Here is a 72,089-nt window from a genome sequence, read left to right on the forward strand (position 1 = left end):
CAAACTCAATTTTAACCATCGTAGATGCACAAAAAAACACCCATCCTTGGTTCTGGTGACTGTAATTGTCCTTCTGAATACTTGGGGGGGGGGGGGGGGGGGGATAATGAAGGGGGTTGTTGTCACGCTCGCTATTCACTCACATGTATATCATTCTAGTTGTTCTAGTGGCCTTTAGAGAGGGACAGCTGAATGGGTAGAGAGCCCGTCTAGGAAACAGAAGGTACCACAGTGATGTTGTTAGGTCTGCAGTGGGTCCCAGATTCCACAGGTGGGAGTCCTAATAAAAATGGTATTTTTGGAGAAATTGTAATCTTAAACCCGTGTTTGACATTATTGCATTTATGCAAATCATGCATCAACTAAACATAGTGTCATTTTAAGACCTGGAGTATTGGATCATCTTTGTTGAAACTTCCAACAACCTGTTTGAGTGTTTGTGTCAATTATGGTTTTCAGTTTTCTTCATTTTTGTAGTGTTCTTTTGTCATAACTAAGGCCAAACGGAATCTGCAGGGTTTTTTTCTGTTTTTCTGCTGTGATTCCGGAGGACAGTTATCCAGTACTATAATCAATGTGTTTGGAACAAAAATAACTCTAAACAAGCTAAATAAACCTTAAAGTACCACAACAAAGTAAGATCTATTAGTCAAACCTTCGATTTCGTCAATTTTATATGGGGTCCCTGGATCCCGCTTCATCTCTCTCAGCTAAGGGGGTTCTCTCTCTGTCTGTCTCTCTCAATTCAATTCAAAGGAGCTTTATTGGCATGAGAAAACATTCATATTCTCTCTCACACGCACTTTACACACATACACACACACACACACACACACTAGTCTCTCCAAACAGACACTCCCTCTCTCTCATTCGCTTGCATGCACGCACGCTCTCTACACACACACACTTTCACTTTATCTCGCTCGCACGCACGCTCTCTCCAAACAGACACACTCTCTCTTTCGCTTTCTCTCGCACAGTTGCGGTGCTCAGCTCTTTACTTCAGGATGTTAACCTAAACCAGCTAGTAAATACAATAGTAGCCTAAATGTAAATGCTACTTACCCAAACCACTCACCTTCCTGTTTTTATGCTTCAAGTTCAGAGGCTTGACAACGGAGGTAATCCATGAGTGTTGGCAAACAACAACCCCCGTCCAATTAAAAGTAATTGAATGACGATGACTCGGCAGTGCCAGTCAGCTCCTCTGCAAATGAATCCATCTTCTTTTGATAAAGTTATATAATAGTATCGTCCAGTCGGTCCAGACCAGCTCACAACATATTAGTCAGCAATGAGGGGAGGGGCAGGGTGCGTCCACTGAAGCTTAACCCAAATAAATCACGCTGGCCGGTAAAGTAAACTACAAGATGAACGTGTTCAAATTCCGCGGTAATTCCGCTGAGTTTTCATCGGAACACTGCGGCCGCATATTGCGTTCGGGCCTGGTCATAACCTTCTGTTGAACACTTAATACTTATTTGTAACTATTCAAATGCATCTACGTCCGCTCTAGTAACTATTCAAATGTAACTATTCAAATGCATCTATGTCCGCTCTAGTAACTATTCAAATGCAACATTATATTCAATACAATACAAACAAAATATGCATTTTTACATGCATTTTTACTTGGACAAGTGAGTAAATGTTCTTGTCCAAAGGACAAGAGGCTCAAAAATGGAATGTCAAGCCCTTTGATTTCGAAATGGAGAAGATTACGTTCCTCCAACACTACCAAAGCTATGAAACAGGAAACACTACGTTGGAAAAATGCAAAGTTCTCTCTTTGTGTCTTTTTTCTAGCCGTCCCGCAACTCCCTGTGTGTAAAGAGGAGGTTTTTACTGAACAACAGGAGAGGAGCTCCAGTCTGGTCCAGGAGGAACCACAGCTACCACAGATTAAAGAGGAACAAGAGGAGCTACTTCAAAGACCAGTGGAGGCTGATGGGTCAACGTTGACATTACTAGCAGTGAAAAGTGAAGATGTTCATGATGAAAACGGAGAGACAGAGCCTGTAGCCGGCACCTCAACTGAACACATGAAAACACAAGCTGTTGTAGAGGACTGTGGAACATCACAACCAACTAGTGACGGCCAGCTCCTCTCTTCACACTGTTCTGAATCTGACACTGAAGACAGTGATGATTGGGAGACCAGTGAAGGTCAGTCAACTTTAAACACACTGAAATCACACAAGACACATGTGGAAGGACAAAGACTGTCTTTGAGCAGCAAGCTGTCCAAGGACCTAAAATCATCAAAACAAACTCACTCCATGAGGAGTCACACAGGGATGAAACGCTTTAGTTGTACAGAGTGTGGCAAATGTTTTAATCGTAAGACAAAACTGACGAGGCACACACTGATTCATACAGGGGAAAAGCCCTTCATTTGTAACGTCTGTGGTAAAGGCTGTACACAGAGTAGTAATCTAAAAACACACATGATGACTCATACAGGGGAAAAGCCCTTCACTTGTACAGTTTGTGGTAAAGGCTTTATTCAGAGTGGTATTCTAAAAACACACATGATGACTCATACAGGGGAAAAGCCCTTTACATGTAACGTGTGTGGTAAAGGCTTTCTTCACATCGGTAATCTAAAATTACACATGAGGACTCATACAGGGGAAAAGCCCTTTACTTGTAACGTGTGTGGTAAATGCTTTGCTCAGAGTTTTAATCTAAAATCACACATGAAGACTCATGCAGGGGAAAAGCCCTTTACTTGTAACGTGTGTGGTAAAAGCTTTGCTCTGAGTAGTCATCTAAAATCACACATGAGGACTCATACAGGGGAAAAGCCCTTTACTTGTAACGTCTGTGGTAAAAGCTTTGCTCTGAGTAGTCATCTAAAATCACACATGAGGACTCATACAGGGGAAAAGCCCTTTACTTGTAACGTCTGTGGTAAAGGCTGTACTCAGAGTAGTGAACTAAAAACACACATGATGACTCATACAGGGGAAAAGCCCTTTACTTGTAACGTCTGTGGTAAAGGCTGTACAAAGAGTAGTAATCTAAAAACACACATGAGGACTCATACAGGGGAAAAGCCCTTTACTTGTAACGTGTGTGGTAAAAGCTTTGCTCTGAGTAGTCATCTAAAATCACACATGAGGACTCATACAGGGGAAAAGCCCTTTACTTGTAACGTCTGTGGTAAAGGCTGTACAAAGAGTAGTAATCTAAAAACACACATGAGGACTCATACAGGGGAAAAGCCCTTTACTTGTAACGTGTGTGGTAAAGGCTGTCTTCACATCGGTAATCTAAAAAAACACATGAGGACTCATACAGGGGAAAAGCCCTTTACTTGTAACGTGTGTGGTAAAGGCTTTGCTCAGAGTTGTGATCTAAAAACACACATGAGGACTCATACAGGGGAAAAGCCCTTTACTTGTAACGTGTGTGGTAAAGGCTTTGCTCAGAGTTGTGATCTAAAAACACACATGAGGACTCATACAGGGGAAAAGCCCTTTACTTGTAACGTGTGTGGTAAAGGCTTTGCTCAGAGTGGTACTCTAAAATCACACACAAGGACTCATGAAAGGGGAAATCCCATTGACACATGAGGACTCATACAGGTGAAAAGCCCTTTACTTGTAATGTGTGTGGTAAAAGCTTTGCTCAGGGTGTTAATATAAAAACACACATGAGGACTCATACAGGGGAAAAACCCTTTACTTGTAACGTGTGTGGTGTTCGTTTGCGATGGTTTTTGAAAACCTTATAACAATACCTACCACCATGCCAAAAATCTAAAACGTGTCACCAAGTGCACGACTTTAACGAATTGGGACCCAACTACTGCCCTTTTTTTCTTGTAATTTGTTTTGCCCAATTTTGTTTGTTTATTGTCATTATTTGTCACCATCTGAATTGGCTTTCTCCGAGGCTTAACAGGTCTTTAAATAAATACTTTTTGAAACGTCTATGTGGAAATTAATGGGAAATTCTCTTCTGGTGCACTCAAAGGGGGCGGGACTGCGATGCTCGATATCAACATGAGTGATTAAAGACCACCACAATTTAGTTTCTTCTGTATCTTTTTGTATGTAATACATTACAGACATTAACCTTTAAAGTTTACAAAGGAGGAAAACTTTTTTCAAGCCTGCAGCCCTGACCACATGTCGGTTGAATAAAGATTTCCTCCTTTTTAACCTATAAGTGTGCCCGGAACTCCGCTTTTTTCTATAGATGTGTTATCCCGATTGATCGCAGGAGCACCTTTTCACTATTTTTACATTTTGTATACCTGCACACCTCCTGAGCACCTGGTTGCTTCAATAGCAACAGAACGTTTGGCATTAACAAGGATTTGTAGTATTTGTCATGAGTGTGTCACACACATACTAGCATGTTCATTGTCAGCTTGTAGATTCATAAACCAAGTGTGATGCTATGTTAACAGATTTTGCTGCACATTGTGAGCTTTTAGATATGTTTATTCAGTATTTTGTTTCTTTCCGTTTACTTTTTTTTCAGGATTTGGAAAGTGAATGGTTAAATGTCTGTGTTTTATAGATATTGAACCAATGGTAAAAGTACTAACAAGAGCTTGTGACTAAATAAATAAATAAATAACTATTTTGCGTCCATTAGGAATGAAGGTTCTTTCTTATTCTGCAAACTGCCTACAACTGCTACAGTTTTTCTCATTTTTATTTTATTTTATTTTAATTGCATCTATTATTGTTGTTGTTGTTATTGTTATAATTATTTGGGGTCAAGTCCGATGGGGCGAAGATACCTTATTGTTCGTACAGATCCTGCCATTTTTCACAGTTTTGACAGTTCTGTGTTGTCGTCTTCCACGTAATTCTGCAATATGGAAAGACGCACGCCGCAGCCACGCACAATTTATTTATTCATTTATTTGCATCAGCAACGCAGATCGGCTGAGGCTGCCAAAACTTGCAGTTCTGGCTTAACTGTGCAGTAGTTTTTTGCAAAACTTGGCAATATGGTAGAGGGCTATGCTACTTTAAACGGTGAGGCCCACAACCATTGGCCAAAGAGTGGCGCTATAGCACTCAAGTGAAAATTTGAATATAAAAAAGGTATAGCTCATGAATCTGACAGTCAGCGGACTCCCTCTTTACCAAGCGTTTCCACCTTGCAGGTTCTGCCTCGCGTAGAACATACACGCCCGTTTAATCTAACGTGATGATGTTTATGGTCGCTGTCGGGACACCTTACTAACATGTTACAAATGGACAGATCTACAAGCTAACAGCGCATCGGTTGCGCACCGTGTTACAACTTGTAGATCAGCTTATTTTGGCAAGCAAGCCCCTATCCGATGGATCCACTGGTTAATAAAGTAGCAATCTGTAGGATCTCCTTTTCTCTGAGAAATAAGTTAATTTATTTAAATTTGACCTCAAGACTAAAGGCTAATACAACTTGGCAAGAATATTATAAAAGCCATTTTTATTGAACAATTGCTCACTCACTCACCTTTGCAGATGTAGTGTTTCACAGGTAGCGGGTATTGAACCCCAGTCTCCCACTCGCCAGACCAACACACAACCTGTCGTGCCAACAGGGCTGAGCCCGATTGGCAGGGCTGTTGTGGGCCGGGTCTTGATATCTTTCATCAGCGCTTATGATTATTATTTGATTAATATCATATCACTATCGTATGTCAGAATGGGAAATGGATCAAATCTGGACACACGACACAGCTATAATTTCTTTGTCAGATGGTAAGTCCACTGATGCGTTCTTGTGATATGTCATGAAATATTAAATGATTCACGGGACATTTGGAGTTACCGAGGAATGCATGTCTGGCGTTCATGTAACGCCTACAGTAGCCTACAGTATAGCCCTATTGGCCCCACAGCCGATCAGCCTAAGTATTAAGCCATGCTCTGCAAGCCAGCTCTCCTCCAAAGGTGAGATATGAGCAGGCTGCCTTGTTGGGAACAGATGCACGACCATTTTGTCGTGGTATTTATATAAGTCACACATTCAACAAGCTTTGAACTGAGCAGATTGGGCAGATTGGTCAAAACATCTTTAAAACGGCCACATTTTGTATTTATTTCACCATAGTAAATGCTACTTTCATGGACTTTTTATAGACGGGTAAAGGGGCAGTGCCTGCCTTTTCTTAACGGTCACCAGTGGACCTAGAATACAGTGTTTTGGGGGTCTTCTCCTGGCTGGCAGGCCGGCTGGCCGGAGGATTGACATTAAAGATGTGGATTGATCCATCATGATATGCTGTGGTCTCACTCTTTCTACCAACAACTGTTAGTGTGGCGACACATTCCCATGAAGACAGTCTGTTAAGATGTGATCTTTATTGTCTGTATATATGTAAATGATAAACCCTTATTCTGAAGTGCCACACCGGATATGCCTGTTACCCAATGTGTATATAATGACGCTGCTAATAAAGATGCTCGAGTTATTATGGTCACGAGCTGAATGTAAGTGCTGAGTCCTCATTCTTTCCCTCCGTTATGTTTGTTTATTCCGACTAGCTCCAGGCTATCTAGACTCTTCCTTATCGCTGTAATGGCAGCTCTGCTAACACAGAGTATACAGAGTATCTGGTATTTTTGTAACCTCCAAAAGAAAAACTAAAAACAAGAAAAAAATATATTATGAGACCATCACTGCGTCATGTAATTCAAAAAATTTTTTTTTACAGAAAATATAGAATATTTAAAATTGGCCAAATCGTCACCTATCGAAGAAAGGATTAGAAATTAATTTTCACAAGTTATTAAGGGGGCAAGCTAAATGGCCTATGGTCCCTTTTTGTAATTGTCTGTTTTTAAGGGGCCGCGCCCGAAGTGCCTGGCCCCTTAAAAACATGCATTTCTGGCTTAACCGTGCAGTCGGTTTTCGTGAAACTTGGCAATATGGTAGAGGGGTATGCTAAACGGTGAGAACGCAAAGCCCACGGCCATTGGCCAAAGGGTGGCGCTATAGCACTCAATCAAAAATGCAAAATTTGAACAGGTATAGCTCCGTTTGACCGTCGACAATAAAACTTGGATAGACATATGCGTCTCCTCGTGTCGAACAACTTTCGTGTTCTGACTTTTGACCTCTGACCCTGGCTAATGCTGCATTCACATGGAATCAGTCAAGCAGTAGATGGCAAACCGTAAGTCATTTTAGTGGACGGGAGCAGGACGGTAAACGGAACAGGACGGCACAGCAGCCTGGTAGCCAGATCCGGTGAAGGTAAAGGCAGACGGCATCAATGTTAAAATATTTAATCTTTTTACCGTGCCGTCCAGCAGGTTTTGCCGTTTGTCGTCTACCGCTGGCCCGATTCCGATGTGAATGCAGCATTAGATCACCCACTATTTTTAATTATACATATTTTCTTATGTCAGCGCTCCAGGCCAAACCATGCAGTTGTTTTTCACGAAATGTGGCAATATGTTAGAGGGCTATGTCACCCTGCTTAGACACAAAGCCCACAACCATTGGACAAAGGGTGGCACTGTAGCACTCGATTGAAAATCAGGCATAGCTCATGAACCACCAGCTGATGAACCACCAGTAATAATTACTAGGTAATTAGTACTAATACATAGATAACTAGAAAGGTCGCAATTTAAAAAATTGCAAAGTGTGGTTGCCGCAGTGGCTTACATATGCCCCTCCCACTGATATTGCCAGCCAATTACAAAGTCGCGGCACCCCTGCGATCATGCGTAAGTAATTCGGAGGGGATTTATACCCCAAAAATCATGTTTTGGCGACAAACGGTTACATTTTTCGCATTTGCGGCGCCCCCTATGGATTAAAATATAATTGCTTTTGGTACTTGGTTGATTGAACCACCCGCGACATGTGATTCAAATTTGGGATGGATTGGACATTCCGTTCGTGATTTTAGGCATTTTTTGTAAAATAGGCCCCTCCCGCTAACTTCGGACGACGATTAAGGCCGAACGATAGGGACAAAAAAAAATTCAAAAAATCTGAAAAAAATTGAAACGCGGTCCGATAGGTCCAGAGATCATGTGTACCGATTTCTGTGAGATTCGGACAAAATCTGTAGAATCAGAAAATAAAAGTGTGTTTTGAAGATAATTCAAAATGGCGGAAAATCTATCCTGACGCAAATGGGCGTGGCCTATATGGGGAGATGCGTCATGGCCCAAGGAATCCAGGGAAACAATGATTTTGATTTTACGACCTACGGTTCAAGAGTTATAAGCCAAAACGTAAAGTGGGCTGTTATAGCACCACCATGAGGCCCACCGATATAATTATAAGTTAATTAATTTTAGTAAGTATTACGAATTATCCCTTCAAGTTTTGTAACTATAGCCCTTACGGTCTCCGAGGAAAAAATACTTGAACGTGATTTTTCGCATTTTCCCATTCATGTCAATGGGGAAATTTAATTCACTAATACATTAATATCAATTAAACTATACAATATTTCTCTTAGAAATGAGCAAGCACACCATTCCCGATTTTTCCGGTCAATTTGACATATGGGTCAAGTGCGTACAGTTAAAACTGGAGTAGCGTTTCAAAAAAAGGGTTACTCCAGTAAAATAAAGTGTTACAATTACAATAGTCTGGGCAACCACACTAATAAAGTGTTACAATTACAATAGTCTGGTTGCCCTTACCACACTAATAAAGTGTTACGATTACAATAGTCTGGTTTAGGGCGACCACACTAATAACTAGAAAGGTCGCAATTTAAAAAAATTGCAAAGTGTGGTTGCCACAGTGGCTTACATATGCCCCTCCCAATGATATTGCCAGCCAATTGCAATGTTGCGTCACCCCTGCGATAATGCGTAAGTAATTCGGGGATTTATCCCCCAAAAAAACATTTTTCTGCAAGAAACGGTTACATTTTTTGCATTTGCGATGCCCCCTATGGATGAAAATGGAATTGCTTTTGGCTCTGTGTTGATGCCATCCCCCAGGACATGTGATTCAAATTTGGGATGGATTGGACATTTCGTTCGTGATTTGTGGCATTTTTGTAAAATAAGCCCCTCCCGCTAAATTCGGACGACGATTAAGGCCGAACGATACGGACAAAAACATTTCAAAAAATCTGAAAAAAATGTAAACGCGGTCCGATAGGTCCAGAGATCATGTGTACCGATTTCTGTGAGATTCGGACAGAATCTGTAGAATCCGAAAATTAAAGTGTGTTTTGAAGAAAATTCAAAATGGCGGAAAATCTATCCTGACGCAAATGGGCGTGGCCTATATGGGGAGATGCGTCGTGGCCCAAGGAATCCAGGGAGAAAGGAATTTTGATTTTACGACATACGGTTCAAGAGTTATAAGCCAAAAGGTAAAATGGGCTGTTATAGCGCCACCATGAGGCCGACCGATATAATTATAAGTTAATTAATTTTAGTAAGTATTACGAATTATCCCTCCAAGTTTTGTAACTATAGCCCTTACGGTCTCCGAGGAAAAAATACTTGAACGTGATTTTTCGCATTTTCCCATTCATGTCAATGGGGAAATTTAATTCACTAATAAATTAATATCAATTAAACTATACAATATTTCTCTTAGAAATGAGCAAGCACACCATTCCCGATTTCTCCGGTCAATTTGACACATGGGTCAAGTGCGTACAGTTAAAACTGTGGGAGGAGTAGCGTTTCAAAAAAAGGGTTACTCCAGTAAAATAAAGTGTTACAATTACAATAGTCTGGGCAACCACACTAATAAAGTGTTACAATTACAATAGTCTGGTAACCACACTAATAAAGTGTTACGATTACAATAGTCTGGTTTAGGGCAACCACACTAATAACTAGAAAGGTCGCAATTTAAAAAAACTGCAAAGTGTGGTTGCCGCAGTGGCTTACATATGCCCCTCCCAATGATATTGCCAGCCAATTACAATGTTGCGTCACCCCTGCGATAATGCGTAAGTAATTCGGGGATTTATCCCCCCAAAAAACATTTTTCTGCAAGAAACGGTTACATTTTTTGCATTTGCGATGCCCCCTATGGATGAAAATGGAATTGCTTTTGGCTCTGTGTTGATGCCATCCCCCAGGACATGTGATTCAAATTTGGGATGGATTGGACATTTCGTTCGTGATTTGTGGCATTTTTGTAAAATAAGCCCCTCCCGCTAAATTCGGACGACGATTAAGGCCGAACGATACGGACAAAAGAAATTCAAAAAATCTGAAAAAAATGTAAACGCGGTCCGATAGGTCCAGAGATCATGTGTACCGATTTCTGTGAGATTCGGACAGAATCTGTAGAATCCGAAAATTAAAGTGTGTTTTGAAGAAAATTCAAAATGGCGGAAAATCTATCCTGACGCAAATGGGCGTGGCCTAAGGAATCCAGGGAGAAAGGAATTTTGATTTTACGACATACGGTTCAAGAGTTATAAGCCAAAAGGTAAAATGGGCTGTTATAGCGCCACCATGAGGCCGACCGATATAATTATAAGTTAATTAATTTTAGTAAGTATTACGAATTATCCCTCCAAGTTTTGTAACTATAGCCCTTACGGTCTCCGAGGAAAAAATACTTGAACGTGATTTTTCGCATTTTCCCATTCATGTCAATGGGGAAATTTAATTCACTAATAAATTAATATCAATTAAACTATACAATATTTCTCTTAGAAATGAGCAAGCACACCATTCCCGATTTCTCCGGTCAATTTGACACATGGGTCAAGTGCGTACAGTTAAAACTGTGGGAGGAGTAGCGTTTCAAAAAAAGGGTTACTCCAGTAAAATAAAGTGTTACAATTACAATAGTCTGGGCAACCACACTAATAAAGTGTTACAATTACAATAGTCTGGTAACCACACTAATAAAGTGTTACGATTACAATAGTCTGGTTTAGGGCAACCACACTAATAACTAGAAAGGTCGCAATTTAAAAAAACTGCAAAGTGTGGTTGCCGCAGTGGCTTACATATGCCCCTCCCAATGATATTGCCAGCCAATTACAATGTTGCGTCACCCCTGCGATAATGCGTAAGTAATTCGGGGATTTATCCCCCCAAAAAACATTTTTCTGCAAGAAACGGTTACATTTTTTGCATTTGCGATGCCCCCTATGGATGAAAATGGAATTGCTTTTGGCTCTGTGTTGATGCCATCCCCCAGGACATGTGATTCAAATTTGGGATGGATTGGACATTTCGTTCGTGATTTGTGGCATTTTTGTAAAATAAGCCCCTCCCGCTAAATTCGGACGACGATTAAGGCCGAACGATACGGACAAAAGAAATTCAAAAAATCTGAAAAAAATGTAAACGCGGTCCGATAGGTCCAGAGATCATGTGTACCGATTTCTGTGAGATTCGGACAGAATCTGTAGAATCCGAAAATTAAAGTGTGTTTTGAAGAAAATTCAAAATGGCGGAAAATCTATCCTGACGCAAATGGGCGTGGCCTAAGGAATCCAGGGAGAAAGGAATTTTGATTTTACGACATACGGTTCAAGAGTTATAAGCCAAAAGGTAAAATGGGCTGTTATAGCGCCACCATGAGGCCGACCGATATAATTATAAGTTAATTAATTTTAGTAAGTATTACGAATTATCCCTCCAAGTTTTGTAACTATAGCCCTTACGGTCTCCGAGGAAAAAATACTTGAACGTGATTTTTCGCATTTTCCCATTCATGTCAATGGGGAAATTTAATTCACTAATAAATTAATATCAATTAAACTATACAATATTTCTCTTAGAAATGAGCAAGCACACCATTCCCGATTTCTCCGGTCAATTTGACACATGGGTCAAGTGCGTACAGTTAAAACTGTGGGAGGAGTAGCGTTTCAAAAAAAGGGTTACTCCAGTAAAATAAAGTGTTACAATTACAATAGTCTGGGCAACCACACTAATAAAGTGTTACAATTACAATAGTCTGGTAACCACACTAATAAAGTGTTACGATTACAATAGTCTGGTTTAGGGCAACCACACTAATAACTAGAAAGGTCGCAATTTAAAAAAACTGCAAAGTGTGGTTGCCGCAGTGGCTTACATATGCCCCTCCCAATGATATTGCCAGCCAATTACAATGTTGCGTCACCCCTGCGATAATGCGTAAGTAATTCGGGGATTTATCCCCCCAAAAAACATTTTTCTGCAAGAAACGGTTACATTTTTTGCATTTGCGATGCCCCCTATGGATGAAAATGGAATTGCTTTTGGCTCTGTGTTGATGCCATCCCCCAGGACATGTGATTCAAATTTGGGATGGATTGGACATTTCGTTCGTGATTTGTGGCATTTTTGTAAAATAAGCCCCTCCCGCTAAATTCGGACGACGATTAAGGCCGAACGATACGGACAAAAGAAATTCAAAAAATCTGAAAAAAATGTAAACGCGGTCCGATAGGTCCAGAGATCATGTGTACCGATTTCTGTGAGATTCGGACAGAATCTGTAGAATCCGAAAATTAAAGTGTGTTTTGAAGAAAATTCAAAATGGCGGAAAATCTATCCTGACGCAAATGGGCGTGGCCTAAGGAATCCAGGGAGAAAGGAATTTTGATTTTACGACATACGGTTCAAGAGTTATAAGCCAAAAGGTAAAATGGGCTGTTATAGCGCCACCATGAGGCCGACCGATATAATTATAAGTTAATTAATTTTAGTAAGTATTACGAATTATCCCTCCAAGTTTTGTAACTATAGCCCTTACGGTCTCCGAGGAAAAAATACTTGAACGTGATTTTTCGCATTTTCCCATTCATGTCAATGGGGAAATTTAATTCACTAATACATTAATATCAATTAAACTATACAATATTTCTCTTAGAAATGAGCAAGCACACCATTCCCGATTTTTCCGGTCAATTTGACATATGGGTCAAGTGCGTACAGTTAAAACTGTGGGAGGAGTAGCGTTTCAAAAAAAGGGTTACTCCAGTAAAATAAAGTGTTACAATTACAAAAGTCTGGGCAACCACACTAATAAAGTGTTACAATTACAATAGTCTGGTTGCCCTTTAGGGCAACCACACTAATAAAGTGTTACGATTACAATAGTCTGGTTTAGGGCAACCACACTAATAACTAGAAAGGTCGCAATTTAAAAAAACTGCAAAGTGTGGTTGCCGCAGTGGCTTACATATGCCCCTCCCAATGATATTGCCAGCCAATTACAATGTTGCGTCACCCCTGCGATAATGCGTAAGTAATTCGGGGATTTATCCCCCCAAAAAACATTTTTCTGCAAGAAACGGTTACATTTTTTGCATTTGCGATGCCCCCTATGGATGAAAATGGAATTGCTTTTGGCTCTGTGTTGATGCCATCCCCCAGGACATGTGATTCAAATTTGGGATGGATTGGACATTTCGTTCGTGATTTGTGGCATTTTTGTAAAATAAGCCCCTCCCGCTAAATTCGGACGACGATTAAGGCCGAACGATACGGACAAAAAAAATTCAAAAAATCTGAAAAAAATGTAAACGCGGTCCAATAGGTCCAGATATCATGTGTACCGATTTCTGTGAGATTCGGACAGAATCTGTAGAATCCGAAAATTAAAGTGTGTTTTGAAGAAAATTCAAAATGGCGGAAAATCTATCCTGACGCAAATGGGCGTGGCCTATATGGGGAGATGCGTCGTGGCCCAAGGAATCCAGGGAGAAAGGAATTTTGCGACATACGGTTCAAGAGTTATAAGCCAAAAGGTAAAATGGGCTGTTATAGCGCCACCATGAGGCCGACCGATATAATTATAAGTTAATTAATTTTAGTAAGTATTACGAATTATCTCTCCAAGTTTTGTAACTATATCGCTTACGGTCTCCGAGGAAAAAATACTTGAACGTGAGTTTTCGCATTTTCCCATTCATGTCAATGGGGAAATTAATGCACGAATAAATTAATATCAATTAAACTATACAATATTTCTCTTAGCAATGAGCAAGCACACGATTTTTCCGGTCAATTTGACATATGGCTCAAGTGCGTACAGTCAAAACTGTGGGAGGAGTAGTGATACAAAGTTTAGGGTTACTCCAGTAAATGAAAGAACTAGAAAGCAGTTCCTGTAGAAACTGCGTGGGCTCGCTGAAAACGCAATGTATAAAGTTATAGCTGTCTGTGGGACCACCCACCAAGTCTGAACACTGGTTTTTCATTTTTAAGTTTTCTTTTTTAAGTTTTTTTTTAAGTTTAAAAAAAAAAAGTTTAAAAAAAAAAAAGTTTAAAAAAAAAGAAGTTTAAAAAAAAGAAGTTTAAAAAAAAAAAAAGTTTTAAAAAAAAAAGTTTTAAAAAAAAGTAAAAAAAAAAAAAAAAGTTTTTAAAAAAAAAAGTTTTTAAAAAAAAAAGTTTAAAAAAAAAAAGTTTGAAAAAAAAAAAGTTTAAAAAAAAAATATTTTTTAAGTTTATATTAGTGTTCCTATTGGTGGTGTAAGTCCAAAAACAAATTTTCAGGACTGTATCATGCTGCAAACAAAAGTTAGAGCTGTGTAAAGGCCAGCCAATGGGAAGACAGAAGGGCGGGGCTTAAGCAATTAATTAAGTACAGCGTGCTCCTATTGGTGGTCTAAGCCCATGGAGCAAATTGCAAGACTGTAGCATGCTGCAAGCAAAAGACAGGGTTTTTGTGTGTGTGTGTGTGTGTGCGTGTGTGTGTGTGCGTGTGTGTGTGCGTGCGCGTGCACGTGCGTGTGCACGTGCGTGCGTGTGCATGCATGCGTGTGTCTGTGACTCTGTGTGTAGAGCCTAATTGCACAAATAGCAGACCTACAAGCTGTGTGCGTGCGTGCGTGCGTGCGTGCGTGCGTGCGTGCGTGCGTGCGTGCGTGCGTGCGTGCGTGCGTGCGTATGCATGCGTGTGTCTGTGACTGCACAAATAGCAGACCTACAAGCTCACAAGGTTTCGCAGAGCAACTCATTGAGATCTTGTAACTCTAATGTCAGCCCTGTAATTAAGCCCTTATATGTCTCAGGTGTGGGAGAGTAAAACCGTGCCAGCACTATGACTGGTAGATTTCAATGGGCCTGAATAGGGAAAAACCTATGCCCGAACAAATTGCTCTATCGCAAAAAGTAAAAGTCGAATGCAAATATTTTTTTCGCTGTGAGTGGCCTGAGACATTGAGGTACAACATGTACGATTGTGGTGTTGGTACGATCGAAAATGTGGTTATAAGAGTGAGTTAAGAATTGTCTTCGCGATCATTTCCTCGTAAGAATTATACAATGGAGGTCAATGGGCAGCTTGACTGTATTTGTGTCACTTAAAAGGCCGTAGTTCACATTCTGTATGTATCTGTGCTTTTGTGGTCACATTGTGTGAAAGAGGACATGTGTGGCTACAAAATGACCAAAGAACATCCGTGTAAAGTGAATATTTTGGCCAGGACGACAATTTGTTTGGTAGATTTCCGATGGAAGCATTTCAGTTTCCACACTCTACTCAAGGAGGCCCCGCACTCTAAGGGCGCACTAATTAGGCGATACGGCCTGCGATTGAACTGCGATTTCGGAAAAAACGTGTAACGTATTCGAATACGGTTTGAACCACGAAAAAGTCCACAGTCGTGTGAGCTTGCTAAAGTTTAAATCACGTTTCTACGACAAAGTATGCCAGAGTAATGAGGCTGCAAAAGTGAGGTTGATTTAGAGATAAAATCCCATACATTGTCTATGAGAGAAACATTTTATAAAAAAAGTTAAATATTTTAAAAAGTATAAACTTTTTCAAAACAACTTTTTCACCAATGAAAATTCAAAGATTGATGAACATTTTAAAGTTTGAATGGAGTTTCAAAGTGAAAGTATGACAGAGTAATTAGAGCACAAAAAGTGAACTGTGAAAAATGGGACCTTTCTTCCATCGACTCTCATTATAAAGAATGTAAAAAGAAGTTAAAAAGTTAAACAGTTAAAAAAGTATAAACAATTGTAAAAATAAAAATACAAGCATAAATAACTGCAAAGAGCTGAACAGTTTGAAGCTTGAACTAAATTTCTAGCATAAAGTGTGTGAAAGTAGTAGCAATTCGAAGAAATGAAATCTGTGGATAACAATAGTGTGCTCGCTGAGGCGAGCCCACAATAAGGGATCCAATGCAAGTATTTATTTCCCCTTGGAGACCGTATAAGCGCCATATTTACGAGACTTGGGGGGGAGGTTCATAATAATTATGAAAATGTATTGAAAAGGAATTACATCAGTCGGCCTCATGGTGGCGCTATAACAGCCCACTTTACAATTGTCCCTATAACTCTTGAACCGTAAGTTGTAAAATCTCCATGGATTCTTTGGGTCATGACGCATCTCCGCATATCGGCCACGCAAATTGGCACCTCGGAAGAATTTCCACCAAATTTGAATTTTCTTCAAAACACACTTTTTGCTCTTCCACCTAGAGATTTTGTCCAAATCTCACACAAATTGGCACCAATGAACTCTGGACCTATCCCATTAAAACACCACAGACCGAATTATGATAGTTCGTACTGTTCGGCCATAATCGTCCAACCAAAGTTAGTAGGAGGGGCCTATTTTACAAACATTGCCGCAAATCACGAATGGAATGTCCAATCCATCCCAAATTTGAATCACAGGTTGCGTGTGGTTCAATCAACCCAGAGCCAAAATCAATTACATTTTCATCCATAGGGGGCGCCACTAAAGCAAAAAAAATTAACCGTTTGTTGTAGAAAATTATTTTTGGGGGTGTGGCTACACAATGACCAAAGAACATGCGTCTAAAGTGAATATTTTGGCCGGGACGACAATTTGTTTAGTAAATTTCCAAGGAAAGAATTTCAGTTTCCACCCTCTAGTCTACAAGGCCCGGCACTCTAAGCGGGCACTAATTAGGCCAAACGGCCTGCGATTGAACTGCGACTTCGGAAAAAACCTGTAACGTATTCGAATACGGTTTGAACTACGAGAAAGTCCAAAGTCGTGTGAGCTTGCTAAAGTTTAAATCACGTTTCTACGACAAACTATGCCTGAGTAATGAGGCTGCAAAAGTGAGGTTGATTTGGGATAAAATCCCATGCATTGTCTATGGGAGACGAGAATTATAAATAAAGTTAAATATCTAAAAAGGTATAAACTTTTTCAAAACAACGTTTTCACCAATTAAACTTCAAAGATAGATGAACAATTCAAAGTTTGAATGGAGTTTCAAAGTGAAAGTATGACGTGAGTAATTAGAGCACAAAAACGTCAACTGTGAAAAATGGGACCTTTCTTCCATCGACTCTCATTATAAAGAATGTAAAAAGTTAAAAAGTTAAAAAGTTAAAAAAGTATAAACAATTGTGAAAATAAAAATACAATCATAAATAACTGCAAAGAGCTGAACAGTTTGAAGTTTGAACTACATTTCTAGCATAAAGTGTGTGAAAGTAGTAGCAATTCGAAGAAATGAAATCTGTGGATAAAAATAGTGTGCTCGCTGAGGCGAGCCCACAATAAATATAAACTGGCAATAACTAGTGTGTTCTCGCTGTTGCGAGCCCACAATAAAGTGTTACAATTACAATAGTCTGGTTGCCACACTAACATTTAGACCAGGGGTTCTCAACCTGTGGGTCGCGACCCCTCGGGGGGTCGCCAAATTATTTTAGGGGGGCCCCAAAAAAGTTTCCAAAAAAAAAAAAGGATTAAATTTTATTTTCACGATTTTTCAAAAATAGCAGACCTACAAGCTGGTAGCGCGCTGCTCGTAGCGCGCCACTCGGTGGCGCGCTATGAGCTTGTAGATCTGCTATTTTTCAATAGCTAAATTATAACAATGCTTAAAACACCAAAAGGGGTTCCCGCCCAAAATGGTTTAAGGTTATTGTAGTAGTCAATTTATATTGGGGGTCGGGAGGGGGCGGGGCGGGGGTCCAGAGACATTGCCAAAGCATTTCCGGGGGTCCCCGGCCAAAAACGTTGAGAACCCCTGATTTAGACTACCTGATGTTGGTGTCCAGTTATCGGTGGTGGACAAAGTAGCCTACGTATGCTCAAGTATTCCTTTTAATGACAAATTAGTGAAATTACAAAGTACTTTTTCCATTTAATATCAATGCATCATGGATTCAAATTGTCAACAGTGTGCAAATAGCTTATCTGTCTGTCTGTCTGTCTGTCTGTCTGTCTGTCTGTCTGTTGTCACAGCCCCTGTAGTTGGCCTACTAGGGCCTGTGTGTATTCCTATAGGCCTAGGTCTTTGCTTCCCACAGGTCCTGAGCAATTGCCAATCAATTGCCTGGCCAGTGGTCCCAGTGTGTTCTATATCTGTTGTATTGTGTTTTTATATGGACATAGTGTTGGGTGCTGGCACATATGCACACATGGCATCAACGCATGGTGCTGTGTTCTGGCACACTATACACTCTGTCTTTCTTTTATCTGTATTGTATTGTATTGCATTGTATTGTACTGTATGTGTCATTGTATGTTTAGTTTTACTACCATTTTAAGAGCCTGCTCAGGGACTACAGGTGTGAATTAGCTTATGGCTAACTCTGGCACATTTACATGGAAGTGAAAACTGAAATGTTGATTAATGAGCATTGTCCCTGTCAAATAAATACATAAATAAATAAAGGGAGTTGGCCGGCCTAACTCAATTAAATTAAATTCATAGGAGCTTTATTGGCATGAGAAAACGTTTACATTGCCAAAGCAAAAGTGGAACAAAACAATCAAGATAAAACAATACAATAAACATGTAAACAGAGCTGTGTTATATTACCACTTTGAGTAATACTATCTTGTGAGACTATAAAAGATTGTGCATTTTCTGTCAGAGATAGTTAGCCTATACATCCGAGACGTTTTATACTTTTGAAAGTTAACAGCAGTATTTCAATGTTTTAAACATGTTATAGGCCTAAACATTTGGTGGTTTTCAAACTCTCCTTGGGTGATTGTAATCCGTGCAGGGAAGTACATGTCTCTGATGTCTTGGTACAGTGGACAGACGGTTCAGGAAGTGTAGCTCAGTCTCTACCTCGTTTTGTGTGCAGTGTGTGCATAGTCTGTCTTCTCTTGGGAGCCAGGTCTCTCTCTCTCTCCTTCCATGAGAGCAGCAGCATGTGTTTGCACCATTCAACACCCTACATTACATTTACCACACATCCACTCACTTACACTACTGATCTACTGATTAACAAAAGCCACTTAATACTTTAGTATTGTTTGATGCATACGTTTATTATATTGTAAATCAATATTGGTTTGTGCACTTTTAAACAGCTGTGTGTCTTCCTCCTTTGTTATGGCCCAAGAGCCAGGTCATAACACTATCTATCTATCTATCTATCTATCTATCTATCTATCTATCTATCTATCTATCTATCTATCTATATGACTAAGCGAGTGAGGCGACCTGCTGCTGCTCTGTGTCTGTATGCTCTGCTTTGCTCTCAAACATCATGAAACATGCATGAGCATGCAAAAGCCAGAGCCACAGTGTTGTGGTTTGTGTGTCTCTGTGTTTACCCCATGTGAGCACGTCACAGAAGATGTGATGATTGGTTAACGTAGGGCAAGAATTTCAGGATAAGCCAATCACTGACCAATCACAGAGCGTTCTTGCACCAAACCCGGAACCATGTCATTGCATGGGGTAAACACAGAGACACACAAACCACAACACAGCACACACACAAAACGGTGGCTGGCACAATGGCAAATACAGACAGTGGGAGCTTTTAAACTTGGAAATACAGCCATTATTTTGAATTTGTGAAGATAAAGTAGGCCTACCCTAAACATATCAAGGTAAAATGCAAGTTGTGTGGAGGACAGAAACCAAAGTCCACAGCGATAAAGAGCAATGCCAATTTATTAAAGTACCTTAACAAAGTTCATGGCGCGACAAAACTAGTCACCAAAGACCCGACCTCTACCACCACCCCCACCAGTGACCCAGATGGCTACAATAAAGATGCCTGTCAAAATCTCTGAACATATCTTTGAGTTTTATTGTTCCACTACATTCCATAAGGTAAGCTACAATGAATAACAAAACCCAACGAAAACCCATTTTTAAATTGTTTTTATTATCATTTGTTTAAGTAAAGTAACTAATAACTAGTTACTTCACTGTAACTAGTTGTTAGTGATAGCACTGATAGCGCTCTTATCATCATGACATACATCATCATGCATCACATTCCGTGCTCAACCAATAAAATCAATGCAAATGTCATTCCGGCCAATCACTTTTGCCGTCTTCACTCTTCTGCCCTCACTTTTATCTTCAATATGCACTTTGCTCATCCAATCAAATCATCACTATGGGGCGATCAGCCAATGACAAGCCAATGTTTGTGTTCACACAAACCCGGAAAGCTGGGCATAGCACCCCTCAAATAATAACAATAAGTGTAAGTAGCTCTATGGACTCAATAGAGACGGAAAGAGGGGGACAGGGGGGACATTCCAGGTACGAAAAGAAGCACAGTCATGTCTGCGTTAAGCTTGAGATGGTGGGATTACGTCCACTGTGAGATCTCAAGCAGACCGGCATGAAGAACATTGAAGACCCCTGCTCTAATTGAAAGATGCTCTTTGTATCTCTCTTTCCACACATGCGTACCGACATGGTGATGGGCCCCAGTGCAAATATTTTGTTTATATGCTCATTCTAAACCTATTGTTGCTGTTTTTCACAGAACAGCCAACTATAGCTGAAGACATTACAGATTTGAGGCATTAACCGCTTTTAATTCATGTTAATGGAAGATGCTTCTAAACTTGTATCCTATTCCTAGTTTTATTACATCAAATACACTTTCGACTTAAAATAGCTAATGACCGTAAATAGCCGATCTACGAGCTCGACGTGTCGTGAGCTTGCAGATCTGCTATTTTCAGTGCACAGCATGCTTTCACAGAAGACACTGCATGGAATCTAAATGACTGAAATCCGTCGTGGCGACTGAGAACTTGAATCCACGTTTACGCGCCTGTCTCTGTCACATTCCAGGAGGAAGTGGCCAACGTGCATCTGTCCAAGTGCAGGAAGATCCAGCATGAGCTGGAGCAGGCAGAGGAGCGCGCCGACATGGCTGAAGCCCAGCTCAACAAGATAAGAGCTAAAAGCCGCCATGCCGCCGGCAAGGTAAGTGCATCGTGCAATATTACTGATTTATCGTTATCATTGCTTAAGATTTAACTAAAGATGAATGTTGAATGTGGTCTAAAAGTTATTTAGTTATTACTCTTTTCACAGGGAAAATAAGGTTCTTTAAACTTTCAACTGAAGTAGGTTATTTTAAACTCAACATACAATGTCATAAAATATGATATAGTTGTATTCAATAAAGGTAGCAAAAAAAAAGGTATGTTGTTTCTTATATTAATTACTTGGTACTGTTGTCAGTTACTTTATTGTCAGGCTTGTCAGAGTATTCTAGGTCCAACTCACATGTCCCATAGCAATTAGTGATGCACAATATTATCAGTAGCATATTGATATATCGGCCGATATTTAATTATAAAAGCATTATTGGTATTGAACCGATTTTCTCCACCAGTATTGACTGATTGACTTCAGCAATGAGCTCAATATAAATATAATATCTAACAATGTAATATATCGGTATCGGACGATTTGACCCTGCTGCATATTATTGGATATCGGATCTCTGTAATTAGAGATGAGTGTGTGTGGGGACAGAGGAACGGGGAGGCGGGGTTCCCAGGCTCGCAGTATAGCCAGCACAACGCAAACGCGCTATTCCTGCCTCCCGTAGCTCCCCCTGTTCCCCCGCCTCCCTGTTCCTCTCACCCTGGGCAAGACCTACGCTGAAAAGACTATCATTTGTTTGGGCGGAAGTTGTGGGATTTCAGCGGAAGTATCGCCCAAGGAATGACGTTGATGCTTTACAAATCAGTTTACATTCTCCGCGAATGAAACAAGTGTTGTGATTGGTCGGGAAAATATCGTATCCGGGGGAAATCTTTTCGCAGATAAGTAAGCCTACGTTCCTCCTCTGCCCCCCACCCCTTCCACCCACACACGTCATGGCCAGGAGGACACAGGGGTCGACAGCAGTGCTCGGTGTGGCTTTGCGAGCTGAGATCCCGACGAAAAAACAAACAAACTCCCGAAACAGAGCAGAGGGAGAACGACAGAATAAATGAATGAAATAATAGAGACAGCGACAGAAATAGAATAGGAAAGGAACAGACAATGAACAGAATGGAATAGAGGCAGATATGCGGTAGAGAGAAAAAGCAAAGGGAAAACAATGGACGAATTTGAGGAAGTGTTGGCCATGGAGTGTAGGAGATATGAGCACGGTGATGGAGTATGAGCAGCACCATCAAAACCACCGTTCTGGTGAAGAGGTGACCACCTCATCACCTAAATCTGGACTATGAATAAGGCTTTAGGCCCCCTGAACCCCCAGAATCTACCGTGAGATCCGTAACATATTACTGCAGGGCCGTGCAGAGAGCACTGAGGGGACAGGTGCTCAAAGCCCACAAAACGCCACATCTGTCGATTTTTGGGGTGGTCTTTTTGTGGGGATCCCTCGTGCCATTTCACACCAGAAATGTAGTGCATTGGATGTCTTATTCTAATGTGGGGAAAGGTGTTTCACTTGGTCCATTTCATTGGACCGTAAAATAAGAAATAGGCCTGCGTTCTCATTACCATGTAAAAATGAAAAGAGCCATGTTGGGCAGGCCATAAACAAACACACACACACACACACACACACACACACACACACACACACACACACACACACACACACACACACACACACACACACACACACACACACACACACACACACACACACGCTGTAACATAGTGTGATAAAACACTGCTAGGACATTGGTCTCCCCAAGACCCAGACGTACAAGAACACCCATTATGAACAAACTGATGTATAATGTATATTTAATAGTGAGAATAGCAGATCTACAATTGTTTACCTATAATAAATGGGTGCTGTTGTTGATGTTTGTTTTTTTCCTTTTTTTCTTGTCTACCTTGAATGTCTGGTTTGGTAATGTGAAATAAGGCTAAGTTACACTTTTTGTTCACAGCACACACCTGACAAAAGAGCATTGATATTAAATGATGATAGTTCAATAGAATTGTTTAACTGTGATGCATATGTGGCTTTGTTATGGTCTGAAGGTACATTATGTAAGATGTAGCAACACCCTGTTCTACACAAACCCAGCAGCTTGTGAGCACTTTACTGCACCATCATTTACTGCATAGCAATGAACATAATTATTGTATGAATGTTAACACTAGCATGCCTGATTTAAAATCTCTACTAGTAAGACGGCTAACGGTCGGGCTGACCGTGTTTTTCGTGTGATTTGATTGGCCATTATCTCCCCCACTCGTCTAATGATTTTCACACCTCCCTGCACCCGTTGACGGCTTGCCATTGTCTTCTAAATGTTACATTCCAACTAATTCAAGGCAGCAGTTTCAACTGACAGGACAACTCAAGTTATTTTTTCTTTTTCATTTCAGTTTACCAAACTATAATTATAGTGACGATGTGAGCGCTATATATTCAATATAGCGCTCACATCGTCACTATAATTAATTACCCTTGCGCAGCAAACACTGTCCGACTTTGTATTGAGACAATAAAATAGGCTAACACACGTTATTGTAACAGCCAGAGCCAGGCACACACAGAGAAATACGACATTAGCGTTATATATTGTCATTTTTATATAGAGGGGATTGGGGAAACACTATAGGGAGGGAGGTCTATCGCGTTGGAATGATTCATGTCATTTTTACATTGTTCGTTTAGCGTGCCCTCCGAAAAATAAAGTCACAAACAATGTCTGTTTATTTCTCCCGAAAATGTTTTTTTGGGAAGGCGAAGCCTTGCCTAGCCTTACAGACCCGCTGCCTATGATCGATGTAATTTATATATATTTGATTGATTGTGCCAGCAGAGAGGTCCGTAGCAGAAGGTTTATAGCAGCACGGTTTATATATACACCATAGGATAGAAGAAGTCATGTGACGCATCGCCGCCACAAATAGTGCTACAGGGTTATCTAAAATGCACTTCCGCATACCTCACCGGTAGTTACTTGGATCCATGAACATATTCTCTCCCTCTCTGCGGGGGAGAGACGTGATGCATGAAAATCAGTTCCACTTGCAGAAAAGTTTACAGACAAAGAAGGACGGACAGAACTGTTATCTTTTCACTGACAAAACATTTAGAGGTTCGGGACATCTATCGGGTTGGACTGATTTCAAACACTGTCATTTTTATTTGGAATCGCGCATCGGCAAGCATTCTCGCTCCAAGGAAAGGAAATGTCGGTTGGGTCAAACAGACCATGCTATAAACTTTATTATTAAACAACATTTAGTCTATGCTGTGAGTACATTCGTAATGTAAGTGTGCCTACATGTGGCAGTTGGAATGCAAATGACACATTAGCTTGAAACCGAAAAAGAGAAGACTTAGTAGTAGAATTATGTCTAAAATCATATTTCCAAAACGTTTCAGATGAAAAAAAAAACAGAGATGGTTTGAATCGAACATTTAGAAAAAGTCATGCAAGGGGAACTTTCTCAGGACTTCATGGGCAAAGAAAATCCACTTCAAAATGTCAAAATCGGTCAGCCAGACCGCTCCGAAGTGCTAGTGTTAATGCATGAGACTTGTTAAATACTGACAAATGTGGACACACACTGATGCTCATATTGTACTACCAGTAACCTATGAGCTTGAGGGAATAATGCTAGATTAAATACAATGAAATTCCATCATGTTGAATAGAAAATAAGATCCATACACAAGATAAAAATTAAACTCCATCACAATAAACTGTATTTTATGTTGTGTATGTCATGTTGATGTTGTCATATTATACATATAATTCCTCTGCTTTTGCATCATTGTCATCCTGGATTAGACTGACTGATCATTATGTCTTAAACTAAAGGCTTTTTGCCTGTATGAGTCTTCATGTGTCTTTTTAAATCACTTGCCTGAGTAAAGCCTTTACCACATACTGTACAAGAGAATGGCTTTTCCCCAGTGTGAGTCATCTTGTGTAATTTTAGATTACCCTTTTGATTAAAAGATGTGCCACACACTGTACAAGCAAATGGCTTTTCCCCTGAATGAATCATTGTGTGTGTCTTCAGATTCCCTACCTTTGTACCTATGTGACTCCTCGTGGAGTGACTTTGTTTTGGTGATTTGAGGTCATGGAGCAGCTTGTTGCTCAAACACAAACTGTTTCCTCCCATGTGTTGTGTATTGTGTGATGTCAGTGTGTTTAAACCTGGCTGGTCATCCATGGTCTCATCCCACTCATCACTGTCTTCAGTGATGTCTGATTCAGAATAGTGTGAAGAGAGGAGCTGATCATCACTAGTTGGTTGTGATGTTCCACAGTCCACTACATCAGCTTGTGTTTCCATGTGTTGAGATGAGGTGCTGGCTACAGGTACGTTGTTGTTTCTTATATTCATTACTTGGTATTGTTGTCAGACACTTTATTGTCAGGCTTGTCTAGGTCCAACTCGCATGTCCCATAGCAATTAGTGATGCACAATATTATCAGTAGCATATTGATATATCGGCCGATATTTAATAAAAGCATTATTGGTATTGAACCGATTTTCACCGATATTTTCCGTCGGTATTGACTGATATTTCAGCAATGACCTCAATATAAATATAATATCTATTAATGTAATATATCGGTATCGGCCGATTTGACCCTGCTGCATATTATTGGATATCGGATCTCTGTAATTAGAGATGAGTGTGTGTGGGGACAGAGGAACGGGGAGGCGGGGTTCCCAGGCTCGCAGTATAGCCAGTACAACGCAAACGTGCTATTCCTAAACTGCCTCCCGTAGCTCCCCCCGTTCCCCCGCCTCCCCGTTCCTCTGCACCCCACCCTTTCCACCCACACACGTCACGGCCAGGAGGACACAGGGGTCGACAGCAGTGCTCGGTGTGGCTTTGCTCCGTGGTGGTTTTGCGAGCTGAGCTCCCGACGGAAAAACAAACAAACTCCCGAAACAGAGCAGAGGGAGAACGACAGAATAAAGGAATGAAATAATAGAGACAGCGACATACATTTTTGCCTTTATTGATAGTTACAAGTGAAGATAGACAGGAAAGAGGGAGAGAGAGAAGGGGGAGAGACATGCAGCAAAGGTCGTCATGAGCGGGACTCAAACACGAAACGCGCTGTCAGGCCAGAGCCTATATGTGGCATGGGCCTGGACCACTAGGCCAGCGGGCCTAGTGGTCTAGTATAATTTGTATAATTTGTCAGGATTCATTGTTCCTTGTCATTCTGAAGAGATCAATAAAAAAGGCTATTTATTTATTTACTTTACCTCAAATGTCTGGTTTAGTAATGTGAAATAAGGCTAAAACAAGGATAAGTTATACTTTTTGTTAACAGCACACACCTGACAAAAGAGCATTGAAATTAAAAAATGATAGTAAAATACAAATAGAATTGTTTAACTGCAATGCATACATGTATGTGGCTGGTCTGAAGGTACATTATGTAAGATGTAGCAGACACCCCTGATCTACACAAACCCAGCAGCTTGTGAGCACTTTACTGCACCATCATTTACTGCATAGCAATGAACATAATTATTGCATGAATGTGAATGCATAAGACTTGTTAAATACTGACAAATGTGGACACACACACTGATGCTCATATTGTACTACCAGTAACCTATGAGCTGGAGGGAATAATGCAAGCTAAAATAAAAATGAAATTCCATCATGTTGAATAGAAAATAAGATCCATACACAAGATACAAATTAAACTCCATCACAAGGAACTATTAATGTGTATTTTATTCAGTCATGTTGATATTGTCAGATTAGCAGATTGGCAGATTCCTCTGCTTTTGCATCATTGTCATCCTGGATTAGACTGACTGATCATTATGACTTAAACTAAAGGCTTTTCGCCTGTATGAGTCTTCATGTGTCTTTTTAGATGACCTTTGGTAACACAGCCTTTACCACATACTGTACAAGAAAATGGCTTTTCGCCTGTATGAGTCATCATGTGTGTTTTTACATGACACGCCTGAGTAAAGCCTGTACCACATACTGTACAGGAGAAGGGCTTTTCGCCTGTATGAGTCATCATGTGTCTTTTTAGATGACCTTTGGTAACACAGCCTTTACCACATACTGTACAAGAGAATGGCCTTTCGCCTGTATGAGTCATCATGTGTGTTTTTAGAGTACCTGCCTGAGTAAAGCCTGTACCACAAACTGTACAGGAGAAGGGCTTTTCGCCTGTATGAATCCTCATGTGTGTTTTTACATCACTTGTGGTAACACAGCCTTTACCACATACTGTACAAGAAAATAGCCTTTCGCCTGTATGAGTCATCATGTGTGATTTTAGGTTACACACCTTAGTAAAGCCTGTACCACAAACTGTACAAGAGAATGGCCTTTCACCTGTATGAATCCTCATGTGTGTTTTTAGATTACTTGTGTCAACACAGCCTATACCACATACTGTACAAGAAAATGGCCTTTCGCCTGTATGAGTCATCATGTGTGTTTTTAGATGACCCGCCCGAGTAAAGCCTGTACCACAAACTGTACAAGAGAAGGGCTTTTCGCCTGTATGAATCCTCATGTGTGTTTTTAAATTCCCCTTTAGATTAAACATTTTGCCACACTCTGTACAATTGAAATGTTTCTTCCGTGTGTAACTCCTCATGGAGTCAGTTTGTTTTGACGATTTCAGGTCCTGGGACAGCTTGTGCTGTCCTCCCACATGTTGTGTGTTTTGTGATTTCAGTGTGTTTAAAGCTGACTGATCTCCCCTAGTCTCCTCCCAATCATCACTGTCTTCAGTATCAGATTCAGAACAGTGTGAAGAGAGGAGCTGGTTGTCACTAGTTGGTTGTGACGTTCCACAGTCCTCAACTGTACACATGGAAGCACAAGCTGATGTAGAGGTGCCGGCTACAGGCTCTGTCTCTCTGTTTTCATCATCATCTTCACTTTTCACTGCTAGTAATGTCAACCTTTGTCCACCAGCCTCTTCTGGTGTGTGAAGTAGCGCCACTTGTTCCTCTTTAATCTCTGGAGCTTGTGGTTCCTCCTGGGCCAGATTGGAGCTCCTCTCCTCTTCAGGTGGAACCTCCTGTTTACACACAGGGACGTGCATACTTTCTACAAAAAAAAATACAATGTGTTACGACCCTTATGGTCTAGGAGCAAAGGCCCTGCAAAGTATTCAAAAGGAGGACAACCACATTAGCTTGTAGAGCGGCTATTTTCGCTGCGGGACCCCGTCATATAGCAAAGGATACATTTGGCTTTACACTTCAGGCATTTATATTTTGCCTTATGGCTGCGTTGCTCGCTGAAAGTATCTGACCTACAAGCAAGCTCACATATGGACGTTATCTGTCGTCAGAGCTACACTGTCGTCAGAACTTCTTCAGTTCGGTCATGACTGTCGTTTGAGGTAATGCAACAAAGGTGTAAGAACGAGACAGCATATTATCGATTGTAACATATGTCATTTACACTTAAACGCCTCGTTTTGAATGATGTTGATATGGCGCTGCACTAGTATAGCCTTTGCGTTATTGACATGTTTGTGGTCTGGCGGCTGTAATTTTGTGATGTGTGTTACCTTGCATGGCTTTGATGTTTCAAAAACCACTGCTTGCAAATTATGACTCATGATTTACCTGATTGTTGAGGGGCACTATCCCCTCCTATATACAGGTTTAATGTTTGTTTTTAGTTCAATGTTTGTTTTAAAAACACCACTGACAATAAAGAGAACTTAATGTTTGTTATGTCTCAATGTTTGTTTTACATCATGTTGTAAGATGATAAGAGCGCCCCTCACTTCACACAGGTGTGATTGTGTTCCTTTAACCCTTAGAAGATGAAAGACGCCAATTGGCGTCTTCATCAGAATTCCGTAAATGATCAATGACGCCAATTGGCGTCTTCACAGTTTTTGATGAATCTAAACATATTAATATGCTCCGAAGCGCTGTTTAAATTCCTGAGCTTATATTCCAACTACATTACCCAGAAAACCCGTGTCACGTGACACACGTGTACGTGTTGCCATTGGAAGCTGGTCCCACCCCCTGTAAACAGTGGGGGCAGAGGGAGTCTTCATAGTTTTCATTGTTTTGCCTGTTTGCCGTCTCGCCCGAGCGATTTTCTAGCAGAAAAAGTTGAAAGCAGTACTATTTATTTGAGCGAGTTTTGTGGTAGTAGTATTGATCCATACGCGTCCCAGTCGCCTTCTCCAGGCGGAGTAGCCCTGGTCCAGTGCTTACAGCGAGACTCGCTGCTCCCTCCCTCCTTTTTTCATTGTCTCCCCATCGTCGTCCGATGAGCTATACCGGGAAACCATTGAAGAAGACGATCAACCCGGAATGTTTTGAGGTAATCTTATTGTAGAAAATGCCCTTCTATAGTGATCAGAAATCATAAGATGATCGCTACAAATAGATGCTTGGATAATTACTACTACTAGTCAGATCATGACGCCAGAATGACTCACCACGATGGCCCCCAGCCATTAGCCAGCACCGATGGTGTTGGTCGGTGCATTGGTGCTGGCTAAGGGCTGGAGGGGGGGGTTGGTGTCGATCAGTTGGTTGGTGCAGTACAAATGTATCGTAGCAGGCATGCACGCATGGCAGTACAAGTATTTTATATTGTAGCGTGCCTTATAGGCGATCTGATCTTTAGAGTAATGTTCGCTCCTTTTATTTACTGTCTACAAAGACGGAGAACAAACATGCATCGTTTACTGAAGCAACGCGTGGTTATGATGACGTTGCTACAAGGATCGGAGGGGGGACGGGGAGTGAAGCTAACAGTAGCGTATTATATAAGATCTGTATGACGTTTCATTGACGTCTGAGCTTGCATGATAATTGCATTCATTGTATATTGTATACAATCATGATTGTACATTGTTTAGTGTGTCTCCGTGTGATGATGATGATGACGATGATGTCAGATAGCCTACGTCCCCCCCCCCCAACTGGCTATTGGCCGGGCTGACTACAGCTAAATGTTTATTTTTATATATTTAGAACTGGCATCGGAGGAGGAGGATGATGATGATGATGATGAAGACGAAGAGTCAAGACTGCGATGGAGTTCTCCGACACTGAACCGGATGCATTCATTCATTTCAGTTGTTGTTTTTTTTAAATTTAGCCTACACACACACACACCGTCAAGAACAACTGGAATGCAGTGGTTTGGGGACACTGGGGAGTTTGGGGACAACTGTTTTGTATGTAGGCCTATTTATTTTCTGTAATATTTATTATAATTGTATTATGTTAGTAGTCATAAAAAATAAAAGACAAGCTTTTACAATGAGTTAGACCTGTCATGGCTATTTTGTTCACTAGTCTGAGGTTTATGGTTTGACTAAGCGAGTTTCAACTGTGATTTACTCTGTAACGGTAGATGGTAAGAACCCAATTTTTTTGTTATAATACAGTATACATTCAAGTCTATATTTTGATACATATCATGGGCACAAAGTCATATCAAAACAATGTCCTTGGATGAGTTTTTTATCAAAACTGTTTCTTCACAACAGGTTTTTGAGATACATGCATGAATAGACACGGTACTGGTAAGACTATGTAAACATGGTATATATCAAAATGTGCGTTAGAATGTCTAATTTTACCCCAAAAAAGAATTGAGTTTATATGATGTTCCATTTCAGAGCTAGGGGGACTTTTAGCTGGATAGGTCAGATTGATCATGACTGACCATGCTATTTATAGATGGCAAAATATCTACAGTGGTACATGTGAGAAACTTTTTATTTTATTTTAATTGAACTAGACAACTCACCCTTTAAAATGAGATATTGCATGGCTATGTACGCCCAGCAGAAAAAAAGTTATTTAGAAAATAAAACTTCAACCGGTCATAACTTTTTTTGTTGTCCTAGAAACACTACCCAGTGTAAATGCAGGCTCTTTTAAATGGCTTCCAACACCACAACTAAACATTTTATCAACTCAGTTCATTTTTTTCCTGGAAGCAGACAAGCCAAGCTTTCTCTGAAGGTCTTTCGTTGTCACACATTCACAGCAGAGAATTTTCAATAAATCATTCAAAAACGCCATTCTGCCATAGAGAAGTCTAAAAACTATATAGAAATCCTTGAAACTCTCAAAGAGTTAAGTAGCCTACCACACCCGGAGTGAGCATGTTTTTTGGGGGTTTGTTTTCTTGCATTCTTGTTATCGGACCCTACAAACTCTCCCCCGTGCTCAGATCAGCCAACGCAGGGAAGCTGGAAGTACGTTCACTAAAAGTGCCGGGACAGCGCTCCACACGTCCCAAACTCTTCTCCCTTCTGGCTCCAAAACTATGGAACCTTGGCTGGTAATCCAGCATGACAGTATTTTGCGGGTTCGAGTCCCGATCCCGACGAACTTTACTGTGTGTCTTCTCTGCCCATCTCTCTCCCCGTTTCCTGTCTACCTACTGTAAATATATCAATAAAGGCAGAAAACCCCCAAAAAATATCTAAAAAGAAAAAACAAACAAACGAAAACTATGGAATGCACTTCCCATTGCAATCAGAACTCCAGACTCACTCCCAATCTTCCGTCGTAGCCTGAAAACCCACCACTTCCATCTTAGTCCGTAGCACTTGCCTTAGCACTTGCCCTAGCCTCAACGACCTTACAGGCCTATGCAAAGGCTCAATTTACGTAACTAAGATAGCATTAAATGTAGACATTGCACTCTATAGTGTATAAACATAGTTTCATTATATAGATATTCCACTGTTAGGTTCTTAGCTTACGTATGATTCTTGATTTTTTTTAATGTATTTAATATATTACCATGTTTTGTTCTTGCTTACTATAAATCACTCTGGATTAAGAGCATCTGCTAAATGCCTAAATTGTAAATTGTATGCAACTTTACTACAGGTTTAAACCACAGTAAATAAAACACTACATACCTATCTTGTACAATTTTACTACAGGTTGCATCCTTGCATCAAACAGTCCATGTCTCTGGTCCATCTCTGGCTGTTCCTCTGACAACGTTGAATGTCTTTTGGAGGCCATCTCTCTAGATACTGTAGACCTCTCCTTGTGGTGCTCTGTGGAAATCACCAGTAGAAACCTTTCATTATACTACATAATCAAATCAAACTTACCATGTCCTGTTCAGTTGAAAGGAGCAGTCACTGGTTGTTCACGTGCTAAAATAATTATCCCCATCCTGATGTGAACGAATCAGTTGAAAATAAATTGTATATTGAATTTTTAAAAGGGAAAGAAAAGTCAAAAAGTAACACAAATAGCCAATCTACAAGCTGCTCAAAATGTGCGGCATCGTGAGCTTGTAAAACATGGCATAATCTTGGACATAGTTTGAATGCTGATTAATCATGATTAATAGATGTTTAAACTGAGATGCATCTGATTAAAATATTTAATCATTTGACAGCCCTACTCAAAATTAAAGAATAATTTCTTTAAGCTGAATTTGTGTTGCCTATGGGTCATTGACCCACCAGCCTCTTCAGGTGTTTGAGGTAGCTCCTCTTGTTCATCTTTAATCTGTGGAGGTTGTGGCTCCTCCTGGACCAGACTGGAGCTCCTCTCCTCTTCAGGTGGAACCTCCTCTTTACACACAGGAATGTGCAGAAAGTCTATGAAAAAATACAAAGAGACTCTATCCATACAAGGTTTGAATATTGTACCTCAATGCAGAGTAGTGGCTGGAAAAAATATCAACAGATTACTCTTTGGCCACATTTTCCAAAATTGAACTTTGATGCTGCGCTGACTGCGCTCTGTGCTGTAAATAGTGTGGCTGTTTGTTTACATTACAGCGTTCTCATAGAAGATGTGAGACGAGTTGAATATTAGGTCTTCTCCAGCAGGTTAGTTGTTAACTATGGAATCACGCATTTCCCGTCAGTTGGTGTGTCGGCACCATATATGGTGGTAGGGGTGGGAGAGCGTGTGACATCACGTGACATCATCAGCGATGGACCACGTGACATCAGTGATGGAGCACATGACATCACGTGATCAATATTAAGCCCATACTTAAAATGGAGATCCCTGATGTCATCAATATTGGCCAGTAACTCTGACCTCAAACCTCAAACCCTTAGATCTCTATATATGGAGCTGACCTGTTCTGACATGCCATAGGTTGATCCTTCCCCATCCATCCTTCCTCTTCCATGTCTCCCTTTTTACTGATACCTGTCCATTTAAACTCTAGACGGGCCTGCCCCAAAGTTATTAGTGCAGCCGCCCCGGCAGCCGGCAAAAACCAGAGTTCTTAACAGGCCCGAAAATTAAGATCGGCCTCAGGCGTCTTACTGGTACTGAAGTAGAATTAACCTTATTAAGCCTTATGTGAACCCATTAATACTTTTACTGCCGATTCATATCGGTTCATCTTTACACTCTCAGTACCGACCCACTTTCACTAATAAAATAAATAAAGACAGAGTGATTTAAACTTACCGAGATCCAGGTGGTCTTCAGGTTCCTGTTTAAGGTGATCTTCAGGTTCCTGTTTAAGGCGGTCTTCAGGTTCCTGTTTAAGGTGGTCTTCAGGTTCCTGTTTAAGGCGGTCTTCAGGTTCCTGTTTAAGGTGGTCTTCAGGTTCCTGTTTAAGGTGGTCTTCAGGTTCCTGTTTAAGGTGGTCTTCAGGTTCCTGTTTAATAGAAACAGTCGTGGCTGGAGAACTGATCTTCACCTGCAGACTGGACTCCACACACTGGTCTGGAATGAAGGTGACATTAGTAACAACTTTAATAATAAGGTTGTGTTATAAACTACGATTAAATTGATTTATATTATGAACCAAAATGTTTTACGTTTTTTTTAAATGAAAATCAGACCCGAGTGGCACTGTACTGTACTCGTGCTCTAGTACTGTACTGTACAAGCCGCCCTCCCTGGCACGCGCGTGTGTGTGCGTGCGTGTGTGTGTGTGTTAGGCTGCGCAACAGTGACACTTGGTAGTCAACAAACTCAATTTCCGTGCTTGGACGGACAGACAGAGACAGACCCAGCCAGGGAGTCAGGGACACACATTGCTGTGCATTGGAGTGGCTGCACCACTTATAAATGAATGAACAAAATGAAAGCACATCTAGTAGCAAGCAGTATTTTTTCATTGCATATTTGAAACAGCCAATCTGTTTGATGACCCGGATTAATGATCCTGAAATAGATATCACAAGTAGGTATAATAGTGTTGCTGTCAGGTGGAAAACTCTTATGTCCAAATAACTGTCACCCGTCTGAAGTGAGTGGTACTGTACTGTACTGTACTGTACTGTACTGTACTGTACTGTACTGTACTGTACTGTACTGTACTGTACTGTACTGTACAGTTCTCAAACTCTGCCCGAACCTGACCTGGCCCGATAAGTACCGACCCGACCTGACGTTATCGGGCCGAGCCGGGCCCAAAAATATGCTGATTGTTCGGGCCGGGCCGAGCCTCGGGCTCGGTGATTTTCCGTGATTTTGTTATTTTTTCTCTCTTTTTTAAAGACTGTTATTATAATAAAAATAGCAATTCTGTTATTGATGTATTGTGATTGTGTATACATCATGTAGCCTATATGTATTTATTATGAAGAGGGCTGCGCTAGGCGATTCACTTGTGACAGGAGGAGGACTGGAGGCGGGGGTCGCATCGCACTGGCATTTCAGACTCAGAGGCCTCGTACACACATGTCAAACCACGTGACTTCCATTGGAAAAGCATTGAGCCTGAGGCGGCCATGAAACACAGAAAGAACAGATCATGTCCGTCCGGCATGTGTGTACGAGGCCAGAGCAGCATGCAGCCCGCTGCACTGCGCGCAGGCAGTACAGTAGAGAACAGTGAACCGTGTGAGACTTGCTTGCTACCGCTGGATTCCCTCTGGTTTGCGCACCAAACAAGCTACTAACCACCAGTTCACTTGCCAAAGGCAATATGCTTAAATGTTTTATAAAATCAATCGGATTATCACACGATATAGCTGAACGAAGCGTCAGGTTTTCGTCATGTTGCACCGAGTCTCGTTAACCCAGCTGGCTGCGATGAATAAAACCTAATTATTAATCAACGTCACCAAACGATCCATGGCGATATAACTTAAACGATACACCGTAAAGCAACTACACTTCAGAGGAAACTATGGGAGGGAGCTGCAGCAGCTATTCGTGTTTAAACCAGTCACCACCACCACCACTGTATGCAATCCATTAGAATGATTGGAAACAGAGGCGTTTCCAGGAATTACATTTTGGGATGGCAAGAATTACATTTTGGACAGGCAAGATGTGTTAATTGTCGTCTCCCCGCGCACAATCGTACTCGCCAGACGAGTAGGATACAAAGGCTGAAAGGCTTGCATTTACATTCCAATGGGAGATTGAGGGTCGTGCTCTACCGCGACGACCAATCAGCTGTCCACTAATAGTTCTCATGTCTTGTTTTTGTCCTCTTTTTTCTCATTGTATGGATTTTGGCCAGGCCAGAAATGGATTTGGACAGGCGGACGCCTGCCCTCGCCTTATTGTAGATACGCCTCTGATTGGAAATGGAACATGAATAACCTATTCTAACGTGAGTTACATACATCCTTTATTTCGATAAGTACTTTGATCTACGTTCTCACTTTCACACTGAAACACGGCGCCGCCGCGCCGCCATTTATTGGCGTTTTTTTCCCTTTTTTTTGTCAGGCTTTTGTCGGGCTTCGGGCTTAACATTATTGTAATTTGTAGGGTCGGGCCGACCCAGTTAGGGTAGGGTCGGGCCGGGCCTTAATTTTTGGGCCCGTTGAGAACTTTACTGTACTGTACTGTACTGTATAGTAAAAGCCCTCCTCCCTGGCCTGTGTGTGTGTAAGATGTAGCTGTAGGCAGAGAAGGAGGCCTTCCACAGAGTGGTCAAGGCTGCAGGGAGGATCATTGGGACCAGTCTCCCAGAGATCTCCACAGTCTTCACCTCTCGCTGCCTACGCCGTACAAATAACATCCTACAGGACCAGTTCCACCCAGCACACCATCTTATCCAACGTCTCCCCTCTGGTAGGAGATACCGATCTATCCGGTCCAGAACCAGCAGACTGACCAACAGCCTCTACCCACAGGCTGCCAGGCTGCTGAATGAACAACCTGCCCCCCGCTTCACCCATCCCTGACCCTCCTCTATAGTATTATAAGTGTACTGTACTGGACTTGGACTATGCATTGAACTTTGCATTGCTGAACTCTATTATTATTACACTGCACTATTACGTTGCACTAGCACTGTTGCACTTTGGGTATTATTTATTTATTTAAGCACTTTGTAATGCAAGGTGCTATATAAATAAAGTTGTATTTATATTATGATTATTATTACAGTGTGTTTATTTGTATGCCAGTGGTGAAGCTCTGAACTCAACTTTCATTGTTTCGTGCAAGCAATGACAATAAAGATCTATCCATCTATCTATCTATCTATCTATCTATCTATCTATCCTTCTACACTCTACAGTATGTACACATCAGGTGAAAATAAAAATGATATTGAAAAAAAGTCAAAAAGTAACAAATACCTGATCTACAAGCTGCTCAACATGTGTGGCATAATCTTGGACATAGTTTGAATGCTGATTAATCGTCATTAATATATTTTTAAACTGAGATTAATCTGGTTAAAATGTTTAATCATTTGACAGCCCTACTCAAAAAGTATTTCTTTAAGCAGTATTTATTTAAGCAGTATTTTTTATTGCATCATTGACCCACCAGCCTCTTCTGGTCTTTGAAGTAGCTCCTCTTGTTCAACTTTAATTTGTGGAGGTTGTGGTTCCTCCTGGACCAGACTGGAGCTACTCTCCTCTTCAGGTGAGACCTCCTCTTTACACACAAGAATGTGCAGAAAGTCTAGGAAAAAATACAAAGATACTCTATAAAAGGTTTGAATCTCAGTACCTCAGTGCGGAGTAGTGGCTGGAAAAAGTATCAACAGATTACTATTTGGCCACATTTTCCTAAATTGAACTTTGATGGTGCGCTGACTGCGCTCTGTGCTGTATGGCCGTTTGTTTACATTGTAGCGTTCTCATAGAAGATGTGAGACGAGCTGAATGTTAGGTCAGCGAGTCTTCTTCAGCAGGTTAGTTAATACTAAAGTAGAATTAACTGCAAAGCTTCAGTTAACCCATTCATACTTTTACTGCCGAACCGTCGTCCCATTCATAATACGATCAATGTAGTCACATTGTTAATGCTAAAATCGATAACAGGGTCATATCGGTTCATCTTTACACTTTCAGTACTACCCACTTCACCAATAAAACAAATAAAGACAGAGTCATTTAAACTTACTGACAACCAGGTGGTCTTCAGGTTCCTGTTTGTCTTCAGGTTCCTGTTTAAGGTGGTATTCAGGTTCCTGTTTAAGGTGGTATTCAGGTTCCTGTTTAAGGTGGTCTTCAGCTTCCTGTTTAATAGAAACAGTTGTGGCTGGAGAACTGATCTTCACCTGCAGACAGGACTCCACACACTGGTCTGGAATAAATGAATTTGATGTGATATTAATAACTCATAAAAAGGCTATGGACTATAATATACTTATGATATTAAACTTTATAAACAGCTCCTGTATAAAACTGAACCAGACTAAATTAATTTAAATTATGAATCAGAATGTTTTTTGGTTTGTTTTTTTTAAATTAAAGAACAAAATTAAAGAACATCTAGCAAGCAGTATTTTTTCATTGCATATTTGAAACAGCCAATCAGTTTATTAACATATTAATGATCCTGAAATAGATAACACAAGTAGGTATAATATTGTTGCTGTGAGGTGGAAACCTCAAAACTGTTACTTTTCAGAAAATGAAATGAAAAATGAAAATGAAAAGGTTGTAGATCGGCTACCTTGGTTACTATTGGGTGACACTGTAGTATGATGATTAGGACATTAATTTACAAAAAAAAACATAAAAGGTTAAATTATGTGAGAGAGAGCGTACATTTTCTGGCACCGGCGGCAGCAGTCCGACACCCTACCCCAGACCCTAACCTCACAGGGAAGACACGGGTGAATTTTAACTGGCAACGCATATCATGGGCGTTGGCCACGAAACGAACCAACACTGCCGCGGAACTCCACTAATCCCTCCACCTCCCCCCGGGCAGGTGCCGCCCCTCCACCCGGCAGTCTGATCACCGGTGTTGGAGAATGCACTCGCTCCTTCTGAATTATGGAGATACAAGGTTTCTCTGCCCGGCAGCAATGATACAAAAGTAAACCCAGCTGCTACAGTGAGAATCATGTAGATCTCAGGATTCACATGGAAACGTTGAGTTGCCTCACGGAATGGAGAACAGATGTCTCCCTTTGCGTGGGACAGTCCCTCATTTACAAGACTTTTCAAGCGTCCCACAAAAGGAGACCCTGTCCCACACTGTGACTGACAGGCATCAATGTTCAAATGCCCTAATATAGTTAGTCCCTAATAGTTGGCGTTCTCTCTCAATGTCTCTTTTCCTGATAGATGCATTTTTAAGCCTTTAAAATAACATGAGCAATATCCCCTAAGCTACAGTACCAAGTCGGCCATACCACTTATGACCAAGTGAGGTGCCAGAGGGGTTTGATAACAAAATGATGGGACACACATTGCTGTGCATTAGAGTAGCTGCACCACTTAAAAATGAAAGAACAAAATGAAAGCACATCTAGCAAGCAGTATTTTTTCATTGTATATTTGAAACAGCCAAACAGTTTAACATATTAATGATCCTGAAATAGATAACACAAGTAGGTATAATATTGTTGCTGTGAGGTGGAAACCTCTTATGTCCAAAACTGTTACTGAACTGAAAATTAAAATGAAATGATCTGAAATGAAAAGCTTGTAGATCGGCTATTTTGGTTACTTTTGGGTGACACTGTAGAATGATGATTAGGACATTAATTTACAAAAAACATAAAAGGTTAAATTATGTGAGAGAGAGCGAGTGCATTTTCTGGCACCGGCAGCAGCATTCTGACACCCAACCCAAGACCCTAACCTCACAGGGAAGACACAGCTGTTTCTGGAGCCATGGGTGAGTTTTAACCAGCGACGCTGACACCCAAACCCTAACCCTAACCTCACAGGGAAGACACGGGTGTCGGCAGTTGCGGCGGCCGCCACGAAACGAACCAACACTGCCGCGGAACTCCACTAATCCTGTCTGATCGCCGGTGTGGGAGAATGATTGATTGATTGATTTAAATATTTATTAAGAATTTGCAGAATTACAGTATATTTCAAGCACAAACTCAATACAAAGACTGTTAACTGTGAGTGGATGACCCAATTAAGCATTACACTTGTTTACAAGAGGGTCCACCTTGTTCAATTCATCAAAACATTTAGAAACGTACAAATAGACACGTCTATATAGTCAAAGAACAGAACAGGAATTTATCATAAAGGAGGTAAAAAGGGAAAAGAAACATATACAAACATATGCACTCACTCCTTCTGAATTATGGAGATACAAGGTTTCTCTGCCCGGCAGCATTGATAAAAAGTAAACCCAGCAGCTATAATAGAACAGTGAGAAACATGCAGATCTCAGGATTCACATGGAAACGGTGAAGGCTTCACAGAACGGAGACCAGATGTCTCCCTTTGCGTGGGACAGTACCTCATTTCCAAGACTTTAAGCATCCCACAAAATGGGACCCTGTTCCACATTGTGACTGACAGGCATCAATGTTCAAATGCCCTAATATAGTTAGTCCCCCTAATAGTTGGCTTTCTGTTGTAAAGCTTCACTCATTGTCTCTTTTCCTGATAGATGCATTTTTAAGTCTTTAAAATAACATGAGCAATATCCCATAAGCTACAGTACCAAGTCGGCCATACCACTTATGACCACATTTAAAAACAAAACAAAAATGCCTGAGGGTTTTAATAACTAAATGATAGGCAATATTAGGCCCATCAGGCAGGCGCACACACACACACACACAGGTTTGCAATGTAATGGGTCCCGGGATGCACAGGTGGTCATTCAACTGAGTCCCAAAAAAAATCACACCTGTGTGAAGTGAGTGGTGCAACTCCGTGAGGGGGTTCGCGGGGGGTGGGGTAGTTCCAGACCCCCAGGAATGCGCCGAGGGGGCCGGGCCTGTTCCGGCGTGTTGCACCGCGTCCGAAACGGTTGAGAAATGACAGAGTTACCGTGTGGCGGTCCCTCTACTGTACTGTACTGTACTGTACTGTACTGTACTGTACTGTCACTGTAATGTATTGGCACCCCCCGAAAGCATCATATATACAGTTAATACGTGTGTTTGTGTGTGCGTTAGGTTGCGCACAGATGGTGAAAAACAACCATGCTATTTTTGTGCTCATACCCAGACACCCAGACACACACATAGCTCCGTAAGGGACTCAAAAATAATAATAAAACATTTTTTATTTTGTATTAACAATATATATATAAATATCAAATAGGCCTATACAGTATATGTTTTTATGTAGGCTAGTAGTATTAGCAAGCACAACTCAGTAAGAAATACTAATAGTGGGCAACAGTGGATTTAACATAGCTTAATATACCAACCAAAAGTTGTTTGCAGTTGCAATTATTGTACTTAGCCAAAATGCAAATAGGCTTGCCATTGTGGATGTAAAATAATTTCTTTGGAAAAGTGGAACTTAGAAGTCACTTGAGTCCCTAGTCTTTCGGTCAACACAGTGTGTGACCGAAAGAGTGCTAGACTTCCACGTAGAACAGTGTGTGACCGAGAGAGTGCCATAGTCTTCAGTGCAGCCAGGATAAAGTTGCGTCCACAGGACGCAGAGGTTGTTGGTTTATTGCGTCCCATAACTATAAAGTGCGTTTTGGGACGCAAAACGCACCCTATTTACATCACTACACACACACACACACACACACACACACACACACACAGCTGCAATTGGTGACACACACACACACACACAGCTGCAATTGGTGACAACAATAATCTACTGGAAAATGTAGTTCAGTTAGCTTAATACTACCTGTAGCTAAGCTGGTGTTGTTCAGAGTTTACTAACCGGCAGTATGTAGTTTGGTGTGCGCGTGTTTGTGTGTGTGTCACACATACCTGCAGTGTGTAGATTGATGTCCATATCAACATCAATGTCCATCACTTTGTTTTGTTTCTCCAGCAGAGTTTCTAGTGTCTCCATCTCTCTCTGGAAGAGGTTGACCATGACCTGAGCAGCCAAACTGAGGCGCTCCAACACAAACACTCTGACATCAAGCTTCACACAAAAAACATCAGCACCACCACTCTGCTGCTGTTTGTCCAAAACACACAATATGTCCTCTCCCACCGACGTCATGTGTTCATTTATCTTCAGCCGTACAGACTCCATTTGACACGTTTTGACCTCCATTATGAGTTGTTTTTTTTTAGCAACAATCCGTTTATTTCACACCACGATGAAAAACAACCACAGAGCTAAAGGCTTCTTCTTCTTCTTTTAGTTTCCGGCAGGCTGTACACTGGTATGTGTAATGCTGCCCTCCTCAGGCGATGGGAATACTATCTCTTACACTTTGGAATATAGATCAGTGTAGTGGAGATAATTCAAGACTATCCGTCCAACACTTTGGAAGTCTGCCCCTGGAGTAAAAATAGACTTGAAGGAGAATACTTCAAGTCCCTGGTCTGCCAGTTCCAAAAACATCTGCTGCCTCTCATGCCTATATCTCTCACAAGAGAACAGTACATGGTGTACCGTCTCTGTCTGTCCACACTGACAGAGCTCATCCGGGTGTTTCCCTATGACTTTTAGACAGCTGGCCAGGCCACAGTGACCCAGTCTCAGCCTGGTCATAACAACGTCGTCCCTCCTCCCCGAGTTCATGCCCGTATTCTTTTTCTTTATCGACGGTTGTATGGCATAGTACTGCCTCCCCCTTTCCTCCTCTGCCCACTCCTTTTGCCACTGGCTTCCTAGTTGCTCTCTGCATATACTGAAGCACTCAAGCTTTCCTAGCCGTACCCTCAGGTCTATTCTTTCTTCAATAAAGCATCCAGGCACTGTTGCCTTAATGCCTTTCGCCCCCTGGTGGTGGAGGTGTGTAACTGTCAGATAGATAGATAGATAGATAGATAGATAGATCGATAGATCGATAGATAGATAGTGTTATGACCTGGCTCTTGGGCCATAACAAAGGAGGAAGACACACAGCTGTTTAAAAGTGCACAAACCAATATTGATTTACAATATAATAAACGTATGCATCAAACAATACTAAAGTATTAAGTGGCTTGTGTTAATCAGTAGATCAGTAGTGTAAGTGAGTGGATGTGTGGTAAATGTAATGTAGGGTGTTGAATGGTGCAAACAAATGCTGCTGCTCTCATGGAAGGAGAGAGAGAGAGACCTGGCTCCCAAGAGAAGACAGACTATGCACACACTGCACACAAAACGAGGTAGAGACTGAGCTACACTTCCTAACCGTCTGTCCACTGTACCAAGACATCAGAGACATGTACTTCCCTGCACAGATTACAATCACCCAAGGAGAGTTTTTGTTTGCTTAAAACATTGAAATACTGCTGTTAACTTTAAAAAGTATAAAACGTCTCGGATGTATAGGCTAACTATATATGACAGAAAATGCACAATCTTTTATAGTCTCACAAGATAGTATTACTCAAAGTGTTAATATAACACAGCTATGTTTACATGTTTATTGTATTGTTTTATCTTGATTATTTTGTTCCACTTTTGCTTTGGCAATGTAAACGTTTCTGTTTATGTTTTCTCATGCCAATAAAGCTCCTATGAATTTAATTTAATTGAGTTAGGCCGGCCAACTCCCAGCCCTTTATAGAACACACTGGGACCACTGGCCAGGTGCTCCCAATGCACTGATTGGTAATTGCTCAGGACCTGTGGGAAGCAAAGACCTAGGCCTATAGGAATACACACAGGCCCTAGTAGGCCAACTACAGGGGCTGTGACAACAGACAGACAGACAGACAGATAGATAAGCTATTTGCACACTTTTGACAATTTGAATCCATGATGCATTGATATTAAATGGAAAAGGTACTTTGTAATTTCCCTAATTTGTCATTAAAAGGAATACTTGAGCATACGTAGGCTACTTTATCCACCACCGATAACTGGACACCAACATCAGGTAGTCTAAATTATTATCTATGTATTAGTACTAATTACCTAGTAATTATTACTGGTGGTTCATCAGCTGGTGGTTCATGAGCTATGCCTGATTTTCAATCGAGTGCTACAGCGCCACCCTTTGTCCAATGGTTGTGGGCTTTGTGTCTAAGCAGGGTGACATAGCCCTCTAACATATTGCCACATTTCGTGAAAAACAACTGCATGGTTTGGCCTGGAGTGCTGACATAAGAAAATATGTATAATTCAAAATAGTGGGTGATCTAATGCTGCATTCACATGGAATCGGGCAAGCGGTAGACGGCAAACGGCAAAACCTGCTGGACGGCACGGTAAAAAGATTAAATATTTTAACATTGATGCCGTCTGCCGCTACCGTCACCGGATCTGGCTGCCAGGCCGTCCTGTTCCGTTTACCGTCCTGCTCCCGTCCACTAAAATTACTTACGGTTTGCCATCTACTGCTTGACTGATTCCATGTGAATGCAGCATTAGCCAGGGTCAGGTCAAAAGTCAGAACACGAAAGTTGTTCGACACGAGGAGACGCATATGTCTATCCAAGTTTTATTGTTGACGGTCAAACGGAGCTATACCTATATATCAAATTTTGCATTTTTGATTGATTGCTATAGCGCCACCCTTTGGCCAATGGCCGTGGGCTTTGCGTTCTCACCGTTTTGCATACCCCTCTACCATATTGCCAAGTTTCACGAAAACCGACTGCACGGTTAAGCCAGAAATGCATTCTTTTTTTAAGGGGCCAGGCACTTCGAGCGCAGCCCCTTAAAAACAGACAACTACAATATGGGACCATAGTCCATTTAGCTTGGCCCCTTAATAACTTGTGAAAATTAATTTCTAATCCTTTCTTAGATAGGTGACGATTTGGCACATTTTGAATATTGTATATTTTCTGTAAAATGTCATATTTTTTAATTACATTTGACGCAGTGATGGTCTCATAATATAATTTTTTCTTGTTTTTAGTTTTTCTTTTGGAGGTTACAAAAATACCAGATACTCTGTATAGACTGTGTTAGCAGAGCTGCCATTACAGCGATAAGGAAGAGTCTAGATAGCCTGGAGCTAGTCGGAATAAACAAACATAACGGAGGAAAAGAATGAGGACTCAGCACTTACATTCAGCTAGTGACCATAATAACTTGAGCATCTTTATTAGCAGCGTCATTATATACACATTGGGTAACAGGCATATCCGGTACTTCCGGTGTGGCACTTCAGAATAAGGGTTTATCGTTTACATATATACAGACAATAAAGATCACATCTTAACAGACTGTCATCATGGGAATGTGTCGCTGCACTAAGAGGTGTTGGTAGAAAGAGTGAGACGACAGCATGTCATGATGGATCAATCCACATCTTTAATGTCAACCCTCCGGTCTGCCAGCCAGGAGAAGACCCCCAAAACACTTCTCACAGTGAACAGGAGTATAAATGTGGTCACTTCATGTCGTACTGTATTCTAGGTCCACTGGTGACCGTTAAGAAAAGGCAGGCACATGCATAGGCTTCAGCCCCTGCCCCTTTACCCGTCTGTAAAAAAACTGCCCTCTCCAGTCCATGAAAGTAGCATTTACTATGGTGAAAGAAATGCAAAATGTGGCCATTTTAAAGACGTTTTGGCCAATCTGCTCAGTTCAAAGCTTGTTGAATGTGTGACTTAAAAAAAAAAATATATATATATATATATATAAAAATACCACAACAAAATGGTCGTGCATCTGTTCCCAACGAGGCAGCCTGCTCATATCTCACCTTTGGAAGAGAGCTGGCTTGCAGAGCATGGCTTAAAATTCAGGCTGATCGGCTGTGGGGCTATACTGTAGGCTACTGTATATTGATCACAACATGAACGCCAGACATGCATGCCTCGGTAACTCCAAATGTCCCGTGAATCATTTAATATTTCATGACAACATATCATCACAAGAACGCATCAGTGGACTTACCATCTGACAAAGAAATTATAGCTGTGTCGTGTGTCCAGATTTGATCCATTTCCCCAGTCATTCGGACATAAGACAGTGATATGATATTAATCAAATAGACAGATTCATAAGCTCTGATGAAATCCGATATATTTCTTACCTCTGTGTAGCACCCAGTCAAGACCTGGCCCACAACAGCCCTCAGTGCCAATCAGGCTCAGCCCTGTTGGCACGACAGGTTGTGTGTCGGTCTGGCGAGTGGGAGACCGGGGTTCAATCCCTGCTGCATGAGAAACACTACATCTGCAAAGGTAAGTGAGCGAGCAATTGTTCAATAAAAATCAGTCCGTCTGAAGTGAGTGGTGCTGTACTGTACGGTACTGTACTGTACAAGCCCTCCTCCCTGGCCTGGTGTGTGTCTGTGTGTTAGGCTGTGCAACAGTGACACTTGGTGGTGAACAAACGCTATAATGCTATTTCCGTGCTCCGACAGGGATACAGGGACACCGGGACAGACCCAAGTCACACACATAGCTGTCTATAGGAGTGGTTGCACCACTCAAAAATGGCTTTTATAATATTCTTGCCAAGTTGTATTAGCCTTTAGTCTTGAGGTTGAAATTAAATAAATTAACTTCTTTCTCATTATACGTGAGAAAAAGGATATTCTACAGATTGCTACTTTATTAACCAGTGGATCCCTAATAATAATAATAATAATAATAATAATAATGGATGGAATTAAAATAAGTTAATTAAAATACCTTGAGTATAGTACAGGTTAAAGAACAAAATAAAATAAAAATTAGAAAAACTAGCAGTTGTAGGCAGTGTGCAGAATATGAAAGAACCTTCATTCCAATGGACCCAAAATAGTTAATATTTAGTCACAAGCTCTTGTACATTTACCATTGGTTCAATATTTATAAAACACAGACACATAAAAGCACTTTCGCTTTCCAAATCCTGCAAAAAAAAGAGAAAGAAAGAAAGAAAATACTGAAGAAACAAATCTACAAGCTCACAATGTGCAGCAAAATGTGTTAACATAGCATCACACTTGGTTTATGAATCTACAAGCTGACAATGATGTCATGTGTGGGATACACCCATGACAAATGTGACAAATCTCTGCCAATGCCAAACTTTATTTTGCTATAGAGAGTATGCACATTCTTAAAGTGAATGGCACATCGAGTGGCAAATTGAGTGGCAAAGCAACAGGCAAAGTGAGTTTAACATTGTTTAATGCAATCAGATAAGACTTTTCTGTGTGGATGTATGGGCTGTCAAGGCCAGAAAGTAGTTTTTTGCCACTCAGTAGGCGTTGCTGCATAACTTCCTGGTTTGATGATGATGTCACACGCATACCCTCTATTGTGTTCTGTTTTGAGTTTCCAAACGTATAAAGGTATAACGTCTGAAACATCCAACGGTATAATTAAACAGTGTTACCATAGTGAAATAATCTACTAATATAAACATACAAAAAGATACAGAAGAAACTAAATTGTGATGTCTTTAATCACTCATGTTGATATCGGGCATCGCATTGCACATATCGGTGAATATCGAATTATTTGTCCGGCCCAACATTTGTTGTTCATGATTCGTCACCATCCGAGTTGGCTTTTTCCAAGGCTTAAAAGGTCTTTAAATAAATACTTTATGAAATGTCTATGGGGAAATTAATGGGAAATTCTTATGGTGCCCTCTTCGTTCTGAAAGGGGCGGGGCTGTGACGCTCTTTTGTCAGATTATGTGATTCCACTGCTTTAGTATCTATCTGTCATTGTCATCCTGGAATAGAATGAATAATCATTCAATTGTCTGTCAACTCAAATGGGTTCATGGGGAAAATGTGCATTTATTACTATTACAACTAACCACTTCTTCCCTGTATGATTCCTCCTCATTATCCTCAGATGTGCATTTTGACCCAAGCATTTGGCACCAACTGCAACTAAAGGGTTTCCTCCCTGTATGAGTCCTCATGTGTCTATGGGCTTTCCCCTTTCATGAGTCCTCATGTGTCTTTTTAGATGAACACTCTGAATAAAGGCTTTACCACACACGTTACAAGTAAAGGGCTTTTCCCCTGTATGAGTCCTCATGTGTCTTTTTAGATGACCACTCGTAGCAAAGCCTTTACCACACACGTTACAAGTAAAGGGCTTTTCCCCTGTATGAGTCCTCATGTGTGTTTTTAGATGACCACTCATAGCAAAGGCTTTACCACACACGTTACAAGTAAAGGGCTTTTCACCTGTATGAGTCCTCATGTGTCTTTTTAGATGACAACTCCTAGCAAAGCCTTTACCACACACGTTACAAGTAAAGGGCTTTTCCCCTGTATGAGTCCTCATGTGTGTTTTTAGATCACCACTCATAGCAAAGGCTTTACCACACACGTTACAAGTAAAGGGCTTTTCACCTGTATGAGTCCTCATGTGTAATTTTAGAGTAACACTTTGAGAAAAGCCTTTACCACACACTTTACAAGTAAAGGGTTTTTCTCCTGTATGAGTCCTCATGTGTGTTTTTAGATCACCACCCTGAGCAAAGCCTTTACCACACACGTTACAAGTAAAGGGCTTTTCCCCTGTATGAGTCCTCATGTGTAATTTTAGAGTAACACTTTGAGAAAGGCCTTTACCACACACGTTACAAGTAAAGGGTTTTTCTCCTGTATGAGTCCTCATGTGTGTTTTTAGATCACCACCCTGAGCAAAGCCTTTACCACACACGTTACAAGTAAAGGGCTTTTCCCCTGTATGAGTCCTCATGTGTAATTTTAGATTACCGATGTGAAGACAGCCTTTACCACACACGTTACAAGTAGAGGGCTTTTCCCCTGTATGAGTCATCATGTGTGTTTTTAGATTACCACTCATAGCAAAGCCTTTTTCACACACTTTACAAGTAAATGGTTTTTCCCCTGTATGAGTCCTCATGTGTGTTTTTAGATTAACACCCAGAGCAAAGCCTTTACCACACACGTTACAAGCAAAGGGCTTTTCACCTGTATGAGTCCTCATGTGTTTTTTCAGATCACCACTCTGAATAAAGCCTTTACCACAAACTGTACAAGTGAAGGGCTTTTCCCCTGTATGAATCCTTGAGTGCTTAGTCAGATTTGCCTTACGATTAAAACATTTGCCACAGTCTGTACAACTAAAGCGTTTCTTCCCTGTGTGGCTCCTCATGGAGTGAATATGTTTTGATGATTTTAAATCCTTGGACAGCTTGCTGCTCAAAGACAATCTTTGTCCTTCCACATGTTGTGTCTTGTGTGACTTCAGTGTGTTTAAAGTTGACTGACCTTCACTGGGCTCCTGCCACTCATCACTGTCTTCAGTGTCAGATACAGAACAGTGTGAAGAGAGGAGCTGGTTGTCACTAGTTGGTTTAGATGTTCCACAGTCCTCTACATCAGCTTGTGTTTTCATGTGTTCGGTTGAGGTGCCGGCTACAGGCTCTGTCTCTCTGTTTTCATAATCATGATCATCTTCACTTTTCACTGCTAGTAATGTCAACGTTGACCCATCAGCCTCCATTGTTCTTTGAAGTAGCTCCTCTTGTTCCTCTTTATTCTGTGGTGGTTGTGGTTCCTCCTGGACCAGACCGGAGCTCCTCTCCGGTTGTTCAGTGAAAACCTCCTCTTTACACACAGGGAGGTGCGGGGCGGCTAGAAAAAAGACACAAAGAGAGAAAAACATTTAATGTTTGCATTGTTGGAGGAACATCATCTTCTCCATTTCTAATCAAAGACAGTTTTCAGGGCTTGACATTATATTTTTGAGCCACTTCTCATTTGGACAAGAACATTTACTTACTTGTCCAAGTAAAGATTTTAGAAGACATCTTTTGTTTGTATTGATTATAATGTTGCATTTAAATAGTTACAAATAAGTAATACGTGTTCAACAGAAGGTTATGACAAAATGACACTACAAGAAAAAAAGAAAAGACAACTGAAACAAATGACTCAAACTGGTTGTTGGAAGTTTCAACAAACATGTTCCAATAATACAATGTTTTTTGAGTGTGTCATACATATAGTGTGTAGTGGTGACTCCAGGTCTCAATCTTGAGATAAAAACAAAACAAAGACCTAACAACATCACTGTGGTACATTCTGTTTCCTAGACAGGCTCTCTACCCATTCAGCTATGGCTGTCCCCCTCTAAGGCAGGGGTACTCAACGGTTTTGGCCGGGGACCCCCGGAAATGCTTTGGCAATGTCTCGGGACCCCCGCCCCGCCCCCTCCCGACCCCCAATATAAATTGACTGCTACAATAACATTAATAATAGAGACAATACACCATAAATAAATACTGAAACCAGATATAATCATTAGGGAGGTGTGAAATAAAGGTATAGGGGAAAGGATAGGTGCTGGGGAAACAGTTTGTACTCGCTCTGGAGTGTCGGTCAGAACACTGAATGATGAGGCCAGATATAGAGTCCAACCGGTTTACTGGGGTTTAAGTTGGTAGCATGGACAGCATACAGATGCACAGGTTTTGCGTGAGTGGGTATGTGTGTGTGTAGGTGTGTGTGTAGGTGTGTGTGTGTGTGGTTTCTGTGAATAAACCCAGAGAAACATATGTCAGCTCTGTATACTGTACTAAACATAATGTTAAGCATTTAACACAGAAATAATCAGGTAAAACACAATCAACCAAAATATACATATTCAGCACTGTGGTTACCCTCATAACATACTAAACATACAGTTACTAATAATGTTCAATACACATGGGTTACATTTCCAAGCCACTGACGATACTACATGAACTTTAGTTACGTTCAGGTTACTAAACTAGAGCGACCGCGACGCGGCCACTGTAGCAGCTGTCGGCAATTATTGGCAATTATTGGCAATGATTAACATGCGGATGCAGAGCACCCGCAAATGTAAAGAGGGGAATATATATAGACAGTAACATACATTCCAAACTCTAAACTGTAAAACAATAAACAACCCAGGTAATGCTGTGGAACAATCCAGGCAGGTACAATGTCAGGAAATAATGTTGCCTAAATAGAGTCATGTCCATATCGCAAATCAGCGCATGAGCACACTGACCGGGTCATATGATAAGTGACAGTAGGAAAAGTAACGCTCGAGAATAAAGTCCAACATCACAGAAACATGTAGCACAACTCACCACTGTTCAAAGACGCACACAGGTAAAGGAAATAAAGGAGTATGAACAGGAATGTCCGTGGTGAGTTTGTGAGCAGAAAAACTCTGACGGGAGAAAACACAGTCTCTTGGCGTCACTCTGTTAGACTACTAATTGAAAGGTGGGCGCACTTCCGCTACCTGCCTGCGGGGCGCGCTCATGCACGCGCCTTTGGAGCGTGCCTGTCATGTCTCTTGGACTTTGTAACAGCCGCCCCCACAATTGAGTAGCAATTGTGCTCCCTAAGGAGCGGGCAGGGATGAATCGCCAGGCGAGGGGCTGTCGTCAGGTAGTTCAGGGATACCACAATGTGGTATAGCTGTTGAGGGTGAGTAACTGGAGAGATCTTGAAGGAGACGTTGGCTCCATGGATAATCTCGATGTCCTGCCGGACCGTTCTCAAAGGCAAATCTTCAGGGGTGCCCCGCAGACCCAGTTTGGCAGCGGCAGTAGATAAAAGCACAGTGCGTTCGGAGCCGTCATGAAGGACTGCATACGTGTCTAAGGTGCGATTCTCAGAGTGTAGCTGGACCCTGATGACCTTCAGGAAGACACGGCTGCAGTCGGCTGGCCTGCCCAGATACAAGGACGTCTGGGCGGCTCTGACCGGGTTGTCCTTCGCATTCACGTTGTGCAGAATCTGAAGGTGCTTCTCCTGACAGATGTGACACGGCTTCTTCAGGTTGCACTGCTCGGGAGTGTGCTCGACCACATTTAGGGCATCGCTTGTTATCCTTCAGCCATTTGGCGACCTGCTCCATTGTGAAGGACTTAAAGGTATCGCATTGACTGAGGAAGTGATCTGTACTGTCGCAGTAAGGGCAGAACGGTTTGGGCTTGTTCTTCTGGCCTTTCTCTCCAGTAAAGGGTTTGGCAGATGGAGCAGGATTGGCTTTCGAGGGGGTCTCAGCGCCGTGGAGGATGGTCGCTGTCCTAGGATGGATGAAAGGCTCCCTCCGTTGTGCCTGCTTGTGGGAGACAGGCTTCTCCTTCTTGTCATTAGGCTGCTCCTCATTGCCTTGGCACCAGGCTTCATACTGGAGCCACTGGGAGAACTCAAGGAGGGTGTAGATGTTCCCGGGTTTGTGAAACATCTGTCTGCGGAAGGCTGCATGCAGCTCAGTAGGTAGTTTTCCCAGAAGCCTGGCCACATGTGACCCGTAGCTTAGTTCGATATCCCCCTCGGGGCCGAGGGTCTGCAGTATGCCCACCAGGGCAAGGATCTGCAGAGCGAACTTCTCGAAAGCTGCGGTGTCTCCCCGCCTTATGTCAGGGGAATCCATCACCTGGGATATCATCTTCAAGGCCAGCATATGAGGTTGCCCGTATTTCTCATTTAACGCCCACATGGTATCAGTGTATGGAGTCGCTGAATTCAGGTAAGAGTCGGCAATAAGGCATGCATCCTCCAGCTTCAGGTGGTCCACAAGGATTTGATACTTGAAGAGCTCGGTACCGTCGGGTGGCAGGAGATTCTCCAAGGCGATCTTGAGTCGGGCAAATTCTCCAGGGTCCCGATGGACGAAACACGGTATGCTTGGCCTTGGTCCACGGTAGCTCCTCTCATGATCCGCTGATGGCCATAGCTGGGAATGGCCTCGAGGTGTATGGGCTTGAGCAGGGGTACTCATGGAGGCATAAGCCTGAGTGGGAGGCCTTGAATGAGCATGCGTTGTCTGAGGATACATAGGAGGCTGATGACGTGAATTATGCCAGGGATATGAAGCCGTCGCTCTAGGTGGCGGCGGATAGGCTGACCAGCCTTGGTGGTCAGGCAGCTGCAGTGCAGGATAAGAACCGTACTGATAGGTTCCCGCGGCAGCAAGGTTAGCCTGAACCGGATAGCTCTGAGGTGGCTGTTGCTGATCATGGTATGAGGAATGTTTAGAGGGGGATGTCATGTAGCTCTTCATTGTCTGCAGCTCATGCATCATCCTCTCAAGTTGCTTCATCATGGCATCTTCAGGTCCCTCTGGTTCCCGACGTCCTCCCCCGTGGGAGACAGGATTATAGCTTCTGTCTGCAGGCTCCTGCCTTCCCTGTTCGGTGCTACGATCCTGCTGTGCTCTCCCGTAGGAGGCAGGATTGTAGCCTCTATCGGCAGGTACATGTCTTGCACGTTCAGCGCTGGGCTCCTGCTGGGTCGACATAGGGGGTCGGCTGATCACAGGTGCATAGGCCGTTGCTTGAGCCGATAGAGCATAGGGCCACCTCTCCATAGAGGCTGCTTGCGGATTTGGCTGCAAACTGACCCGTTCTTCCACCGGGATTGGTGGTCGGTTATCAAACTGCCTGCTCGACCTGGAGCCGAGTTGGTCCTCTTGCTCAAGGGTGTCACGGTCATCATCATGAGCGCTGGATGCAGCTGAGGGTGGTCCCAGTCTAGCTGCTGCCATGTTGAATAAATTCAGTAGGTTGTTCGTCATCCTGTCCATTAAGGGCTCCTCTCCTACTCCTTCTACTGGCTTATCTGTATGCTGTGCTACGTGATGTAAGTTGGGTGCAGATTTACGTCTGACACGTCTCAGAACGTAGCCTGCGAGGTGTCCTGGGGGCTGAGTCTGACGTTTAGGTCGGACAGACTGATCGGGGACATCAGTCTCAGGACCGGTAGACTCCATTATAACCCAGGGTGAGCACAGCTATCCAGCTCGAAGGACCACAATGAAATAAAGGTATAGGGGAAAGGATATGTGCTGGGGAAACAGTTTGTACTCGCTCTGGAGTGTCGGTCAGAACACTGAATGATGAGGCAAGATATAGAGTCCAACGGGTTTACTGGGGTTTAAGTTGGTAGCATGGACAGCATACAGATGCACAGGTTTTGCGTGAGTGGGTATGTGTGTGTGTAGGTGTGTGTGTGTGTGTGTGTGGTTTCTGTGAATAAACCCAGAGAAACATATGTCAGCTCTGTATACTGTACTAAACATAATGTTAAGCATTTAACACAGAAATAATCAGGTAAAACACAATCAACCAAAATATACATATTCAGCACTGTGGTTACCCTCATAACATACTAAACATAGTTACTAATAATGTTCAATACACATGGGTTACATTTCCAAGCCACTGACGATACTACATGAACTTTAGTTACGTTCAGGTTACTAAACTAGAGCGACCGCGACGCGGCCACTGTAGCAGCTGTCGGCAATTATTGGCAATGATTAACATGCGGATGCAGAGCACCCGCAAATGTAAAGAGGGGAATATATATAGACAGTAACATACATTCCAAACTCTAAACTGTAAAACAATACACAACCCAGGTAATGCTGTGGAACAATCCAGGCAGGTACAATGTCAGGAAATAATGTTGCCTAAATAGCGTCATGTCCATATCGCAAATCAGCGCATGAGCACACTGACCGGGTCATATGATAAGTGACAGTAGGAAAAGTAACGCTCGAGAATAAAGTCCAACATCACAGAAACATGTAGCACAACTCACCACTGTTCAAAGACGCACACAGGTAAAGGAAATAAAGGAGTATGAACAGGAATGTCCGTGGTGAGTTTGTGAGCAGAAAAACTCTGACGGGAGAAAACACAGTCTCTTGGCGTCACTCTGTTAGACTACTAATTGAAAGGTGGGCGCACTTCCGCTACCTGCCTGCGGGGCACGCTCATGCATGCGCCTTGGGAGCGTGCCTGTCATGTCTCATTGAGTAGCAATTGTGCTCCCTAAGGAGTGGGCAGGGATGAATCGCCAGGCGAGGGGCTGTCGTCAGGTAGTTCAGGGAGAACGATGAGTCGGACAACAGGGCGCGTGTAGACACGATCTCCGATCTTCACTTCCGCTGATCTGACTCTTCCATCTGCGCCGGGGTTCACTTTGGTGACACGGCCGATGGACCAGAGTGCACGAGGCAGTTGAGGGTCTGCCATCATAACGACGGTGTCCACTGCGAGGTTATCCGTTGACTTCTGCCACTTCTGCCGTGGTTGCAGGTTTGGCAGGTAGTACCTGACAAACCTAGACCAGAAGTGATCTGTCAGGATTTGGCTCTGCCTCCAGCGCTTTCGGCTCAGGAGCTCCGATTGCGGGTAGACCACTGGAGGTAGGGAACTGCTAGGCCGCCCCATGAGAAGGTGATTCGGGGTGATAGGGTCGAGGTCAGAGATGTCCGAGGAGACGTAACCTAAAGGCTTCGAATTCAGGATCCCTTCCACCTCTATCAAGACGGTCCGGAGGACCTCCTCTGTGACAGTCTGCGCTCCGATCGTGGCTCTGAGAGTGGACTTAACGGAGCGAATCTCACGTTCCCACACTCCTCCAAAGTGTGGGGAAGCTGGTGGATTGAAATGGAACTCAATCCTGTGGTTCCTGGCAAGGATCTTCTTCAAGTCAGGGTGCATATCCGCAAAGGCCGTAGCCAACTCCTTCTCGGCCCCAAGGAAGTTGGTGCCCTGGTCTGAATAGAGCTCAGCCGGAGCTCCACGGCGAGCAGTGAACCTTCGGAGAGCCATGAGGAAGGCATCGGAGTCGATGGAGGTCAGGAGTTCCAGATGCACGGCTCGTGTTGTGAGACATTTGAAAATGAGACCCCACCTCTTCTCCGTCCGGCGTCCTATTTTTACCTGGAAGGGCCCGAAACAGTCCATGCCGGTGGAATGGAAAGGCGGCTTGAACAGGCGGAGTCGGGCAGGTGGCAAGTCAGCCATGAATGGAGCTGAAGGCTTAGCTCTCCATCTTTGGCACTCCGGGCAGGAGTGTTGTTGCTTCCTGATGGCTTCGCGTCCGCGTAGAATCCAAAGGGAGCGCCTGAGCTCAGCGAAGACTCGCTCAGGCCCTGGATGGCGTAGTCGGCAGTCAAAGTCTCTGATCAGCAGCATAGCAATTCTGTGATGCGGATCCAGGACGACAGGATGTGTTGCTGAAGGATCAAGCTCTTCTGCACGGCGCAGCCTGCCTCCGACTCTGATAAGTCCAGTGGCGGTGTCGAACTCAGGGGACAAGGTGATAAGACGACTGGTAGTAGGCACAGTCTTGCCTGCCCGCAGTAGAGCGTAGTCATCAGGGAAGCGGTCGATCTGAGCTCGTTGTAGGATGAGACTTTCGGCCTGTTGGTACATGGCTGCGGAAGGTGATGCTCCTTGGCCAGCCGCCCCGTGAAGCTGCTCTGCCGTGGCGTTGACCAAATCTTTCCATGTGTCATACTTTTCTGGATCCGGCACAGCTGGGTCTGGACGGATGGCGGTAAACCCACAGAACATGGATCGGCGAAGCTCTGAGGTATCCTTGACTGACTCACTCACTGGAGACTTGGGCCACTCGGTTGGTGGCTGCAACAGGAAGGGAGGTCCATCACTCCAACGATTGGGTCCAGCCAGGTCCAGCAAGGGTTTGCCTCTGGTTAGGTCATCAGCAGGGTTGGCAGCTGAGTTGATGTATCTCCAGGGTTCAGAGCCTGTGAGTTCCTGCATCTCGGCTATCCTGGTCCCCACAAAGACCTTAAACCGACAGGAGTCGGACTGCAGCCAGGTGAGCACTGTTGATGAGTCACTCCAGAGTACGGTCTCTCGGATAGGCAGAGTGAGCTCAATCTTCAGCAACTTGGCTAGCTGGGCCCCAGTGAGAGCGGCACAGAGTTCCAGCCTAGGAATGGAATGTTGCTTCCATGGTGCAACCCTTGACCTGGCCATCAGGAATGCCAGGTTGATGTTGCCATCACGGTCTTCAGTGCGTAGGTAAGCCACCGAGCCATAGGCCTGCTCGGAGGCATCACAAAAGACGTGGACATCATGGGTTACATCTGGATGATCCATTTGGGCAGGAACATAGCCGCGAGGCAGGCTTATCTTGGGCAGGGAAGAGAGTTCGGTTACCCAGGCGTTCCATGCTGCCAAGAGCTCCTCAGGAAGCAGCGGGTCGTCCCATTCTCTCGGCTTGTCCCAAAGGCGCTGAACAATGACTTTGGCCCTCGTGGTGAAGGGAAGGAGGAGTCCCAACGGGTCGTACTGACTGACTGGCCAGCACACAGTATACATTACGCATGGTAGGTGGACCGTGGTCCACTGTCCGCTGCTTGTAGCCGAGGGCATCAGAAGGGCAATGCCCAAGGGTGGTCTCTTGTATGTCCACACGGTCTTGGGAGAGCCAGAGTTCTGTGTTGCTAGAGAGCGCTGCCTGGGGCAGGTGACTGACCACGGAGGGAACGTTGCTGGTCCACTGTCTGATCTCAAAACCTCCGGAGGAAAGGAGAGCTCATAGCTTTTCCACCAACTGTCTGGCGTCCTCTGCTGAGGGCAAGCTCTGCAGGCAGTTGTCGACGTAGAAGCATCTTTCAATGGAGAATCTGACGTCTTCACCTGGGCTGCTGTTGTCAGTAACATGCCGCTGGAGGGCAAAGGTGGCACAGCAGGGTGAGCAGGTTGTGCCGAAGGGTAGCACTTGCCACTCATAGATGTCAGGAGGCATTCTGGAGAGGCTTGGAAGTGGGGCGCAGTCTTCCTCCTGAGCATGGGTGTGGCTTAACGGTAGATACCATCAACGTTGACACGTACCGTTTTGTTCTCCAGGAGAGCGATGGCCTCGTGGTCTTCCTTTGACCGTGTCACCAACTTCTCATTACGGAAAGGTAGCGTATCAACTTGCCAGAGTCGCTCGACATTACGGAGAAGTTCTGTTGTAGCAGGGTTGGTGGAAGTCAAGAGGCAGTTCTGTGACGGGCAGTACTGTGGCAGGCCCCTGGCTGGGCCCTGCAGGGTCCATCCGAGGTTGGTCTTGATGGCTGCAGGTCCCCCTGGTGGTCCGCTGCGCACTGGCTCAATTGGTGTGATTAGGTGGGTCTGATCGCTGCCAATGAGCAGTAGAGGGCTGACTCCGTCAAAGGACTCTAGGGGCAAACCCCTCAGGTGCTTGTACTTCCTTTGTAGGGCAGACACGGGATAGGAATGGTCCGCAAGGCTCAGGTTCTCGGAGGTAAAGGCACCCACAATGTGGTATAGCTGTTGAGGGTGAGTAACTGGAGAGATCTTGAAGGAGACGTTGGCTCCATGGATAATCTCGATGTCCTGCCGGACCGTTCTCAAAGGCAAATCTTCAGGGGTGCCCCGCAGACCCAGTTTGGCAGCGGCAGTAGATAAAAGCACAGTGCGTTCGGAGCCGTCATCAAGGACTGCATACGTGTCTAAGGTGCGATTCTCAGAGTGTAGCTGGACCCTGATGACCTTCAGGAAGACACGGCTGCAGTCGGCTGGCCTGCCCAGATACAAGGACGTCTGGGCGGCTCTGACCGGGTTGTCCTTCGCATTCACGTTGTGCAGAATCTGAAGGTGCTTCTCCTGACAGATGTGACACGGCTTCTTCAGGTTGCACTGCTCGGGAGAGTGTGCTCGACCACATTTAGGGCATCGCTTGTTATCCTTCAGCCATTTGGCGATCTGCTCCATTGTGAAGGACTTAAAGGTATCGCATTGACTGAGGAAGTGATCTGTACTGTCGCAGTAAGGGCAGAACGGTTTGGGCATGTTCTTCTGGCCTTTCTCTCCAGTAAAGGGTTTGGCAGATGGAGCAGGATTGGCTTTCGAGGGGGTCTCAGCGCCGTGGAGGATGGTCGCTGTCCTAGGATGGATGAAAGGCTCCCTCCGTTGTGCCTGCTTGTGGGAGACAGGCTTCTCCTTCTTGTCATTAGGCTGCTCCTCATTGCCTTGGCACCAGGCTTCATACTGGAGCCACTGGGAGAACTCAAGGAGGGTGTAGATGTTCCCGGGTTTGTGAAACATATGTCTGCGGAAGGCTGCACGCAGCTCAGTAGGTAGTTTTCCCAGAAGCCTGGCCACATGTGACCTGCAGCTTAGTTCGATATCCCCCTCGGGGCCGAGGGTCTGCAGTATGTGCACCAGGGCAAGGATCTGCAGAGCGAACTTCTCGAAAGCTGCGGTGTCTCCCCGCCTTATGTCAGGGGAATCCATCACCTGGGATATCATCTTCAAGGCCAGCATATGAGGTTGCCCGTATTTCTCATTTAACACCCACATGGTATCAGTGTATGGAGTCGCTGAATTCAGGTAAGAGTCGGCAATAAGGCATGCATCCTCCAGCTTCAGGTGGTCCACAAGGATTTGATACTTGAAGAGCTCCGTACCGTCGGGTGGCAGGAGATTCTCCAAGGCGATCTTGAGTCGGGCAAATTCTCCAGGGTCCCGATGGACGAAACACGGTATGCTTGGCCTTGGTCCACGGTAGCTCCTCTCATGATCCGCTGATGGCCATAGCTGGGAATTGCCTCGAGGTGTATGGGCTTGAGCAGGGGTACTCATGGAGGCATAAGCCTGAGTGGGAGGCCTTGAATGAGCATGCGTTGTCTGAGGATACATAGGAGGCTGATGACGTGAATTATGCCAGGGATATGAAGCCGTCGCTCTAGGTGGCGGCGGATAGGCTGACCAGCCTTGGTGGTCAGGCAGCTGCAGTGCAGGATAAGAACCGTACTGATAGGTTCCCGCGGCAGCAAGGTTAGCCTGAACCGGATAGCTCTGAGGTGGCTGTTGCTGAACATGGTATGAGGAATGTGTAGAGGGGGATGTCATGTAGCTCTTCATTGTCTGCAGCTCATGCATCATCCTCTCAAGTTGCTTCATCATGGCATCTTCAGGTCCCTCTGGTTCCCGACGTCCTCCCCCGTGGGAGACAGGATTATAGCTTCTGTCTGCAGGCTCCTGCCTTCCCTGTTCGGTGCTACGATCCTGCTGTGCTCTCCCGTAGGAGGCAGGATTGTAGCCTCTATCGGCAGGTACATGTCTTGCACGTTCAGCGCTGGGCTCCTGCTGGGTCGACATAGGGGGTCGGCTGATCACAGGTGCATAGGCCGTTGCTTGAGCCGATAGAGCATAGGGCCACCTCTCCATAGAGGCTGCTTGCGGATTTGGCTGCAAACTGACCCGTTCTTCCACCGGGATTGGTGGTCGGTTATCAAACTGCCTGCTCGACCTGGAGCCGAGTTGGTCCTCTTGCTCAAGGGTGTCACGGTCATCATCATGAACGCTGGATGCAGCTGAGGGTGGTCCCAGTCTAGCTGCTGCCATGTTGAATAAATTCAGTAGGTTGTTCGTCGTCCTGTCCATTAAGGGCTCCTCTCCTACTCCTTCTACTGGCTTATCTGTATGCTGTGCTACGTGATGTAAGTTGGGTGCAGATTTACGTCTGACACGTCTCAGAACGTAGCCTGCGAGGTGTCCTGGGGGCTGAGTCTGACGTTTAGGTCGGACAGACTGTTCGGGGACATCAGTCTCAGGACCGGTAGACTCCATTATAACCCAGGGTGAGCACAGCTATCCGGCTCGAAGAACCACAATGAAATAAAGGTATAGGGGAAAGGATATGTGCTGGGGAAACAGTTTGTACTCGCTCTGGAGTGTCGGTCAGAACACTGAATGATGAGGCAAGATATAGAGTCCAACCGGTTTACTGGGGTTTAAGTTGGTAGCATGGACAGCATACAGATGCACAGGTTTTGCGTGAGTGGGTATGTGTGTGTGTAGGTGTGTGTGTGTGTGTGTGTGGTTTCTGTGAATAAACCCAGAGAAACATATGTCAGCTCTGTATACTGTACTAAACATAATGTTAAGCATTTAACACAGAAATAATCAGGTAAAACACAATCAACCAAAATATACATACTCAGCACTGTGGTTACCCTCATAACATACTAAACATACAGCAGTTACTAATAATGTTCAATACACATGGGTTACATTTCCAAGCCACTGACGATACTACATGAACTTTAGTTACGTTCAGGTTACTAAACTAGAGCGACCGCGACGCGGCCACTGTAGCAGCTGTCGGCAATTATTGGCAATTATTGGCAATGATTAACATGCGGATGCAGAGCACCCGCAAATGTAAAGAGGGGAATATATATAGACAGTAACATACATTCCAAACTCTAAACTGTAAAACAATACACAACCCAGGTAATGCTGTGGAACAATCCAGGCAGGTACAATGTCAGGAAATAATGTTGCCTAAATAGCGTCATGTCCATATCGCAAATCAGCGCATGAGCACACTGACCGGGTCATATGATGTGACAGTAAGAAAAGTAACGCTCGAGAATAAAGTCCAACATCACAGAAACATGTAGCACAACTCACCACTGTTCAAAGACGCACACAGGTAAAGGAAATAAAGGAGTATGAACAGGAATGTCCGTGGTGAGTTTGTGAGCAGAAAAACTCTGACGGGAGAAAACACAGTCTCTTGGCGTCACTCTGTTAGACTACTAATTGAAAGGTGGGCGCGCTTCCGCTACCTGCCTGCGGGGCGCGCTCATGCACGCGCCTTGGGAGCGTGCCTGTCATGTCTCTTGGACTTTGTAACAAGGTGTATGCATGCACTATGTGTACCATGTAAACTCTTCATTTCCATTTTCCAGCCATCAGTTGCAAAAAAAAGATTATTTTGGGGACCCCCCAAAATAATTTGGCGACCCCCCGAGGGGTCCCGGCCCGCAGGTTGAGAACCCCTGCTCTAAGGAAGGACAATATCATTCACTAGAACCTGGGATGGGTGTTTTCTATTTATCTACGATGGTTAAAATGGAGTTTGAAGTTACAATGGGCTTGTCTGATAAAAATAAATATAGTAGACGATAACATTACCCACAATTATTTTGAAAGTGAAATATCCCTTTATGTAAGTAAGTAAACAAAAAAGCACATACCTATACGGTACAACTTTACTACAGGTTGCATCTTCGCATCAAACAGTCCACGTCTCTGGTCCACCTCTGGCTGTTCCTTTGACACCGTTGAATGTCTTTTGGAGGCCATCTCTCTAGATACTGTAGACCTCTCCCTGTGGTGCTCTGTGGAAATCACCAGTAAAAACAACTTGTACTTATCATTCAATAAGGGTTTACTGAACAACTGAACAACCAGGAGAAGTCTGGTGACCACCGGAGAGACGGGTGAAAGCCGGAATGTAGACGGCACCCGGGAGCAGTATGGGTTGGTGCCCCAGCCTGTGTCTTCCGTGAGGAGGAAGCCCAACACACCCATGGTGAGGCCTTTAGGAGGGCCATTCAAGCTGCAAGCGGAGTCTGCAGCACCACCGTTGCCCAGGTGGAGCCTGCAGCACCACCGTTGCCCAGGTGGAGCCTGCAGAACCATTGTGGCTCAAGAATCCACCACTCCTGAATGAAGTGTCTGGTGCTGATTGATGATTAGAACCTTCCTGGACAGATCACTTAACCCTTTGAGTGGACCAGTACCATGTCTCGTGCTTAAAATCTTAAAAGTCTCACGCACAAATATCTTAATAGCTAAACATGATTATGGGTACAAACTTGTTGTTCTATACTTATGTAGTGGCACAAGCGGAAACATGCTGTGTGTCTGTGTCTTTTAGGGGACCATGAGTTACCAAACTATATTTTTATCCTTACAGTTTCTGAATAACCCTTTAGTCTTGTTAGAATAATACTAATAAAAACATCATTGTGTTTTACCTGATAGAGTATATTGCACCACATCTTCCTACGTAGTAATGTCAAAGTTGACTCACCAGTCTCCTCTTCCTGTTCCTCTTTAAACTGTGGAGGTTGTGGTTCCTCCAGGACCAGACCTCCTCTCCTCTCCTCATATTCAGATGAAACCTCTTTACACACAGACAGGAGGAGGGGAGAGACGGTAGCATCAGCAGAGCAACTCAAAGTGCTTTTGTCAACTCAAAGATTATTCTCCTATTCGTTTTGTCAGGATCGTTTAAAAAATGAGTTTCTCGAGTCTCTTCACAATGCCTCGCAGAGCAAGGTGTTGAGTAGAGCCCGACATCGGTCTCAGCGATGTATCCGTCATTGTTGGCGCCGATGCCCGACATCGGACATTATTTCACCGATGTGGCCAAAACATTTTTTTAATCATCATTAATGTAATCTACCCCCAACCACCCCTTTTCCCCCTCACTGTATATTTCCCTTTTTACCTCCTTTATGATGAATTCCTGTTGTGTTCTTTGGAAAAATAGAAGTGTATATTTGTACATCTCTAAATGTTTTGATGAATTGAACAAGATGGACCCTTTGGTAAACAAGTGTAATGCTTTTAACAGTTTTTGTATTGAGTTGTGCTTGAAATGTACTGTAATTCTGCAAACCAGTTGAGTGGTGCAAACCACTCCAACAACTGGCTTTGTTAGTTTACGTGTCCACGTGTTTGTTCGTACCTGATCAGCTGTGGTTACTGACGTAATGTCTCATTCCGGCCAATCACAATGCACCATGCTCATCTTTTGGTACAAACAGACACGTAAACTAACAAAGCTGAAATCACACCCGGGTGAACTGGGTGACCATAGCAACCATGCTCATTTTTTGGTACGAACAGACACGTAAACTAACAAAGCCAGTTGTAGGAGTGGTTTACACCACTCAACTAACAAAGCCAGTTGTAGGAGTGGTTTACACCACTCAAAAATGAGCATGGTTGTTATGGTCACTAAGTTCACACGGGTGTGATTTCATTACGTCAGGCATTACGTCAGACCACAGCTGATCAGTCTATATAAGACATTGCACCACTCAGTTCACACGGGTGTGATTTTTTTAAAGCCACTGCGTGTGCCGTGCCTGTGACTGACCATTTATGTGACTCTCACCATTTATGCCAAATATCTTAATAGCTAAACATGATTATGGGTTTAAACTTGTCGTGCTATACTTATGTAGCAGCACAAGCGGAAACAACATGCTGTGTGTCTGTCTGTCTTTTAGGGGACCATGAGTTACCAAACTATATTTATGTTTCATTCCTTACTGACTGCCAGTAGGCAGTAAACAATAGTGAATATACCTCTCGCGCTCCGCGTAGGTCGAGTCTTAATATAAACAAAGTCATGTGACGTGTAGGCTGACCGTGCGTCCCGGTAGGCTATATAAGCACGTGACAGCCCACACCCGGCCTCTTTTTTCTTCTCGCTACCTGACGTGAGTATCGTAGGTAAGTGTAGCTCCTAGAATCTGTACATCAGTTCTGTATTGCAGGTCCAAAGAGTTGTTAAGACACTATATGTGTCGTGGTGTTGACATCCTGCCTGTGGCTATTGCCGAGAGCGCAAATTGTTGTCCTCTCAAGGCTGTGGTTGTCAAATTATCACCATTTCTCTTTGTTTGTCTTGAGGATCCCTAGCTACAAACACTCTCATGTATTGTTGTTAAAGGGCTTCCTCCACACACTGGGTGTTGGCCGCGTGCTGCCGGTTTCCCACAGCACTCGCCTAATTTACCTAGTTATAATTGTTTGTTTGATAATTAAACTAATATTATTTAATTCTTAATTTGATTAAGAATATATAAATATATTCAGATTACTGGAGGTTCCCACATGGTCTGTGCCTGCACAGTCCTCGCTGGGATTGCCTAGTTAAATATCTGATTGACATTTTTGTTTGATGATTAATCTAATCAATTAATTCATCTAAATAACTTAATTTGTTTAAAAATTTCAGATTACTGGAGGTTCCCACATGGTCTGTGCCTGCACAGTCCTCGCTGGGATTGCCTAGTTAAATATCTGATTAACATTTTTTTTGATGATTAATCTAATTAATTCGTTAATCTAAATAACTTAATTTGTTTAAAACAAATTCAGATTACTGGAGGTTCCCACATGGTATGTGCCTGCACAGTCCTCGCTGGGATTGCCTAGTTAAATATCTGATTGACATTTTTGTTTGATGATTAATCTAATTAATTAGTTAATCTAAATAACTTAATTTGTTTAAAACAAATTCAGATTACTGGAGGTTCCCACATGGTCTGTGCCTGCACAGTCCTCGCTGGGATTGCCTAGTTAAATATCTGACATTCTTGTTTGATTAATCTAATTAATTAATTAATCAATCAAAATAACTTAAAAAAAGAGAGAAAAACCGTTACTGGAGGTTCCCACGCATTCTGTGGCTGCACAGCTCTCGCGGGGATTGCCCAGTTAAGTGTCAAATTGACATCAAGCTAACAGCAGGCCATCTTAGCCTGACCGGTTAGCTACTCTGTTTGCTGGAGGTTACTGACGCGTTCTGTGATCGTACAGTTCTCGCTGGTATTGCCTGGCTATACAACTGGCTTGAGACTACTGAGCTATGGCGCGTACGTCCTGTAGCGCTCAGCTCCAAGTCGACGATGGACATGACTTGTGTCCGACATGCTTGGGTGTCGGTCATCTCAGGGAAGCCCTGATTGACCCATGTATGAACTGTGGCACTCTACCACTCTCTGTGAGAGAGGCTAGGCTGCGTGAGGTGGAGAACCTCCTGTTCAAAGGAAACCTCCCACCTTCTGGGGTCCCCGCTGGGGTCCCTTCTGGTGGGAGGGTGAAGCTCAAAACGCGGGTCTCGCGCCGAGCGCGGTCACCTGGCCCGGAAGAGTTCAACGGCGGCTGTCACGACTGCTCCATATCGCCATGAAATGGACGATTTGAGGGCTGAAATAGAGCGCCTTAAGGCAATAGTACGGCCACCTCCTCCCCCGCCACAGGCGGTCCAGCAGCCACCGCCTCCTCCGCCACAGGCGGTCCAGGAGCCGGAGGGCGATGATGATCTAGAATTAGATTACGGTTATGATGATGATGACGCCATGTCAACTAGAGCTTCAGACTCTATGTTCCATGACGAGGATGATATCCCCAGGGGGGCCCCTCCCCCGAACGGGGGTTTCAGGGTGATCCCCAGGTGGACAGTGTGCAGGCTGAGGATGGCTCAGAGACTTCCCGCAGAAGCTCGGGAAGCACTGAGCTGGGGATCGGGCCCTGCACATTGCGTTCCATGCTGCGTGCTGCCCTGGCTAAGATTGAGCTGGACGACCTGTCAGCTGCTCGTGGGGCGAGTAACCCGTTCTTCAAACGGGCTGCCGCCGCTAAAATACCACCCTTTGCTGTCCCACCCTCGCCTCACTACCTAAGTCAGCTGAAGGAGTGCTGGGCTGAGCCGGGTGCATCTGCCCACCGAGGCAAGGATGCAAGGACCCTGGCCTCCATGGATAAGGCAGAAGTGCATGGACTGGTTCGCATGCCTCCTGTAGACCAGTGCATTGCGGCGCTGGTTCTCTCTCCAGATGAGGCACTGAAGGCAAGAACCCGCTGTCCCAGTGCGCAGTGTGCAGTCACTGGCGACCTGCTGACAAAGGCATATGCTTCTGCTGCCACAATGGCCCGTTTGGGGAAACTCTCTCTCTGTGCTCCTCCTCGCCCAGTGATGTGGCTCTTGAGTCCTTCGCCTTAATGTCAAGCGAACTTGGCCATGTGATGTCCACCTTGGTTGTGACACGACGCCAGGTGTGGCTTGCTCAGGCGCCTATGTCTGACAGTTGCAGACAGGCGCTACGGAAGCTTCCGGTGGTGCCGGGCCAGTTGTTTGGCCCGGAGGCAAACGAGGCACTGCAGCGTAGGCAGCAGTCAAGGCAGGCCTCAGAGGACTGGGGTCAACGGGCCAGAGGCTCGAGGGCACCGCCCGGTCGACCCTCTAAGCCACGTGGCGCACAGGATCCGCGACACCTGGGCTACTTGAATCCTCAGCCGCAGACCTGGCAACGTGACCAGGCGGCAGCAGGCGGAGGGCAATATCAGCCCAGAGGTGGGCAGCGGCTTCGCCAGCCCCAGCGTGGGCGAGGACATAGCCGGCGCCCCCCCCGCCCCCCCCCCCCAAGCCCCCATATAACCCCCCAGGCACAGCCTGAGGGTCTGGGGCAGATTTTCACAGCAGCACCTGAATTACTGGGCAGACCATGCCAGGGATGCATGGGTCGTTACAACAATGTCCCAAGGTTACAGGCTGCAGTTCCGCCGCCGACCCCCACCACCTTCACGGGTCAGGGTGACTTCATTCACAGACCCCGTGAAGGCCCAGTGTTTGTCTCAAGAGGTGGCCAAGCTCTTGGACAAACGAGCAATAACAACGGTTCACCCACGTTCACAGAACGAAGGGTTCTACTCCACCTACTTTCTGATCCCAAGGAAAGAAGGGTCTCTCAGGCCTATACTAGACCTAAGAGGGTTAAAGGTACTTCCGTTTCGGATGTTTCACACAGTCGACGTCTTACAGGCTATCACACAGGGGGAGTGGTTCACCACAATAGACCTCAAAGATGCCTGCTTTCATGTGCCTATACATCCAGAGCACAGAAAGTACCTCCGCTTTGCCTTTCAGGGCAAAGTCTACCAGTTTGCCGTTCGGCCTGTCTCTGGCTCCCCGCATCTTCACAAGGTGTATGAGGGCAGCCTTAACGTCGCTATGCCTGTCGGGAGTGAAGATACTTCCCTACCTAGACGATTGGCTCATTTGCGCCCCCCCCGTTCAGGGAGGCGGAACAGGTGATGTCCAGAGTCCTCGCTCACATCGAGGCACTGGGCATGACCGTAAACCTCGAAAAGAGCTCGTTGCTCCCAACGCAACAGACCACCTTCCTCGGCATGTCCCTAGCTTCGGTATCGATGCAGGCACGACCGACTGCACAGAGGGTGGAGAGAATTCAGAACCTCCTGCGGTATTTCCGCCTGGGGGCGAGGTTGACCGTCCTAACATGGCTCAGACTGCTCGGCATGCTGACCGCAGTCTCAGCAATCACTCCTCTGGGGCTGTTACATCTACGCCCATTACAGAGGTGGTTCAATGGCCTTCACATGGACCCCTGTCTACACAGGGGGGTCAAGGTTAGAGTCACTCGCAGGTGCCTTGGTTATCTCCGCTGCTGGCGGGACAATGCATTCCTGCTGAGTGGAGCCCCTCTCGGCTCGGTCCCGGCGAGATGTGGTGACAACAGATGCCTCGCCTCAAGGTTGGGGTGCGGTATGGCAGAGGAGGTCAGTCCAGGGGGTATGGTGCTCTCGATGGAGAGGACGCCATATCAATGTGCTAGAACTCCGGACTGTGTACTTGGCGCTGAAGCACTTCTTGCCCTCTCTCAGGGGGAAGCACGTGCTCATTCGGACGGGCAGCACCTCAGTGGTGTTTCATGTCAACCATCAGGGAGGGACCAGGTCTCTGGAGTTCCTGAGGGAAGCCCATCGCCTGTGGACGTGGGCTTATCCTCTACTTTCCTCGATGAGGGCTAGGCACCTGCCAGGCAGAGCAAACTCTGGCAGATTACCTGTCTCGTCAGAGACTGCCCCCTGGGGAGTGGAGATTGCACCCCCAGGTGGCACAGTTGATATCGGATCGGCACGGGGTAGCCTACGTAGATCCATTCGCCTCAGAAGGCACGACTCATTGTCCTCTGTGGTTCAGCCTGGCAGAGACCAGTGCCCCACTCGGGATGGACGCTCTCGCCAACGCTTGGCCGAGAGCGCTCCTTTATGCATTTCCCCCGATCCACCTGTTGTTGCCTGTGCTTCACAGGGTGAGATCGTCAGATCACAGAGTTCTCTTGGTGGCCCCCAGGTGGCCCTCGAGAATATGGTATTCAACGCTCCTCAGTCTGTTGGACGAGGATCGATGGCAGCTTCCAGTGAGGATAGACCTCCTGTCCCAGCTGGACGGGAAGGTGTGGCATCCATCGCCGAGCCTCCTTCAGCTTTGGGTATGGCCACTGAAAGGGATCAGTCACTCTTGAGTGGACTAGGCCCCTCAATATGTGAGACCTTGCGGAATGCAAGGGCCCCTTCCACAAGGTTGGTGTACTCAAATTGCTGGGCTGCTTTCTCATCATGGTGCAGCGACAGGGGTCTGGACCCAGTCTCTTGCCCTATAGAACACGTACTACTTTATTTACAGTGTCTACTTGATGCCGGCCGTGCGGCCTCCACCTTGAAGGTGCACACGGCCGCTATATCCTGCAATCATAGCCATATTGATGGCAGGTCGGTTGGTGCGCATTACTGGGTGACACAGTTTCAGCGCGGTGCCAAGAGGTTACGCCCCCCCTAGGGTGAGGCGTACTGCAGCTTGGGACCTGCCTCTGGTCCTGCAGGCATTGAGCAGGGCGCCCTTTGAGCCTATGGATGGGTCGTCCTTGAGCTCTTTATCGATCAAGACTGCCTTTCTGTTAGCAGTTACAACAGCTAAGCGTGTGAGTGAGCTCCACGCACTTTCTATTAGCCCCGCATGCCTTCGGTGGAAGGCTAGCGGCACTGGGGTCACACTTTGGCCAAATGTGTCATTCTTGCCTAAAGGTTCTGCCCCCCGATTATGTTAACCAGGCCATAGAGTTGGCGGCATTCCATCCTCCCCCGTTTACATCCGAGGCGGAGGAAAGGGCCCACTTACTGTGTCCAGTCCGTGCGTTGCAACTGTACATTCAGGCAACACGGGATATTAGACGCTCAGAGCAACTGTTTGTGTGCTACGGCGGAAAGAATAGAGGAGGCAGGCTGTCTAAACAGCGGCTATCCCACTGGGCAGTGGATGCGATTAAGAAGGCTTATGAAGCATCTGGTAAACCTGCCCCCTCCGAGGTCATCTGCCATTCTACCAGGGGCGTTGCCACGTCCTGGGCGGCGATGAGAGGGGTGTCACTGGCGGACGTCTGTGCGGCGGCGTCTTGGACAGCCCCTTGCACGTTCTCGAGGTTCTATCGCCTTGATGTGGCCTCTGGATCCTCACTGACGTCAGCGATCCTGCCACTGGCTGCTACGGCAGTTTAGTAGGTTGGTTCGATTCCTCGTGACACTTCTGGTATGAGTCATCCACTATTGTTTACTGCCTACTGGCAGTCAGTAAGGAATGAAACATAACGCAAGTTACGAATGTAACTATGGTTATGTGAATTCCTGGATGACTGCCAGTAATAACGGTCACTCGGAATCTTTCAGGGCGAGAAGATTCTTAAGAGGCCGGGTGTGGGCTGTCACGTGCTTATATAGCCTACCGGGACGCACGGTCAGCCTACACGTCACATGACTTTGTTTATATTAAGACTCGACCTACGCGGAGCGCGAGAGGTATATTCACTATTGTGTACTGCCTACTGGCAGTCATCCAGGAATTCACATAACCATAGTTACATTCGTAACTTGCGTTTTTATCGTTACAGTTGCTGGGTAACCCTTTAGTCTTTTTAGAATAATACTAATAAAACATCATTGTGTTTTACCTGAGAGAGTATTGCACCACATCTTCCTACGTAGTAATGTCAAAGTTGACTCACCAGTCTCCTCTTCCTGTTCATCTTTAATCTGTGGATGTTGTTGTTCCTCCTGGACCAGACTGGATCTCCTCTCCTCATATTCAGATGAAACCTCTTTACACACAGACAGAAGGAGGAGAGAGAAGGTAGCATCAGCAGAGGAACTCAAAGTGCTTTTGTCAACTCATTTATTCACCCATTTGTTTTGTCAGGATAACCATCGTTTAAAAAAGAAGTGTCTTGAGTCTCTTCACAACGCCTGGCAGAGCAAGGTGTTGTGAGTAGAGCCTGACATCGGTCTCACCGATGTATCCGTAATTTTTGGCACCGATGCCCGACATCGGACATTATTTCACTGATGTGGCCGAAGTTTTTCATTAATGTAACCTACACTTGTCTTTTAGAATGTAATACGCCCTTATGAAACACGCTATTTTGGTTTGATATAAATGTCTTGCAGCTGCAGAGAATGGATTTAAAAGGCACTGTGCGCGCTGTGCCTGTGACTCTGGAGCCTAGGGTGCAGCAGAAAACCCTGCCCTGCGAGTGACTGTCATAAATGGAAGTCCAGCTGTCATTCCGGACCCCTCGCCCTGAGAAAATGTCGTCCGTTTGCAGCCCGGGAAAATATATGAGAGATGTTTGAAAAGATCACATATTTGAATAAACAACCGTTTTCTGCCTGAACTTTTACATGGATGTGAAAGTAGAGGACAATATCTCACTCCACGTCTTTGGAATTATGTATTGGGTGAGTACAAACAGAGCGTGGAGCACATTTATGCCGCCGATGTCTCCTTGCTCACTGGGAGCGGAGGCATCCGATCTATGCCTGTGTTTACAGGAATATATGTAATTTATGTATGATCACAGACATTCTAGGGCTAGTATAACTACTGGTAAATGTAGTTCAGTTCAGCTAGCTTAATGCTACTTAGCTAAGCTGGTGTTGTTCAGAGTCTACTAACCTGCAGTGTGTAGATCGATGTCCATATCAAAATCAATGTCCAGCCGTTTGTTTTGTGTCTCCAGCAGAGTTTCTAGTGTCTCCATCTCTCTCTGGAAGAGGTTGACCATGAACTCTCCCACCGCGCTGAGGCGCTCCAACACAAACACTCTGACGCTAAGCTCCACACTACAAACATCAGCAGCGCCACGCTGTTTGTCCACAACAAACAATATCTCCTCTCCCACCGACGCTAGCTGTTCATTTATCTTCAGCCGTACAGACTCCATTTGACGCTTTTGACCTCCTTTGGGAGACATTTCCACCACGCTTTCTGTTCCTACTGTAATATAGAATGTGTAATAAACGCACAAACATCAACAATTCCCGAGAGGCACGACAACATGTTTGTTCAACAACATTACCGTGGAAAACTGGCGTAGCCACGTGATGCAAAGTACTTCTGACCGGGTCAAAGTTTTCACGCATGCGCAATAAAGAATCCAGGCACTGATGCCTTAATGCATTTCGCCCCCTGGTGGTGGAGGTGTGTAACTGTCAAAGATAGATAGATAGATAGATAGATAGATAGATAGATAGATAGATAGATAGATAGATAGATAGATACAGTAGATAGATAGATAGATAGATAGATAGATAGATAGATAGATAGATAGATAGATAGATAGATAGATAGATAGATAGATAGATGAATCCATGATGCATTGATATTAAAAGGAAAAAGTACTTTGTAATTTCACTAATTTGTCATTAAAAGGAATACGTGAGCATACGTACGCTACTTTGTCCACCACCGATAACTGGACCCCAATATCAGGGAGTCTAAATTATTATCTATGTATTAGTACTAATTACCTAGTAATTATTACTGGTGGTTCATCAGCTGGTGGTTCATGAGCTATGCCTGATTTTCAATCGAGTGCTACAGTGCCACCCTTTGTCCAATGGTTGTGGGCTTTGTGTCTAAGCAGGGTGACATAGCCCTCTAACATATTGCCACATTTCGTGAAAAACAACTGCATGGTTTGGCCTGGAGCGCTGACATAAGAAAATATGTATAATTAAAAATAGTGGGTGATCTAATGCTGCATTCACATGGAATCAGGCAAGCGGTAGACGGCAAACGGCAAAACCTGCTGGACGGCACGGTAAAAAGATTAAATATTTTAAGATTGATGCCGTCTGCCGCTACCGTCGCCGGATCTGGCTGCCAGGCTGCCGTGCCGTCCTGTTCCGTTTACCGTCCTACTCCCGTCCACTAAAATGACTTCCAGTTTGCCATCTACTGCTTGCCTGATTCCATGTGAATGTAGCATTAGCCAGGGTCAGAGGTCAAAAGTCAGAACACAAAAGTTGTTCGACATCAGGAGACGCATATGTCTATCGAAGTTTTATTGTTGGCTCGGTCAAACGGTTCATGAGCTATGCCTGTTCAAAGTTTGCATTTTCGATTGAGTGCTATAGCGCCACCCTTTGGCCAATGGCCGTGGGCTTTGCGTTCTCACCGTTTGGCATACCATATTGCCAAGTTTAACAAAACCCGACTGCACGGTTAAGCCAGAAATGCAATTTTGTTTTTAAGGGGCCAGGCACTTTGGGCGCGGCCCCTTAAAGACAGACAACTACAATAAGGGACCATAGGCCATTTAGCTTGGCCCCTTAATAACTGAACTGGAGACACCCCCAAAAAAATCATGTTTGAACTAGGGACCCCCCCAGAAATAATATATATA

The 72,089-nt window shown here is 43.9% G+C and overlaps 2 long non-coding RNA genes across 2 annotated transcripts in view; one reads left to right on the forward strand and one right to left on the reverse strand.

Annotated features, from left to right (window-relative positions):
* The window catches only part of LOC306919457, a 25,825-nt gene extending 23,495 nt beyond the window's left edge, over positions 1–2,330 (forward strand). The window contains exon 4 of the long non-coding RNA XR_013789534.1: positions 1,807–2,330. This is a non-coding gene — a long non-coding RNA (uncharacterized lncRNA). The remainder of the gene's footprint in view (positions 1–1,806) is intronic.
* A 25,191-nt stretch (positions 2,331–27,521) lies between these two features.
* LOC306919487 lies at positions 27,522–36,881 on the reverse strand. Its single transcript, XR_013789553.1, has 5 exons — positions 36,770–36,881; positions 33,491–33,751; positions 32,521–32,658; positions 31,960–32,103; positions 27,522–28,142 (listed from the first exon to the last, which is right to left on the reverse strand). It is a non-coding gene; the product is annotated as an uncharacterized lncRNA (long non-coding RNA).
* Between the last annotated feature and the right edge of the window lie 35,208 nt (positions 36,882–72,089).

The sequence above is a fragment of the Electrona antarctica genome, assembly GCF_951216825.1.
Source record: "Electrona antarctica genome assembly, contig: scaffold_25, whole genome shotgun sequence".
Classification (NCBI taxonomy): domain Eukaryota; kingdom Metazoa; phylum Chordata; class Actinopteri; order Myctophiformes; family Myctophidae; genus Electrona; species Electrona antarctica.